This window comes from Acipenser ruthenus, chromosome 19 (assembly GCF_902713425.1).
Source record: "Acipenser ruthenus chromosome 19, fAciRut3.2 maternal haplotype, whole genome shotgun sequence".
In the NCBI taxonomy this organism is placed as follows: domain Eukaryota; kingdom Metazoa; phylum Chordata; class Actinopteri; order Acipenseriformes; family Acipenseridae; genus Acipenser; species Acipenser ruthenus.
Genome location: NC_081207.1, coordinates 8,464,051 through 8,536,139, shown reverse-complemented (window position 1 = coordinate 8,536,139; position 72,089 = coordinate 8,464,051). Strand labels below are relative to the sequence as shown.

At 38.1% G+C, this 72,089-nt stretch overlaps 2 protein-coding genes across 2 annotated transcripts in view; both read left to right on the top strand.

Moving 5' to 3' along the window:
- The first annotated feature begins 31,695 nt into the window (after window positions 1-31,695).
- Window positions 31,696-57,205, top strand: LOC117424167 (zinc phosphodiesterase ELAC protein 2-like). Its single transcript, XM_034040288.3, has 24 exons — window positions 31,696-32,326; window positions 32,635-32,685; window positions 32,778-32,848; window positions 33,419-33,483; window positions 34,164-34,221; window positions 34,521-34,589; window positions 36,471-36,641; window positions 36,819-36,877; window positions 38,649-38,707; window positions 38,831-38,903; window positions 39,241-39,353; window positions 39,612-39,710; window positions 43,324-43,462; window positions 43,740-43,822; window positions 44,438-44,559; window positions 48,149-48,245; window positions 49,082-49,220; window positions 49,938-49,976; window positions 50,686-50,795; window positions 50,893-50,992; window positions 51,409-51,529; window positions 52,801-52,879; window positions 53,419-53,563; window positions 56,251-57,205. Exons 1-24 carry the CDS (start codon window positions 31,980-31,982, stop codon window positions 56,533-56,535), a joined length of 2,694 nt encoding a protein of 897 aa, XP_033896179.3. The 5' UTR covers window positions 31,696-31,979; the 3' UTR covers window positions 56,536-57,205.
- A 1,968-nt stretch (window positions 57,206-59,173) lies between these two features.
- LOC117424597 (dynein axonemal heavy chain 9-like) overlaps window positions 59,174-72,089 on the top strand; it is a 138,722-nt gene continuing 125,806 nt past the window's right edge. Inside the window, exons 1-9 of the mRNA XM_034041106.3 lie at window positions 59,174-59,635; window positions 60,515-60,711; window positions 60,967-61,125; window positions 67,098-67,228; window positions 67,759-67,970; window positions 68,496-68,729; window positions 70,455-70,622; window positions 71,307-71,423; window positions 72,029-72,089. The exon at window positions 72,029-72,089 is cut by the window's right edge and continues 90 nt beyond it. Of these exons, the coding sequence (XP_033896997.3) occupies window positions 59,285-59,635; window positions 60,515-60,711; window positions 60,967-61,125; window positions 67,098-67,228; window positions 67,759-67,970; window positions 68,496-68,729; window positions 70,455-70,622; window positions 71,307-71,423; window positions 72,029-72,089 (1,630 nt within the window). The 5' untranslated portion in view covers window positions 59,174-59,284. The remainder of the gene's footprint in view (window positions 59,636-60,514; window positions 60,712-60,966; window positions 61,126-67,097; window positions 67,229-67,758; window positions 67,971-68,495; window positions 68,730-70,454; window positions 70,623-71,306; window positions 71,424-72,028) is intronic.

Sequence of the window (72,089 nt, the reverse complement as noted above, 5' to 3'; positions counted from 1 at the left end):
TTCCCCACCTCACTTCCTCACAATTTGCCATGTTATATTTTTTCAGAAGCTATTTTTGCTGGCAAATCATGATCTCAGCGATCTACAGTAAGCGGAAACAACAAAATAAAACCACACACAAAATATTAAACAGATAACAAAATTAAATATTCAAACCAAATTTACAATCATAGTATTTAAGCATTAATTTAAATTTTATTTGTTTCAAATACTTGACTTTCACTCGTTGGACCTGAAGGCCCAAAATTTTGCCTGAATCACCACCACACTAAATTTAAACTGCTGGTATGGAATCGGTACAAAAACTTAAAATAGTTAGCGGTGAGTTTAGAAAAATACTTATTCTATTTTTAAAAAATCATCATGGTCCTGTAAATGAGGAAACTTAAAAAAAAAAAAAAAAAAATCACGATTGCTAGCAATTTCAATTTCAATTTTAATAGAAGCTAAGATAATAATAATTTATAGACCTAATTTAATAGTCTTGTTCATAAGAAGATAAACACACATTTTTCTTATAGCTTTCTCTAGGATGTCAAAAACCAGTGCGCAACAAAGACTTTAATATGACCAGGGACTCTGAACCGTACGCCTGAAAGCCAATATAAACTGCACTCTGTTGTTTTAAAATGTGCCGGCTGTTTAAATTTACTACCTGAAGCTTTTACCACCAACTGGAATAAAAGAAAATATGCAGTTTGACTGTGAGAAGTCCTGTGCAGGATCTAGAGTCACAGTAGAGACTACAGCCATAGTTACATAGTGGAGATATAATAGTGAAGGCACTAACAACTGTATTATATAGTCACTATATACTCTAATATATATTGTAAAGGTGGCCTTAGCCCGGAGTTTAAACTGCATCAAGAAAAAGCCAGACAATCAAACCAAAACATACCTTTATTAGTAGATCGAATAAAGTATATTAGTAGGTGAGTGCTCCAGTGTATCTGTCTAGAACAAGCATGTGAGTAACACGAATCCACCACCATGGCTTTAAATTCAAAACTAGAGCTGTCAGTATAATGAAACAGTTGATGACCAGAATATGTAATACTTTAGTGAAAATTAGACAACTGGTATTTAAGAACTAGATGTCATTAAGTAAGTACATTAGGTGTTTGTATCATAGTGAAGTATATTGTAATGACTTAACAAAAAAACAAAAAACATTTTAAAGTATAATGTTAAAACCAAGTTTCATCACAACTGGTTGAGCAGTTTTCCAGACAGATGAAAACATGTAAAGTATAATGTTATTCATGGAGGACTTCTTCACATCTAAAAGTTATTCCATTTCAGAACCAATGTTGAAGTTTCAGGTACAATTCTAGAGCTGCATTACATTATTATTTTATATTCATCCTTTTCCAAAAAAAAAGGAATAAATCCTATCAGTAAAATACCCCCCCCCCCCCCCCCAAAGAAAAAAAAAATTAACAGGTTTTATGAGGCAGGTTGGTTATATGTCAGATGATGGATGGGAATGAGTGGAATCTATGCAAGTTAATCATGTGGTGAACCACCAGCAATGTACTGTACACATATTGTTAGCATAACGTTCAGTACTGACAACAAAATAACCAGGCTTGAGGTTGCGTTTACAGAAATATGGCATGTGGTTTTTAAATTTCTCACATTCTAATAAACCTCAGTGAATACAACCAGGTGTATTGTACTTCAGAGGGGAAGGAGGCTAGAGCCACAAATCAATTGCCTGCTGATAAATTGTAAACAGGCCAAGGACGTGCTGTAATAGAAAATGGCAAATTCAAATAAACAAGGAAATGCTTGTTTGGGGGCATCGTACTAATGCTGGTTCTAAGTAACTCAATTTAGAAATACAGAAATACAGTTTATTATCACACCTGTTAATGTCACCCTGCACTAATATCACTACATTGAAATGTCCCAGACAGACTTGAACGGGCGTCATTGGGGACAAGCTCACCATAATATTACTTTGTTTCTTATTATACTCTGGGTAATAGCAATACAACTGACATCCAGCCATCACTTTGAAAATAACATATATAAAGGTTTACATGTAAGTTACTGTATAGTGCTGGCATCTTCTCAATATCTATTCAATATAAAGAGGCACACTATGGCCTATGGAATAATGTTATGTGCCTGTTTACAGCTTTCTTGTGTTTTTTTTTTTTTTTAAATTTTACAGTGTGTTGAACATAAATGTGAGTAACAGTTAATGCATTAGCTAGAACACTATTTTCAGTTCCAAACCAAACAGGCATATTTGTTGTACTAACACTTTACGCCAGGTTGTTGGTGATTTGTTTTTTGCCTGGCCACCCTTTTTGCTCAGTGATACTACAAATAAAACTAGAGCACTTGTTTTTTGTGGATAACATCTACCCCTACAGTTGAGTCCACTTTTTGTAGAGTGCTTTTACAGTAACAATTAGCGTTCATGTGGGGTGGATTGCAATATATAGAAGTTAAGAGAGGTAACCATTACTAAAGTATTATTGGTATTTTGTTTTTTTTAAATACTGAACTATGGAGGCAGAATTAATTTATAAAACCTGCAACTGGTCTTCGTCCAGGAACATTTTTCCATCTAACCTCATGTACAAATTCTGTACTTTCAATGAGCTTTAAATGTGGCTGATGACATGGGCATTACATAAAGCTCAGAAAAGGTAAGAGTAGGTAATGTGTCAACCAATTAGGGGTACAAACTGCAGACCATGTGTTGTCATGAGAGGAAACGTTTATAGGCTTGCATTAAAGATTAACAAAAACAAAAAGTAAACAGGGTATATATTTCATATGTTGTGCTGAAAAAAAGTGTTTTGGGTTTTTTTTTTTCTTCCAGAGGCGCAAGCCAAGGTTCCTGTCCTGTCACAGTAAGGTACAAGTTTCATTTTGGCAAAAGATCGCCTCATTGTAACTTCTATATATTGAAAAAAATGTTCAGGTGAAATGACGTAGTCGGACTACAAATATATATCCCCTGACATTTTAAGCAGACCCCTGTCTATAGGGAGTGTTACTCCATGTGCATGCTCCTAGGACCCAAACTCAAGGGGGGGCCCAAAATGGTTATGTGCTGTTGTTGTTTTTTTGCCTAAACTGGAAAAAACTTCACTCACTGACATTCGAACCGAGGCATGTATCTCAAAATCAAATTGTTCTGATAGGTGATATGCAGTGGTATAGTGTGGACACTATATAAATAATTATTATTTATTTATTTAGCAGATGCCTTTATCCAAGGCAACTTACAGAGACTAAGGTGTGTGAACTATGCATCAGCTGCAGAGTCACTTACAACTACGTCTCACCCGAAAGATGGAGCACAAGGAGGTTAAGTGACTTGCTCAGGGTCACACAATAAGTCAGTGGCTGACGTGGGATTTGAACTGGGGACCTCCTGGTTACAAGCCCTTTTTTTTAACCACTGGACCACACAGCCTCCTTTACCATTGAATTCAATTACCATTGAATTTGTATTGTACTTACCTGCAGTATAGTATGATTACTATTCATGTGTGCATTGTTATTATTGGCATTGACCATGACCTTTCCCTTTTAATGATGTCATCACCCGGAGTCGGATCGGTACAATGTGACTCTACCACATGTTGAGTTGGCTGTATCGCTCTCCTGTATTTGTACTGTTTGTACATGGCTGTACACCTTTTATTTCTTAGTTTAAAAGTAAAGGAAATTAATATTGAAACGCATGTGGACATTCCTTGTCAAGTTACAACATGCAGATTTCTGTACCCCATAGAATTCTGTATCCCATGCCTGTGGAGATGCTGTTTTTCAACCAACTTAAAGTGCTTGAAAACCTCAGGAAACATGTAACTAATAAAGAGTACTATAGTAACATGAGCTCACCATCGTGCATACTAGGCTTCAAGTGCAGCTAGTCTAGGAATGTTCAGTGATTTTATTTAGCACAGTCTCTGACACTGACATATAAAACCACATCAATTAAATCCTTATTGTGGCCCACAGCACATCAACCTAAAACCAGAAGACATTAAGTAAACCATGTTACCACTAACAATTATGTCATCAAAGTTGTTAAATCTGTTTCGACTGATTTTGTGCAATGAGTATTACTCCTGCTGGTATTTAGTAAGCTAAAAATGGAAGTGAAATTTAGAATTACAGGTGAATGATCCAATTTGTAACTTCTTCGTACAAATGTCAGCTCCTCTTCCTGCTGAACTTTCAATCTGCAATATGTCACCTTAATCGTTAAGTGAGCTGGATTGGTGAGGCTGAAAGTAATGGTTTGGTATAATGTGTTGATGTGTATACACTGGGATACATCACAAACTGGGCCTGCAAAATATATATGATCTACCTAATTGAAGGATGTATTGCACAATTGTAGGGTGGGTTAACATGACTAGCAAAAGGAACAGTTCTAAAAACAGGTTGTATGTTTGTTGCAAAACCAGGTTTCTTTAGTTATACCATTCTGGGTATTTAATTATATATCATAAACTCACATATACATCTATGTATGCGGCAACAGTCTGGAGTTTGTATTTTTGGATGTCATATATTTAGTGCAATTTATTTAAGAACTTTTTTTTTTTTTTAATATCTTATGGTTTTGTGTCAGACAATTAATACCGTTAATAACTAAATAATGTGATTTCTTCTTCTTCTTCTTCTTCTTCTTCTTCTTCTTCTTCTTCTTCTTCTTTGCGTTGCAGTAGTACTAGTAGGAAGCGTTCATGTCTATATAAACTAATTGACAGCCTTATTATTTACAGTTGTCTTGTGTCCCCTGGGTTTGTCTGGTAGTTTTGTACTATAATATGATTCAGAAAAAAAAAAAACTTAAAATGAGTGTGCAGCTTTAATGGATAACTTTTGTTTTTTAAAAACGTAGACTGCAATGTCACTAAGCTGTTTCAAGGGTTATCCTAATAATATGATCCGTAAAAACCAGCCAGTCCCATCCAAATAATGACAAATTAACTGCGTACTAATTACATTTTTTAAAGAAACAACCTCAGTCTATAATAAACTGTGAGCTAGCCAAGTCATTCAAGCGATTAAAAAGAAAAATAAAATTGTTAAAAACAAAAGAAGCAATGCACTATTCACAATGCTTTAACTAAAGAATATTTTTTAAGAACAACAGACAAGAACAGTTTCATGAATATCACATGTTGTTATATTTTGAAAAACAAACTTTGCTTTCTGCATAGGGCCCGATTGGGCTTAATTTAATAATCTAAACAGTTGCAGATTTAAATACCGCTAAAATCTATATTAATCCGGAAGGTGTTCCCCCCCCCCCCCCCCCCCCCCCTGCAGTGATACATGACCCATTTATTTACCTTACTACAAACAGTTACGGCGGTATTAAGATCTGCCACTATTTAGATCAATAAATAAATCCGTCTGTGTTTATTGTATAACGGTTTTTAAAATGTGCAGAAATTGGAAATATCTCTATTAGGTCTTTTGCCATGTAAAGAACATAATATACTTCTGTTATTTATATCATTCTTAGGGTCCCCAGACAGCCATTACTAACCCAATATCCTGTTACAGAGTGAGTCGTTCAGCACTGTTGGTTTTGGCCATCCACCAAAGCGTGAAAGTATGAAAATTGTCCAGTCATGGGGCTCCGGCTCAGTGTAACCACCAATGTTCCAGTGTCCTGAACTTATTCCAAAGCAGCCAGCTAAAGATAATGCTGCAAACATGGAACTATTCGCAACTATTTGTAACGGCACATATTTTAAATGACCGCAATGCCGAGTGATTACAGCTAAATGAGGAGATAGATAAACATTGTTCACTTCCTTTAGGCGTTTTATCAGCTTTCCCATAGTCGCTGCCCTGCGCTTTACCCGTTGCTGCTGAAAGTGTCAAACCTCTGAGAGTTCAGGTCCTGAAATAACTTGACATGCTGAACGGATGAATTAAGAACACAGTCATTACTTCAAGGATTCTCACTCAACAGTGTACATTAACCACTTTCAAGACATTTCTCGGGAAGACCCAAATAATCCTTTAGCTCAGAGGAAAACTTTATTAGCTTTGCCAACAGTAAAATACTGAAAAGTATACCTGCGAGCACACCATATCCTAGGGGGTAAAGCAAAATTCTAGTAATATACTGTAAGTCCAAATTATCCCAACAAAAGTGAACTAATTATATCATCGTACTACTTTTCCCTTTGTATTAGTCTCACGGGTTAATAAACTGGGCTCAGTGGGCCCTATCCACAAAACTGTAATTGACATTATTTAAATATGTGGTTTTTAAGTCTGTTTGGATGAATGAAATAATTTTTTGTGATTTAACCATTCTCAACCATTTTTAAAGACTAAGTGACACCTTAGATTATAAATCCAAAATGAATGAATTTGTTTCAATGGCAACACATCATACTTCCTTATTTGGGGAATATTAGGAAATTTACGGATTTCCCAAAATTGCAACACAATGTGACTAGACCAGGATAATCCAGTACTATCCATAACTTCAGAATATTTAATCAAAAAGGTAGACAAACATTTTGACCAGTGCCATCATCACTTTACTGATTACAACTGTTCTATTGTGGTGTTTTCTGGCTTGTCTGTTTTTACACTTTCCAATTGGCCAACTACGGACAAAGGAAATGTGTAAATATGGAACACATTCTGTGTAACTTGAACCTGTTACTGCACTTTATTCACTACATGACGTATGTGCGGTTTGTGGAAAATTGATCTTGTTAGAAAATTCTATGTCAATGAGCATGCCTGTATGTGTAAACAGTGTATTTTTGTTTTCTGTTTAAAAGTAAAGTTTGTGCTATATGTGGCAGGGCCAGGATAGGGAATCATTTTGTAATTAGGACAAGTGTGTTATCAATTAACCAGTGCTTTGTTCTTCGTCTACCAACTTGAAGCTTTCAATGTGAGTGAATAAAATACGCGATCACTGTGTGTTTAACCAGGATCATTTGTATTTCGCATAAGGATTAGTTTGCTGGAATTTAATCCCACCTAGTATATCTGAGTGTGTGTCTGGGAGAAGGTTCCTGCAGCGGGACCTCCCATTTAGTGGGAGGTTTTTGGCAAACTTTTTTTTAGCAGTTTTTTCCCCTTATGTTTTGTTTTGTATTTTTTCATTACACTTTGTTTGTGTCTTTCCGCACTGGGTTTTAACATTGTGGTGGCCAACTATTTGAACTATTTGTAAATATTGTAAATAAAACCTGAATGCCTGTGCAGGTGTGTTCCAACGCAACCTCTGTGTCTCTCCTGTCTTGCAGCGGATACCCACACCCCAGTTACACCCCTGTTACTATGCCATTAAATAAGAAGTCAGGCAGGAAATGGTTAGTTTAATAGGTGCATTTCCATTTGCAAGGTTTTTTTTTTTTTTTAAATAAAATTGCACTCTGGAATGTATAGCTTTGAAAAATACAGGCCAATATGCCAATAGCCCACTTTAGTGCTTCCCATGATATAAACAGCCTGGGTAAGTGGAAATGGAACTTCATTTACATGAAGATGTCAGTGGAAGGAGAAACTTCAATGAATCATTCCCTGAGACTCCTTTTGTTTTCCTTGAAAATTGAAAACGGCCTGTCTGACCACATAAGCCTTTCCCAGTGCTGATGCGTTTTGAAGGCTGTGGTAGGTCCTGTTCGCATCCAGCACAGTGACTACAACCTGGAACGCAGCTATAAGTACAGCATATGGCTTTTTAATATGGTGTAAATCTAAGCATTTTCCTCAAGCTAAATCTTTGAGGGCAAAAAAAAGAGAAAGAAATTAGAAAGTGAAATCCAAGATGGAATTTAATGTGCTTTTAATTTACTGAGAAGGCCATTTTTCTCCTGTGCCGCAGTAAAATGTTGGATATAGTTTTTTATTTCTCAAAACTGTGAATCATTCTTAAGAGAACAGGCTATGGCTACGATCTAACCAAGGTGTATGTACATATAGTATTGTCCAACCAAAATGTTGCCAGCCACCCCAGTGTTTATTGATGAAGGCCCAAAACTGGCTAATGCTCCCTGGCACAACGTGTGGATTACAGATGATAAATGGCCAACCTAGAGCCTATTCTACTTGTACTGGGTAATTAGCAATGGTTTCTCCTAGATTGGAATAGCCTTGTGATCAACCTGTTTTTTGGGGACTGTCTATAATCATGATATGTGCTGCCAAGTCCCTAAAAGAGAACCAACTGCATTTTAATAGGGTTGTGGACGTCCTTTCAACCAAATTTCAGATTGTGTTGTTAAAATGTACATGGAATGATCAAATAGCAGCGGCTGGTTACTGACGGAATGTTTACACGTGGCCAGCAGTAGTAAGACAACATCACTTGGTAACCTCTGAAAATAATCATGCCCTTGGTTACCTAGTGATTTGCTCGATTATTTTGTATATGCAGTGCTTTGGATATTAAAGTTGATATCTTTTTCTCTCTGTGAAGTTTTAGAAAGGACAGATGATGTGATCAAAAGTTGAAAGAAGCGGCATCCCAGAGGCTATGGAACTGTTGCTGAATTGAACCATGAGTTGTGCATAATGCAATTGTGGTGCTGGTTTCACCCAAACTGTAATACAACTGCATGGCTGTAATTACATTTTAGCAAGTTGAGGGTATGTTTACATAGGTTTCATTTGTGCTGTTGCTGCCTAATAATTGAAAGGCTATCTGTGCTTCCATTGGCTGAAATGAGCCTTATCATTGCATATATTTAAGTTGTTATGGTGGCAATATTGGTGGCAACAGACAGATGACAGAGTTCAAAAGACAATAAAATCTACCTCAGATTCAACTGCATCGGATCAGCTTAGTCATAGATGAAGTAGAATATAGACACAATGTAACAAGGTATGAGTCAGCAAGTACTTAAGGTATGAGTCAGCAAGTACTGACAGCCCAGGCTTATACAAGTACCCAATTTAAAGTGATAGTCATCTCTGCAATGACATACAGACATTTGAAACAAGAGACTAGATTCAGACTTGCTTCTACGTTTAACATCCAGTGCTGCATCATATTTTATTCTTTCACTGTCCAGAATACTGACAGGCCTTCAAGGAAAAAGAAATCCGACACATGCCATGTTTCTTTTTTTAACATGATGCACCAGTGTTTTAATAAAAGTGGTTTGTCACTATTAGGTTAACGTTATTCTAGTTAGCCTATAATTGCACTGCCAATTTGTACGTCGATTTCAGTACATATGTTTTTCTTATAATGACATACAATCCAGCTTTTCCTATTACATAGCTGATCTTACTGCCAATTTAGTAATCCTGTAATGCTATAGGATCAGATATTTGGTTACTATTGACTGCAATAAATGGTTACTTTAGACAGTTACTGGATTAGCTCTGATGACAATGCAAATAGGCATTGGCATGTTAAGCTGTTTAGCCCCGTGTTGATTTAAAGTATCAGGAGGCCCTGCATGTCAGAGTACTTCCCTTTCAATTGAAAGATGCACTCAAGGGCTTTGGGTGGCCTCAGTACGCCCACTTGGTGTGCCTAGCGCCCTTACAGGTGACGATTACTATTGATTTTACTGTCAATAACAAAACAAAACAAAAAAAGACAACACTCCAGCTTGCTGTCGCGTGTCTCTTTTCTACTGCATTGCAGTTTTAAAAATAAATAAATAACTGTGAGCTTCCTCCATTAGGCCTTGGCCTTAGTGTTGAGCAGACAGCGCGCATCACCACTCACCCATAAGGTGTGTTAGTGTGTAAAAAAAAAAAAGGGAACAGCGTGCGATCTTGGGTGCTCCACTCCACTGCAAGCTTCGCGCTGCACTGGTTGTGTGACTGCACTGCAACTGTCTACAGGCTACGCTCCACACCGTTGCAAGCTACACGCTGTTCCTGGTTGTGTGAATGCAAGCAGCCTAGACACAGATATGCAGCCCAGTACCTTGGTGCTTTGCTCTCGGTACTTGGTGCTCGGTGCTTTGGCGCCCTAGTGTCTAGGCCTCGATGCCCGCAGTACCCTTGGGTCCTCGGTGCCTCAGACCCTTGATAGCCTCGGCTCCTCGGTGCTTCGGGATCCTTGGAGCCTCGAGAGCTACATGCCTCGGCGCTTCGATGCCTCAAGGCCTTTCGAGCCCTGTGCAGCGGCGCCCTTGGTGCCACGCTGCCCCACAAACTCGGTGCCTCGGTGCTTCTGCATCCTCGGTACATCAAGGCTACACGCCTCGGCGTCTCAACGCCTCAAGGTTTTTCAAACTTACAGCAGCGCATTCGGTGGCACACTGCCCCAGAGCTTCGGTGCTTCGACGCCTCGAGGTTTTGTGAGCTCCACACATTGCGCCCTCGGTGGCCCCTGGACCCTGCACTCCATAGCCTCGGTGCCTCAGTGCTTTGACACCTTCGGCACCTCGGGGACTGTACACCTCAGCGCTTTGACATCTGCGGTGTTTAACCTGCACACTCAATCCCCTGGGTTTTTTTTCGGTGTCTCTGTGTTATATAGCCTCGACGCCTCGGTGCTTCAGCTCCGTCGATGTTCCAGAGGTACACAACTTGACTGAAATGTCTAATTTCCACCCGTGAACGTCCTGCAGGCGGAAATTGCCTCCACAGGACAAACACACTCTGTTTGCGAGGTGCCTGGGCATTGAGAACGCTTCTGCTGCCTTGGCAGACAGGTTGTCCTGCTCCTTTTGCGCCGGGTCCAAGGAGAGCACCCTACAAAAATGACTGGCACTTTTCTCAAATGAGAACCCTGCAGCCAGCCTGGGAGAGCCATTGTGAGTCTCAGGATCCCAGGCCTCCCCTCCCTACCCTCCAAGCCCTGCGCAAAGTATTCCTTCTGCACAGGCTTCACAGCGCCACCGCAGATTTCCCTCGAGGAGGCAGAAAGAAAGCTAGAAACACGGACCAGGAGAGGGATATTGCCAAGTTAAAGGGCCAAATGGCCCAGATACTCAAGCACTTAAGCAGGCAGCAGGTCCCCCCTGCGGCTGCCACAGCTCCACCTGTGCCTGCCCCAGAGCATACCCTAGCCTCCGCCCCAGCCTCAGCAGCCCCAGCAGGGGCCTGAATGCTTATGGCCTCAGACCCACCCGTACTATCTGCACTACTGGCTCAATTGCACCTCAGACTCTTGGGTGCTCGCCACCATACACACCGGCTATGCACTGCAATTCCACTCGGGAACTCCTTCCTTTCAAGGGATTACGGTCACATGACCCTCTCCAGGTCTTGGCCCTCAAACAAGAGGTAGAAACACTACTTCAAAAACAAGCCATCTGTCTCGTAGAACACACCTCTCAAAAAGAGGGGTCAAGGTATTTCTTGGTGCCAAAGAAGGACGGTGGTCTTCGCCCCATCCTAGACCTGAGACACCTCAATGGGTTCTTGAGGGAGAGGAGGTTCCAGATGGTCACACATCGCCACATCCTCCAGTCTGTCCGGCTGGGTGACTGGTTTACAACAGTGGATCTGAAAGACATGTATTTTCACGTTCCTATCCGTCCAGCGCACAGGAAATATCTCCGCTTCGTCTTTCAGGGAAACGTCTTTGAGTTCTCCGTGCTGCCATTAGGCCTCTCCTTAGCCCACTGCATGTTTTCAAAGTGCATGGATGTCATCCTAGCTCCTTTGCAGCTGCAAGGGATCAGGGTGATGAATTACCTGGATGATTGGCTGATTTGTTCCCAGTTCCAGGCAGTAGCAGTGGCCCACACAGCGATTGTGATGGAACATCTGTCGAGGCTGGATCTCACCCTCAGCGATGCAAAAAGCCAATTAACACCAGTGCAGAGTACAGTCTATTTTGGTCTCTGACTGGATTCCCTTGCAATGCGAGCCTACCTATTCGCAGCTGCCTGGCCCTGTTTCAACCAGGGTCCACAGTGCAATTAGTGTTGTGCCAGAAACTACTGGTTCTGATGGCCACAGCATCCTCAGCCATTCAACTGAGGTTACTTCACATGCGCCCGCTTCCATTGTGGCTCAATGCCTTTCGGCTACAGCCCAAGTGCGAAAGACACCGTCAGCTGACAGTGTCTCGTCTGTGCTGGAATGCACTACGCTGGTGGAGGCAAGCCCCTCACCTGAGTGAAGGCTTAAGGATGGGAGTTATTTACAACCGTCAAGTGGTGACGACAGACGCATCCAACTCCGGTTGGGGGGCGGTCTGGGCAGGCAGAGGAGTCCGCGGATCCTGGTTTGGCCACTGGACGTCCCTGGACATAAATACGCTAGAGCTGAGAGCAGTCCACCTTGTGATACAACATTTTCTCCCTGTGCTCCGCAACAAACATGTCCTTGTCCACATGGACAACGTGTCAGTGGTTGTGTACGTGAACCACCAGGGAGGGCTTTGGTGCCCAGAGTTACACTGCAGAGCCTTTCAGTTACTGATCTGGGCACAGAGGCACCTCCTGTCCCTCCGGGCTGTACATCTCCCAGAAGTGGTGAACTGGGCAGCAGTTTCGACCTCCTATAAAGGACGTCCTCCCCAAATGGAGTCCATGCACAGTTCCTGTATGCGCGTTTGGGACAATGGAAACAGGGTGTCGTTGCGCACGAACCCTGCTTTCCTCCCCAAGGTGATTACAGTGTTTCACTTGAATCAATCAGAGGAACTAGAGGCTTTCCATCCCCCTCCCAACACTAGATGGCGGTAGCGAGATGTCCCTCAGATGCTGTCCGCTCATTCTCCCTCATGACGGCTCTGGTATACTTTCCTAAAAGTATTCAATTTGGCGGTCATCTTCGAATTGAAAGGGAACGATAGGTTATGGATGTAACCCCGGTTCCCTGAAAGAGAAGATGACTGCCAGCCTTGTGAGGTCTCATCACTCGCATTCGCATTCGCAGATCTCCGCTCAGTGACTATTTATTACCTCGGTGAGGCGGGACCGAGGACGTCACTCTGCAGAGGGGCCTATCGGCAGCTTTGATATAAAATGCTCAGCGAATACCTGACAAACAGGCATATCCCAAAAGTATTCAATTTGGCGGTCATCTTCTCTTTCAGGGAACTGGGGTTAAATCTGCAACATATTGTTAATGTGATCCTGTGATTACGTAGCATCTGACAGTAGGCACATTCAGATCAACTGGAATAATAAGATCAGGTCTTGTTAGTTGTCTGTTTACATCATTCATTCCCAATGTGTTAAGGTTCATGTATTTACCATGGATAATGACTGTGAACTGTTAAACACATTAACAATGGTGGAAATGGAGGTGTGCAATATACTGGGAAATGTGGCAAGTTTTAGAGTGTCAGTATTAAGATACTGTTGTTAAGATCATTAAAATAGCCTCAGTGAATACTGTATTATAGACAAATATACTTTAAATGACAACTCTAATTAAGAGCAAGTAGCTTCATATTTAATTTCCATATTGTTATTCTTGTTATTCAAAGTGGTCGTAGCTGTCGGTTATACTTTCAGCCAGTCTGCGTTACCGCCGGTGTCGACTTGTGACTAGGGTTGCCAAAAGGCTCCACAATCCCGCCACACTTTGAAACAGGCTTTAAAATTGCCCGTCTCATGAATTAAGTGAATGTGTAAATTGGCTCATATTTATAAAAAAGGGGAACAATCCTTTGTTTGGTGGAGGAGTGTGTGTGTGTGTGCTGTGTTTATTTTGGAAAACTGAAGTGAAGGCTAATGCCCTGCCTACGTTTTGGGGATTTTTTTGAAACCTTTTGTTTTGGCCCTTGCGCCGGTTATTTTGTAATTGTTTATTGTGTGCAAGAGTTGTTTTTGTTTGACCTTTTATTTTTGCTCTGTGAGCAGTGTTTTGTTGAACTTTTTGATTTTTTTTTTGTTTATTAAACCGCGCAGCAGCGCTTAAACTACAGCTTCCTTGCCTCTGAGTCTCCTTCCCAGACGATACCACCTGGGCCTGCAAAGCTACCCTGTCATAGTGACTCAAATATATAAAAAGAATAACAATAATACAAATAAAAATACATTGTACTCATTATTATTGTTATTATTATACAAGTGGTTGCTGTGCATGGTAGCCTATGTGAGCACCAATATTCATTTTAGCAAAGGTTCATTTACTCTTTAATTTCATTCAGTTTAGAGGCAGTCCTGTTCTGTTGTTCATGTTTATTGGGTTCCTCAAAAACTTGCTCTATCGCTCTTCACTGGCTTGCGACCATGCGACAAATGTTGGATTTTTTCAACATCATCCGGTCCTGTGCGTTTTGTGGTCGCAGACACACAAGAAAAGGCCGTACTACTTTTCAAAAAAGACGCAGCTCGTGGCAGTGTGGATGATGTCATTCCGACCGTCGGAGACCACTGACTGAGACCAAAAATAGGGTCGTAGTCGGAAGTATAAACCAGCCTTAAGAAGGGACACATAGCGTAAAATCCAACATAGCTGATGGAGGCTTGTGACAGGGAACGCCCTGCCCCTACGTTTATTATTATTATTATTATTGTTATTATTATTATTATTTAAATGTATGTTGTGAAAATAAAGAAAAAACTGTTTTATTATTATTGTTGTTTTGTTTGGCAGGGAAGTTAAAAACCTTCCCTGCCAGAAATACTCGTGTGGAATGTGTCTGTCTTCAAATTGGTTAATTGTTTGCCAATTTGCAGCAGCTATGTGCTGGAAAGGGGTTTGTCTTTTTCTTTTGTCCTGTGAAGTTGCGTGTCATGTTGGAAGGAGTTAGAGAGAAGGAGGAGAACTGTCAGGAGTTAAGTGTTTTGTTTGTTTGTCTGTGTACCTGTTTTGTCTATCCAGATCGCTGTTGCCATCCAGGAAACTGATGCTCTTGAGCCAGTATTGCACCCGGAATCACCAGCGCTACACACCTGCACAGCAATCCAGCACGACCCTTCTGCACTCTACACTGTCTGTGCACTAGAGCTAGCTACCTGCATCCTGGAACTGTTGCTAACAAGCCAGTACCCAAACTCGGAAGCAGCCCTATCAACTGCAGCTGCACCCGAGCACTGCACTAGGTTTCTCAAGCTACACTTCACCCCTGGACTTCACTGTACACTCTGATTTGTGTTTGTGTATTTTGTCCACTGTGCCGTTTTGTTTTATTTTCTGTTGGTTTGATTTGTTTAATAAAGACCGAGCGCATTTGTGTCTCACCCCGCAGTACTGTTGCCTGTGTATTTCCTGGTCTTATGTCACGCACCTCAAGTGAAGAAAAACCAAGAATACTGCAAAGTAAATAACAGTGAGAAATATGGACACAAACAGAAAGTATATACAGCTGCTGCACATGCATGTGGCAGATGTGGAAAGACACACCAGCCACGGGCATGCATATACCCAATGAAGCTTCGTTGGCAGCGTGACTGAGACAATTTTTGCACAAAGGCATGCATTGGCAGTGGGGACATGAGCATGACATTGCTTTGACACAGCTCAAACAAGCCCTTACTCAGGCATCTGTGCTGAGGTCTTTTGATCCAAAGAAGCAAGTCACCATACTGGCTGATGCATCAAAAGATGGTGCATGTCTGCTACAAGAGCAGCGTCCAGTTGCTTATGCCTCTCGTGCTCTGTCTGAATCAGAACAAAACTATGCTTAAATTGAAAAGGAGCTGCTGGCCATTGTATTTACAGCAAAGAAGTTTCACCAGTATGTTTATGGAATATCAGTGATGGTTCAGTCAGACCATAAGCCATTGGAGGCCATACTTTCAAAACCAATTGGGAAAGCTCCAGCAAGACTGCAAAGGATGCTTCTCCAGTTGCAACGTTATGACATAAAGATTCTGTATACACCTGGGAAAGACATGCTCATTGCAGACACTCTGTCTCGTGCTGTTATTGGTCACACTCCTCTAAACAGTGAAGAGCTCACAGAAGAAAAGGTGATTTATGCCATGGATGCTACAGAGGCACTTAGCTCTGAGATGTTAAGCCAATTGTAAGCAGCAACTTTAAAATATGAGACTCTGCAAGCATTGTTGGAAGTGCATCTGAGGGGCTGGCCAAGGAGAAAAAACAGTTGGACCTCAGACTTCAACATTACAGGCCTATCAACCACTCCATTGCAGTGCAGCAAGGCCTGCTGATGACAGGATATAGAATAATTATTCCCAGCAGTACCAAGTCCAAAATGAATCGCAAAGATCTTCCATTCCGGGTTTTGCCTGGGCAGATCTAGGAGTGTCCAACAATGCCTGGTCAAAATCCGAAATGAATCTCAAAGACCTGTAGACAGAGCTACGATTGAAGAGCTTGTTTGACCCACCTACCTGAGTAGCGTCATTCAATCACTCACTCATCTCATTCATAAAAACTACACATGAAGTCCGGTTTCAGAAAATAGGCATATATACTGTATGTATGTGTGTGTGTGTGTGTGTATATATATATATATATATATATATATATATATATATATATATATATATATATCAATACATTTTTATTGACGAGATGACTTTATAAAATATTTAATGAGATATATAAGACTAATTTATTTATTTACTAAGATTTATTTTAAACAAATTATTAAAATCTAGATGTGTATTACGTACTTAGCTTACTCTCAGTCACTGCTGAGTAGGCCTAAGCTCTCCAACTCTTCTTAGATCGCTTGTCATAAACACTGTCAAATGTGACTCAGCTAATCATTATTATTGGTTGTTATTACATTATTAATAACATTGTTCCGAAGTGTGACGTAGGTTTTATATTGCTGCTGACTTTGGGCAAAGCCCAAAATAAAAATTTAAATGCCTTATTCTAGGCTTTGGCTGTGCAAACCGCGGTCTGCCCACTGCTTCTCGGGCAGAGTCCCAATTCGTGAATTGCCCGCATTTCGGGCTTTGCCCGTGACACATACATCACTATAATATAGTGCAACAAAAGAACAAAGAGAGCAGGCAGCTGGGCCTGAAATGTTGTTGTTATTATTATTATTACACTATGTAACACAATTTTTGTTCCTGGGTAGTAAGTGTTATTTCCTAATTGCTTATGCCTCAAAAGTATAGAAAATGGCTATTATTCCCCACAAACTTTGCTTTTGTGACCAGGACAGTGATATTTTGAAATTTACCTATTTCCAATGAGAAAACGGGCGAATTTGTGTCTTTTCGTTCACATAAAGTCAGAAAAAAACAACATATGAATCCAAATTAACATGTATTTATACTAAAGTAATACAAAAATGACTACAAAAGATTTAGAAGTGAGTAGTTTTTCGAGATTTACGATTATACTGTAAATCACTTTCACGAATCAGCCCCCAAATGTAGTCTTCCATCATGTTCTCTTTATACTGTCCTTGGTAGCGGCGTTCAAAGTCCAGTATATCTTGGTGGAAGCGCTCGCCTTGCTCCTCCGAGTACGCTCCCATGTTCTCCTTGAATTTATCAAGATGAGCATCAAGGATATGGACTTTGAGGGACATCCTACAGCCCATTGTGCCGTAGTTCTTCACCAGAGTCTCAACCAGCTCCACATAGTTTTCGGCCTTGCTGTTCCAAGCCGCTTTCTCCTTACTAGTGAGCTTCTTGGGGAATTCATTGCACTCCAGGATCTTCTTTATCTGTGGTCCGACGAAGACACCGGCTTTGACCTTTGCCTCAGACAGCTTAGGGAAGAAGTCTTGAAGGTACTTGAAGGCTGCCGACTCCTTATCTAGAGCTCTGACAAATTGTTTCATAAGGCCCAATTTGATGTGCAGTGGTGGCATCAGCACCTTCCGGGGGTCCACCAGTGGCTCCCACTTGACGTTGTTCCTCCCCACAGAGAACTCGGTCCGCTGGGGCCAGTCCCGCCTGTGGTAGTGCGCCTTGGTGTCCCTGCTGTCCCAAAGGCAAAGATAGCAGGGAAACTTGGTAAAACCGCCTTGGAGACTGTCACAAAGATGGCCGGAGTGGGTGGTGTCAGACCAGAGCCAGGAAGTAACACACAGAGACTTGGAGTTTTGGTTAAGCTGAGCGCGTGATCGCGCTCAGCATTTAATAATTAACAGAACAGAACAGAAAATAAAAGGTTTTAAACACAAAAACAGGACAGGGCACTTGAGGCCAAAATAAAATGACAAACAAAACGTACTAACACACAAACGGTGGATGCACAGACAACCGAACAAACACGGTGAGTGAAAACGCTTATTTACTTTACGTTGTTTTATTTTCTCCTTCTCTCTCTCCCGTTCTCCACTCACCGAACACCCAACCACCAGTGAGTGAAAACATGCAGCTTTTATGCAGTTGTACCGAGACTCGATTGCTAGTCAATCATTCAATTGGAATCTCGGTACAACTGCACGTGAATTAAAGTGCAATTCCCCGTGCTCACATATTATTACTTTTTACTGGCACGTGATGTGATGTGCCATCCCCGTGCCTAATACAAATATACAATTTACACACACGTGAAACACAGACCCGCTTATATCCCGTGTACCAATGCCTATACACCAACATTTACACACAACACGTAACATATAACATACACGGGGGGGGGGGGGGGGGGGGCACTTTGCCACAGAGACCCATCAGGAATGCCACCATTTTGAAGTCTCCTATGACCTCCCAGGGGTACTCATCATACTTCAAGGCGTCCAGCAAGGTCTTGATATGTATCCACTTAGGCAGCTGGAACTAAACTGAACTGGTGGGCTTAAGGCCCCTGTATTTATACTACTATTATTAGTATATTACTGGAATATATTACTATATTACTGGAAAGTTCTAGAAAGTTCTAGAAGTTACTCCAAGTTTACTCAGCACTGAATCTATCTGGAATGTTCTGGAAAATAGGTAAATTTCAAAATATCACTGTCCTGGTCACAAAAGCAAAGTTTGTGGGGAATAATAGCCATTTTCTATACTTTTGAGGCATAAGCAATTAGGAAATAACACTTACTACCCAGGAACCAAAAAAAAAAAAAATAATTGTTACACGGTGTTATTAATATTATTATTATTATTATTATAATGGTGCTGTGAACCCAGTGTATTAATGTTGACTCTACACTGTCGAGTAAGAGAATAATGCTTTGTTTTCTCTCCCCACTGCCTTATTGTTTTGGACCCTGCAGCGTACAGAGGCTCCAGTGAGGAAATCGTAGTTGTGTTAACCTATAACACAGCTACTGTAAAGCTAGAAAATATAAAACAGAAGACAAGACTATGATGTGGTTATACTATAACTGGGCATAATAAAAAAAAGCTTCTAGGTGTCTATTGAATGATCTAAACCAGGGTTCAGCAACCTGAGTTAACCACTTGTGAGGCCCTCAGTCACCCTTGAAGGCTACAAGGGCCCCTCTGCAATACAGCTCGGTTATAAGAAGTTGAATTCTTGGATTTTAATTAGAATTTTTCTATTTTATATAAGAATACCGTTGACTTTTTTTCTGTCTGGAAAACTCCTGAGATTTAATAACAACTAAAAATAGTTGACAGCATTATAACTTGCTTGAGGCCGGCACTGTGCCTTGCCTTTGAGACACTCTGTAAATGCATTGCAATTTTGCTAAGAGGCAGAGAGACAGTTCAGCTTTGTGAGGCTGAAGGTTGAGGAGGTAAACTGGAACGCACTGCATAGACTGCAAAGAGAGGTAGCTTTAAAAGTACCTGTCTTTATTTATTAGCAGACACCATTGATTGAAAGTTGACATGGGGTAGTTAACTGCCTAGTCCAATCCCTGCTGTACTCTTTGATTCCAAATATTTATCTTCCAATCACATGATCATATTTTCAGATTATAAAGTTTCCTGTCTGAAACTTAGCTTTACATTTTTTTTTTTTGTATTGAATTCAAAATATGTTAAATCATCTCAATGCTGTTGATTATCTGGTTCTGGTCTGATTTGAACACTCTTGTTTAAACAAAAACAACAATAAATAAATATTTTTTTTATGACATAGTCCTACGGCCATGGACCTCTGATTAATAGTGGTTCTTATCCCCTTTGCTGACAGGAGTACTCATGATATTTATATGTGACACATAAACAATGGGAATGGAAAAACTAGGGTACTAGTTAAACTAGCCAAGTCGTATATTGGTTTTTTTGGGGTTTTTTTTTTTTTTTGTCACAGTATGAACTTGTATAAATAAAACAGACCCTACATAGTGATTTGAATTAAGAACTACAAACCACAGAGTACTATCAGAGATGACATAACCATAACCAGGTCAAACTTAGGTTTCAAGCTCTAGCTGGCAGTATTTATATGACTGCTTGGTATTTACTATTCAACCTCCAAATCTATGTTACATGGCAAACCAACAGAGAAAATGAAGGAATCTTTTATACTTTACCAGAATTTTTACATAAGCATCAGCATTTATGATGCAAAAAAACAACAAGGACATGACCTCTGTGTCCTCGTAGCCATGAGTAGTATATGGAATACCTCTAAACTGAATCACTTTGAATTGGAACATCATTCAGTTATTTGAAACAGACACCAGCCTGAAAAGGAAGGTTGGCATATTTCTAATGATCTCTTTCATATTTGTAATGAATAAGTCATGTATGGCTTTGTTGAGTTGTGTTATTGTCCATTGAGTCATTTTACCAAAGTGGAAATGAACAAACACATTCCCTGTTTCTAACACTTGACAGTATTTCATTCTAAGTTTAACAAACATAAACAGTTTGAATCTGACCCCCCACGTGAGAGTGGCTCTGTTAAAACATTTTTATACTGTGTCACACAAATCTAAACTTTGGCACAGCAGAATTCCTTACAATATCAGAGAATATGATGTGAGCCATTCTGTGCAATGCTACGTGACCTGACATTGAGATATACAGCTTAAATTTAGTGATTCTTAATACATTTCTGAGCAGTATCGAGTGAAATTTATTGCAGTTTACTATAATGACAAAACATTTGGAAAATTGACACTCAACAGCACTCTTCATTACTGCTGCTATTTTATAGTTAAAAATATATGAATTAAGTTTGACAAAACTCAAACCAGTTTAGACTGAATGACCACTATGCTATTTAAAATGTAAATGAACATCCTTGGCTTGTTTTATAATCTCTGCATTACGCATAAAATAAGTACCACAGAATCAACACAGATCATATGACAAGTGATAACAGGACACAGTACAGTTTCAATAAACAAACATCACAAAGGTTCCCATTCACTGCACAGCCTGTAGCTGAATGGCTGATTCCTTTGAAGTTAGTCTGACAGCAAAATAAGCACACCAGCAGCTTGAAAGAGAGAGGAAGCATGTGCATGCAACTAAAACTACCTCAGGTGACATAAACAAATGCTTGGTTTCCCAGGATCACAGAGTGCACAGAAGGCTGAACTATGGGGGAATTTAGTAAACATTCACCCATAGATTTTTTTTTTGTTATTTATTTATTTATTTTTTACAGTGTGACTAAAAAGGTATATATTCAAGGGATTATTAATAAATCAATTGTTCACAGTTTTTTTTTTGTATGAAATAAAAAATAATAATCTGATTTAAAATCTTGCATGAGATTTTTTTTATAAGAAATATGTTGTTACACACAATTCTGTATATTTACTATAAATATTTCAAGTTAGCTATAACATTTTATAAGTAACTTGAACTGCAACTGTTTAAGAGCTGAAAACAAGTAAAAATGTATAATTAAGCAAATTATTAGTTCATTTAAGGGTACAGTTAAGTAATTGAGAACTCGGTTGGAATGAAAACCAGCAGACACAGGGGGTCCCCAGGACCGACTTTGAGAACCCTGCATTATAGTATGTACATAAATAGCAGATGTTTTCATAAGTTTCACACACTTTTTAATGTTCTAGCACCCCTTAGTGGACATAGTGGGTAATGCTCAAAGACTTTACATGTATACTGTAGTTGTTTTCTCTAGTCCAGTTTTGTAAATCAAATTGCATTTAAAGTATCTAATTATTTTTTATGCCATCCATGTGTCTAGTTGTAGAACACTTTCCTTTCTAGTTCTGCTTGCAGGATAGTGTTTGGAATGAGTCCTTTAATGACAGGTTTTATTTATTAGCAACATTATACTGGAAATAACTGGTTTCATAATATTGTTATTTGATTGAATTTAATTAACATATTTTTTATCCAAGGGACAGATAATATAAGACCCCCTGATGCAGCTTTTATATATTACAGAATACATACAGTACATGAGGGCTACCATCTGTGAAACAAAATTACCAGTCGAGAAACTAATTTACAATCTATTTTATTTACTGTATATCAACATTTTATTGTGATATATCTTGTTATACATTAAGTGTATTTATTTGCATAAAATTAATTTAAATAATCATTTCCATGCTTCACTCAGTGTCCCACAATCAAGTATACACTAGTAATATACTTTAGGACCTGTCTGTACTATGCTTTTATAGTTTAGTTTCTGTGCAGCATGATTACATTCCCTTGGGGAGTTTTAGCAGGAGACACATAATGTATTTCCCAATTGAAAACTGCTTTCCAGTAACTAGAAGCAAAACACAAGTGCAGAAGCAATATAAGGTCATGGATCTCATCTCCAAATCCTGTTACAGCTCAAAAAGCTAAAATGTATACGTCACCAGCCTTTTTTCCCCAAGTGATTTATTTTTTTTAATATATTTATTTTTTTATGCTGATAAGATTTAAAAGGAGATACTTACAGCTCTTGTTTTCTTGATCTATGTTTTGAAGTCTCAACAAATGTATGACACAGACCAATTTTAAAAGTATAATAATAACAGCATTTGTTAACGTATTGTTAAGCTAGTTGTCAGCATTTGACACACAGGGCTTTAAACAAAGAAATGCCCAATAAAATACAGTGACCATTTTCTTTTCTGCTTGAAGCCCATTTCAAGCCCTGTCAACACTAGAAATGAACTACTGTTAAAAACCACCCACCTGAACCTTACATTCCCTATGCTTCACGTACTGTACGACATATTCTAGAACATTACTCCTGTGCTAGCATCTCTGCTTTGGCTTATGGACCGATTCAGGATAGATTTTAAGGTGTTGCTTTTAACTTAAAAGGCAATAAATGGCCTGGTACCATCATTTAAATCATCTTTTAATACCATATATTCCTAGACACTCACTCAGATCACAGAATGCCAGGTTGCTTACTGTCCCACAAATTAAAAAAAAAAAAAAAAAACACACACAGTTGGTAGAGCATTCAGTTATAGGGCCCCAACACTCTGGAATGATCTGCCTAGCTCTGTAAGGGAAGCACCAAGTGTCACTGCTTTTAAAACAAGATTCAAAAGAAAGTTTTTATGCTAAAATGATGTTCCTTTTATTCTCTGCCTTGTTTTACTGTTCTATGTGTTTCTTTGGTTTTTATTGCTTTTCTTGCATTCTTTTATTAATATTTGTCAATGTTTTTATTCATGTGAAACGCTTTGCAGCAATTTTTATTGTGAAAGGCGCTCTATTAAAAATTATTATAATTATTATTATTGTTATGTCTATAAGCTTAGACTGATTTAGCCTATGTTACTAATGTCATTGGCAGGCAACTAGAAGTGAAGAGAAATTCCGGAACTCATGATCAAATGTTTTGAGTAATAGCACTCAGAATTAATGTAAACATCATTAAAAGGTAAATGGGGACAGTAGAAATATTCATTGACAGTGACAATGACAATGACATTCAATGACAAACGTTCTGACTTGAAGTCTTTTTCAGTCTTGAAGACATTGAAAATGTCTTCTAGTCGAAATGTTTGTCATTGATTTAGCACTTCTAAATTCAGAACTATTGAGTGTTTAATAGTTGTGGACGAAAAAGAGGACAGTAAAAAATGGCATCTGCCACTGGGACTGACCTGAAAGTGATTTGAAATCAGGCTTGTTACATTTTCATCAGCAATTGGGACTCCCTCACCCCCAGTTATGATTGTGGGCTAGTACAAACTCGCACAGGGGCAGGTTTTACATTTTTGACTGCAGAAAAGCGTGTTGAACATGAAGGCTGTGAGTATAGTATATCGTCAGTGTATTACACAGGTCATTTTTGACTTTTGTGTCTGGTTGCAGATTGGATTACAGACTGTAGATGGAACCAGGAGCAGATCTAGTATTGATATTGGAACAAGATGAGATTGAGTTTTAAACACTAGTTTCATGATGCATGGTGCGGAAATGTGGTATTAGAAAATGTCATTTTAAGCAACTTACCCTTTAACATCAAAACATTAAGGACTATATTTAAAAAACAAAATCCTCCATTCTTTAATTAACTCCCATTTTTTTAAAAGGAGAAACAAATTATGTTAATGTTACAAAATGAAAAACAAAAAGCCCCGAGTGCTTAAGAGAACTTGAAATATATGACTGTTGTTTGGTTCTAGATTTGTAAAATTAGCAGGTGTTTAACCTTCTTTAAAAAAAAAATGGGAGTAAATTAAAGACTGAAGTAAAAGCTTTGAAAATATGGTCCTTTGGGACTTAATGCAAAAAATATACCTTTAATGTAACACCAAAAAATATATATAAAACATAAATACATTGAAAAAAACATCTTCTTTTATTATAATTGAATAAAACTTGTGTTCTTTGCTTGGTGTAAAATAAATTAGAAGTCCCTTGGTTTATATTTAAATTCCCATCACATTAAATAGTTCCTTTGGGACGTGGTATTTTCTTTCTTTGTGTGGGAGTGCATCAAATTTGAACTCCCACGTCCAGCCTTGCACATGAAATAAACAACAAGCAGACCATGGTTGCTCCTTCCTCCTCAAATTGCTGGAATAACTGATTTTTATAAACTAAGTTCATGCACAGTGAAACAAGACAAAGTTGACGTTATTTTGATGTGGCACTATCTTAAAAACAGTACAAAATTAAATGAATAAGTGTAAACTAAGAAGGGGTTAAATACTATTAACTTCATGGTTGATACAGACATAAGCTAAATTACTTAATATTTGGGGGAAAAAAATTAAATCAAGACCAGATATTGCAGGATTAGGATTTGTTCTCCATTTTATGGCACGCACCATGCAACCAGTCTGTGAAACTCAATCACCTTTCTTTCCAGTGGCCATTACACAGGCCTAATGCCACCTGTACATATGTAACTGGAAAGGGATTAAAAACTAAAATAAAATATCTAGCTGTCTTTCGGTTTTTCCAAAATAAATATCTTGTTGTAATTTATCATGTATGCATTATCTGCATTTTGGAAGAATCAGCAAGTTTTGTTTGTAAGCAATCATTTTTCATTCAACATAGTCACTGAGCATGTGTGCTTCTTAGATATATTGTACAATTCACAGTATTATTATTATTTATTTCTTAGCAGACGCCCTTATCCAGGGCGACTTACAATCGTAAGCAAATACATTTCAAGTGTTACAATACAAGTAATACAATAAGAGCAAGAAATACAGTAACTTTTGTTCAAGCAAAGTACAAGTGTGACAAAACACAATTCAATAATACAGCAGATAATAGTGATAGTTACATCAGGATATGATTAAATAGTGATAGTTACATCAGGATATGATTAAATACAAAATACTACAGGTTAGACACTTGGCAGATTACAGTATTCTGAAGTACAGGACTAAATGCAGTAAAATAGGGGGCAGATAAGAGCAAAATAAAGCACATTTAAATGAAGGGTGATAGTGTCCCAGGATACAAACAGAGGAGTTCTACAGGTGCTGTTTGAAAAGGTGAGTCTTAAGGAGGCGCCGGAATGTGGTCAGGGACTGGGAAGTCCTGACATCTGTAGGAAGGTCATTCCACCACTGCAGAGCAAGGGTGGAGAAGGAGTGAGCTCTGGAGGCAGGGGAGCGTAGCGGAGGTAGAGCCAGTCTTCTAGTGCAGGCGGAGCGGAGAGGTCGAGTGGGGGTGTAGGGAGAGATGAGGGTCTGGAGGTAGCTGGGTGCAGTCTGGTCAAGGCATCTGTAGGCTAGTACAAGAGTCTTGAACTAGATGCGAGCGGTGATCGGGAGCCAGTGGAGTGAGCGGAGTAGTGGAGTAGCGTGGGCAAAGCGAGGCAGAGAGAACACCAGGCGTGCAGCAGACTTCTGGATGAGCTGGAGCGGACGGGTGGCGGACGCAGGGAGGCCAGCCAGGAGTTGCAGTAGTCTAGGCGGGAGAGTACCAGGGCCTGGACCAGGAGCTGGGTAGCGTAGTTGGTGAGGAAGGGTCGGATTCAGGAAGAATTGGCAAGTGCGTGCCAGAGTGGAGATGTGCTGGGAATAAGAGAGGCAGGGGTCCAGGGTGACTCCGAGGTTCTTAGCGGAGGAAGAGGGAGAGAGTGTGGTAGATTCCAGAGGAACAGAGATAGAGAGATCAGAGGAGGGGGAGGAGGAGGGAAAGAAGTAGCAATACAACATAAACACAACTGCTATTTATTTGCAATTGTGCTATATTTTGCAGTTAATGTCAGTCACTATGTGATTTTAATAGTTTTTTTTTTACACTTCCTTATTGTTTTATTAAAATTGCCACTGAGTGCTTCTGGGTTCTGTTGCTGCAATATTGAACTATTATCATTTTCCTCTCCCTTTACCTGACCTGGAGCTTGTTTTGAGACTCACTGTAGATTCTTTATGCAGGCAATATTAATATCCGTACTCTTCATTTCCTGGCTTGGAGCTTACTTATGGCCATTTAACTTTAACAGCCCCATCTAATCTACATATAGAAAGTGAATAGGTGGGGCTGGCAGAATTCAAAGGTCATATTGTCTTATGATTTGAATGGAATGAGAAGGACTGTTCGGTGCCGGCACTTAGGATTATCCAGACAAGCTTAAAGTAAGCTCCAAGCCAGGTAAAGGAAGAGTATAGACATTAATATTGCCTGCATAAAGAATGACAAGTTCTGTGCCGGACTCAGCCCGTAAACACTCATCTTCTTATGGGTTTCTAGTTCTGAGAGCAAAGCGATGGCTAGTTCAGGATTCAGTAAGCAACACTTTATTGATATCCAAATTGCTGTTTGAGGTGGCAAGTGAAAAAGAAAATACACTCGGACAGCCTTCCTCAATTAGATTCAACAATAAATTAAATAATTTTCACATTATTTCTCTTTTCAGATCATCTGCTTCAAATTACTATACCTTTCTGTTGTTGAAACCAAAATTGCAGTATTTACTAGCAACATTCAGAGACCCACATATTTCTTTTCATAAATTATAAAGCCAGGTAAAACATTTTCATTGTGACAGGGATTTTAAATAAAACAAAATCACAAACACGAAACAATATAGGTCAGGCAATCGCCTTCACTGTTCCTATATTTAATTTACTTTCAGTTTCTCTCCGCTTGCTCCAAAACACTCCACACGGAACAGGGAGAGCTGCAGGCTTTTATACTATGGCCGAGGGGTTAACTAGCTATTAATGATCCTATTACCCCTCGGCCACAATCTGCACGAGTTTACTAATTATGTGTGACTGCTGGCTAATCTAACAATCACTAGCCAACAGTCACACGTTCCCACAAGGTATTTACAAAGAACAAACACAAAATACCAAACAATAACAAGCATATGGCTTTGCCGTCTTATTTATAAATACAATAAATAAATCATAATGCTAAAACAAATACAAAATAATACAAATGATACACAAGGGTGGAGGGGGTACCCCATTCTAAAATACACAATACAAAATAAAAACATGTACAGGGCTCCCGGGCTTGTTGAGAATCACCCTTGCTGAGGGAGATCGGCACGGCCAGACCTCCAAGGCTAGGTAGTGAGCTTCACTTCCTTCGAGGGGCACTGAAACACTAGGAGAAAGATGAAAGAAAAATGCAAGGCCAGGGGTCTCCCCCTAGCTCTAAGAGAGACGCCTTGGTGGAGCAGAGGCCGACGTGGCTGGACTTTAAGTCTGGGAAACAGGTTTGCTCTCCCAGAGGGGGAGTCTGCCATGGCTGAAAAGAGAGAGTGAGAGAGGAAGGAAAGGAGAAAAGGGTTTACGAAGGTTTGGCCAGGGACCCCCCTCTGGCTCACGGAGGACCATCCTGGCGGACGAAGAGGCCAACGAGACAGGGAATATGGGCATGAATGAACTAGGAGTTAAATAGGAAGTTTGACAGATAGTTTGAAGGGGGCAGAACAGGGGGGAGGTGCCCTAGGTCCTGCCCCCTGAACCACACTCTAAGGTTACAAAACAGACAGTGATGACGAAGGCGTTGTTCAAGCTCATTCCAAACATGCTCTGGATAGAGATCTCAATATCGTGGTGGCCATGGAAGATTCCTGAAGTCTCTGTCATGTCCCTCAAATCATTTGTGTACATTTCTGGCATGGTGGATGTCTCAGAAGTAGCCATCAGGGTACAAGTGCAGCATTGTTGGATAGACTTAATCCAAAAAGATGATGCCAAATCCAGTCTGGTTGACAGGTCCTAATAAACTGTCCATGTATATCCCTGCTTACAGTCTGCACAAATTCAATGTTTGGTAAGGTAACAATTTAATTGTAACCCAGCAATTTAATATAATTATATAAAAATAAAATAATATTTGAATAGTCAATTCACAGTTTTTATGATTACATTTAATATGCAGTTGTTTAGTAAAAAAAAAAAAAAAAAAAAAAAACTATGCAGAATTAGGAAATGCTAATATTTATCCTCCATCTGGAAGACTTGGCTCATAACTGTCAACTGAGATGAAAATAATCACTGAAAATGATGTAATCGAAAGGTAGTATTTCCACGAAATATTAAGTTACCCATTAAATTAGTCTTGCGGTGAGTTCATTCTATCAGCGTGTTCCAAATGTTTATTAAAACATGTTCTTTTGATCAATTATATTAATAAGACCAAGGGAAACACACATGTATTTCTCCTCGACTTTTTAGAGGAAGTTCGTTGACACTCGCCTTGGTTTAATCAAAAAGACTGTATGCTACATTTACTGCCAGTTCATTCTAGGCTTGCATGATATTTGATATGTGACAAAAACAAAACATCCTTTTAGAAAATGTGCCGTTGAAAAGGTACTTAATCAATTACAAAACAATTCAATGAAACAGTGGTTTCAGTGATTTCATTGTGAATGTATCCTCTCCACACTAAACTTCTGACGTGAGACGAATTAAGTCTACAGTCAGTTTCTATGGTAACAAAGGCAGGTACTGTAGAAAATCGAATCCATTAAACAGTTTGAAGTTTGAAAATATATTTTTTCTCCTCCACTAACCCTGTTTCGGAGCTCTATCTTGTCTGCTCTGTTGGGGCAAAGGGGATATATATATATATATATATATATAAATATATAAATGTTTTTTAAAAAAGACCGAGATTTTACATGAGCTTATACTTGGGTATTCAGTGAAAATGCATTTTCTCCTATTGTTTAATTTATTAGCCTGTGCTCCTGTCCCACAGTTGAAAAATGTGTTGTGTAGTAAAACTGATAAGCCTTAATAGGTGAATTTCTCAGAGTTTTGGTTAACGGTGTGGTATTAGAGTCCACCACTGTTTATGTAACAGTATGGGCTGGGTGTTAATTAATTAGGGAATACAGACTAATGGATGTTGCTACGGCCACCTTTCCATGCACATAAGAGTACAAATTAAGCAGTTCAATTCAGCAAGAGAAATGTTTCATGTAGATTTCTGTAGCCCCTGGACATGAGACATTACTTCACCTCTTAACATCTTGAATAATTGGTCTTACTATTCCACAAGCATCAATTGAAAATTAATTGCTTTTGCTTCAGAACAGAAAAAAAAATGACATACTGCCAATCAACTGTCATTTAAAACCATACAAGCCCATATAGCATTGAAAAACATATTCATTATGTTTTAATTATCTGTCACTTCCAGACTCACAGTTAGAATTGTATTTAAAAGACCCCAAATGGCCAGTTATGTTTCTTTAGGGCAACACTTTATTTTCAGTACTGTCAACTGCTTATGTTCTCATGTCAACTGTTTTTTCAGTTCTTATGTAAACTATTTAAAATGTATTTTCCCTGATGAAATAGGTCAAAGTTTAGCCCTGTTGCCTTTTAGTTCAGGAATGTGGGTATAGTTTATATCCAGGCCAAGACATAGGTTAATGCATAAGGTGGTGCACACCCACTGTATATAAAATAGCTTTACAGCTATGGCCAAACGTTTGGCATTACCTAGACTTTTAGGATTGAGACATCATTTAAAAAGGAAAAAAAAACACATAATTTTGATCTTTTATTTAACATCATGTAATCAAAGACATTACAAAATTAAATTGCAAAAGTCTACCAGAAGCCATAATAGTAGTACAATATTTCATGTTAGATTTTGAAATGTCACATTTTTTAAAACTTTTGTCAGTTTTTCTTAAAAAGAAAACTACAAAACGGTATGCAATTCTATATGTTAACTTAACATTATTCAACAGGTTTCATTCGACTTTATGGTGCAACATTTGTTAATTCTATAAGGTAATGGGAAACTTCTGTCCATAGACGTACACATTTCAGAAGGTTGTTACATAATAAGTACTTGCTGAAAACACCTGTCCTATATTGTTCCTTTTAATATGTTATTAAACAAACACAGCTACACGTTATTTTTTAAAATAATTTAAGGCGCAACTTGGTGCACGTTAGTTAATGGGACATCTTTAATATAAAAGTATATCTTTTTTCTTTTATGGTGAAGTGCTGTGTGTAAATTATGATGGTTAGCTTGGATTGGATTCGTGTTCACTGGCAGAATTACATATTGTGACTCACGGGGGACGCTGCTTTGCTGATTGCGATAGAATCGGTTTTTAGGAACTTTGCTGTGTCTCGTATGAAGCACATGGCCAATGCAAACAGCATCAGGGGAAGCGCCATCACTCCAGCTAAAACGACACCCTTTATAATGAAAACAAATAGGAGGAAGGCATTCTAGGCTACATGTTATAAATGTTAAGGGTACGTCCACTGTTGCACCGTGCTTTTCATGTGTTAAGTTGTAGACATTCACTAGTTTACGGTGCTGAGAAAAAAGGTTACCTACCATACCAAGTTGAGACAGATAAAATGTCATAGACTGGCGACAGAGTGATGTGTTTGACTGAAAAGAATAGTTACAAAAATACAAAAATGAAACAGAATTTGAGAACAGAACATTTGAGGGATGAAAAACATGAACAGGGATAGATGTAACCGACACAGGCCAACAGATAACACAGCACACCATAGGGGTTCACTGTTTCTGTGTTTCACTAGTAAATGCATCTGAATTGAAGAAATATCGAGCTCATTTTTTGTATGAAAAGTAAGAATTGTTTTCCCCACTCCGAAATGTTTGTGACGTTAACGTGCCAATGCATGAATGTGAAATGACAACAGCAAAATAGATTAAAACATCGTTGAGAGCAGAGTGGCGCAGCGGAAGCGTGCTGGGCCCATAACCCAGAGGTCGATGGATCGAAACCATCCTCTGCTACGTTTTTAAAACTATTATTAAATTTGATAATATATATAATATTGCCTTTTGTTAAAATAAATAATATATATATGCAACAGAAATGTGATTGTTAAATAAATTGATGTAAGATAGCTTCCTCATAATTAGAATGAAACCAGTAAGATACAAATCCACACGTGATTATAAAAAATACACATGATAATAATACATTTTCAGATTTTGACAATTGGAATTCCTGTTTGAAATACATATGTCTACAAAATGGCGTATTTGTAGCTTTATAAAACTCAATTTAATCTGAACACATTTATCGGGAACGTGTCTTTAAAATTATTATGGGAGGAGTTTATGAGTTAAAATGTCATAATAAAGCACCGGAAGCGTTTTCTGGCAAGAACAGGACCATGTGATAACAGGACAGAGACCGGTGGTATTGGAACTCATGGCTGGCAAGTTCAAGCAAAATAAATGGAACAAGGTTAAAACAATAGAACTGAATGTGCATTTGATAAAGGCAGACTCACCAGTGTTGCAGAACTCAATTACCGGTAAAGGAAAATAACTGTAAAAAAAAAAAAAAAAAAAAGCATTAACGTCACTCAGGCAGAAGAGCACAGTACAGTAGTTGATGTGACATTCACGCCACGCCGGTGTTACTGTTGGTTCTGAATGTTTATTATAAAGAAGAGAACCCTTTTAATAAACTCAACATCGCTTGCAGCACGTCAATGGATTAATAAATGCTTAGTGCCTGGTATTATTAAACAGCGTTGTTGTTACAGCGTGTTGACTGCAGACTCTTTTCTAAGGCAGTCTTTTTGCAAAATGTCTGCTGAGAACCAGAGAAACGCATCGAAAAAGGCCAAACATCCAAAAGAGACTCTGAGACACATCAGAACACGAGAACAGAGAAAAAATGTGGACCAACACGGACCTGCCACTGTTTATGTGCAGGTTGTGGGTGCTGGTAGTCGAGATAATGGGCCGTCCTTGTACGTTTTCTCCGAATTTAATAGGTAAATAGTTCTGTGTTACCACAAACATTTATCCAAATATCGCATTCACAAATTAACGTTTTGTAAGTATGTGTTTTTATACAATACATTCAAAATTATATGGAATTTGACAAATAACGGAAAAGCTTTTTTAATATCATTCATTTTTAAAAACTAAACCCACTATTCTTTCTATATCGACTACATGCATGGTGATATTAGAGATCTGTGAATCCAGCAAAACATTAAGGAATTCATTTTAAAATATGCCATTATTTATTACGTGCTGTACTTTTTATATTTCGTCATCTGTGTTCATATCTTGTCAGGTATCTCTTCAACTGTGGAGAAGGCACTCAAAGACTGATGCAAGAACACAAGTAAGTTGACTGTTGCTTTATTTGTTTGTTTAGCTGAAACTACTTTTGTACAAGTTTCTTTTATTAATTCAGAATACTCATTCTTCCTCCAGATTAAAAGTTGCCCGACTGGATAACATTTTCTTAACAAGAATGAGTTGTCAAAATGTTGGAGGATTATCAGGTAGGATCAAGCAGTGAATAGAGAAAAAAAAGAGATACCCCCTACCCAAACCATTCTTTTTAATTTTGAGCCAGCAGCCCTCAAATAAAAAACAATGGGTGTCCTCATGGCTCCTTGAAGTTAGTTACTACTGCCATTCTGGTTTAGTTTGCACAGAATGTAATTATATTGTCTGCATAGGGATTACAATTTGACAATGGTGCAAGACTTTAAAATTGGTTCTGTGTGGAAAAGGTATGCATATTTAAAACTGTGTTGCCATTCGGTCACACTGGATATAGCTTAACTGTATCATTTCCGAATAAAATGATGATAGTCAAAGTAGTGTTTTAATTTAGCTATTGCAGCACATTTTAGTTTTACTGTATTTGAATAATATCTTAATTTGACTATAATGCATAGGGATGCATAATTCAGAAGTTCACACCTATGGCAAAGTCTGTTTGCCTCTGTTTTTAACTTTGCACCCTTTAGACTATTGTACAGTGCCTTGGTGCTTGACTGACCTCTAAAAAGTTGAATGGCAGTTATATACTAATGTGTTGTTAAATACCTGCCCCTTGTTTTTAGGGATGATATTAACATTGAAGGATACAGGAGTTCCTGAGTGTGTTCTGGCTGGACCTCCGCAGCTGGTGAGTACATATACAAATTTCACAGTAGTGAAAGACGAAGGTCAAATCTGTGTCACTTTCCCAAGTAAAATATTGATTGTCAGATGAAAACAGGACCACACATGCATGTCTATTAAAAAAACAAACAAAAAAAAAAAGTCATGCGACTGGATTTAGAAGTAAGTATAACTTCTTACACATGGCATGTTTTTTGGTGCAATAAAAGAAACATATAAATATAATTTAACAGTACCTAATACTGTAACCCTAAAATTAATGTGTAACTGCTTGTGCCATCTAGTGGCCACTTATTGGTCCTGCAAAAAAAAAAATCTTCTGAAGACTATCAAGACTTTTGAAATATTATGTGGCTGAAATCAAGTGTCTTTAGAGTACGAAATCAGTAGTCGTATGAGTTTTTCTTTTTTTTTTAATGTTTTTTTGTCATAGGAGCAGTGCATTTCTAAGCGCCCAGAGAGGCCCTCCCAGGTGAAAACAAACACACTGCTCATTAAAATAGGGCCCAATGAAGGAGAATTATATTTGTGAAATATTGCTGTACATGTGTGTTAATTTCCTATTACATACATGTATTCCTGTGCATTTATCAGTTCCCCTAGGCATGGTGTGATTTATGTTGGGACTGATGGTAACAAACATTGCTGTTTCAAATACCTGCCTAATAATTCTTATCTTATTAGGATGAATATGTGAATGCAATCCGAGTCTTCTCTGGACCATTAGAAGAAATCAAAATAGGTACATGATTAATTTATCAAACTGCTTTCCTCAACACGAAATGCAATCTTCTTTGTGTTTAATACCCATAACCAGTAAAGAGCCTCTGTTTAGCATCTCTGCAGACCATTTTTACCCAGGCTTTATATCACGAATTAATACTGGAAATGCTTCTTGTTTGAACTGCCTGGAAAATATTGTAGAATAGGTAACAACTTATTATTAATAAAAATATGTATGTATTTGGGTTGAACGTATGACACTGCATAATGCGGTTTGTGTGCATTAATTTAAAGGAAAGTCTTTGTTACTTTTTATAGCTGTACAGCCCTACACAGAACCACAGTACTCTGATAATACCATGACTGTTAATCAAGTACCCATATTTGGTAAGTGTCTTGTGTTTTATGACTTGACCAATTTTTTTTCACACAAATTTCTATACATTAAAATGCATTAGTAGAACCGTTTTAAAAATAGTTTTTTCAGATGTCAATACTACATTGCTACCCCTTCTAGTGTTGTTATGCAGCAAATACTGGTTAGTGAAGGATTGTGTTTGTCAAAGTTTTTGGAACGAGGAACCATGTTGAAAATTTACTACCAGTATTTTGAGAGTGTTCTCTACTAAACATTTTGACTGGATTTTTTTTATATATCATTAAACTAAGGTGCTGGATTTTAGCTCCGTTTGTAGACTACCAGAAGGATCAAAATTGCTGAAGCTAGTGTATAATATGTATATAAATATATATTTTTTTGGCCAATTGAAGACTGCATTTATTGTTCAACACAACCTATACACTTCTTGTAAAGCCAGTTTAACAAATCTGCACAGGATAGCTGTAGTCACGCAAGGGGCAGCAGTGTAGAGTAGTGGTTAGGGCTCTGGACGCTTGCCCGGAGGGTTGTGGGTTCAATCCTTGGTGGGGGGGACACTGCTGCTGTACCCTTGAGCAAGGTACTTTATCTAGATTGCTCCAGTAAAAAACCCACCTGTATAAATGGGTAATTGTATGTAAAAAATAATGTGTAATAAATAAAATAATGTAATTGTATGTAAAAATAATGTGTTATCTTGTAACAATTGTAAGTCGCCCTGAATAAGGGCGTCTGCTAAGAAATAAATAATATAATAATATTAATATAAGGCCAAATTGGAACACTGACAAATATTTAAATATGCCCTCCCATATTTTAATATTAATTAGGCCATTCGAATTCAACATGTCTGAGTTTCAGTGCAATATATTTTTAAAGGCTATTGTTTCTTCATCCTGGTTGAGAAGTAAAACAGACAGTAGTTTGATAACTGGAAACACAATTTAAGCAGTGTTTTTAAGGATGTATTTGGAGTTTAGGACTATATCTATCTATCTATCTATCAACCTGCAAGTTGAACCTGCAGTAGGGCAGACCACTGATACCCCGGGGCAGATCCTAAAGTTTGGAGAAGGATATAAGGTTCAGTTCAGGGGGATACAAAAAAAAGAGATGTATCGGATGTGTGTGAAAGTGTTGCATTTTCAAAATTTAAAAAACTTGCCTGATACACATTGGCGAGAGAGGCTACAGTAGAGGACTCTATCACCCCTGCATGGAGGAATCTGTATAGATCACCAGTTCCTAAGAGAGTGGGGGATCTACAGTGGAGAATATTGCATACCATTGTGGCCACCAACTCATTTCTCTCCATCATTCAGCCGGGGGGAGGAGATACATGTCAGTTTTGCTCGATAAGGGAAACAGTTTTTCATTGTTATTTATTTTGTGGTGGATTAAAGCCTTTGTTTGAGATTTGTTTAGTGAATTGGGTCTGAGTTTTACTCAAACTACTTTTATTTTTGGGGTGAAGAATGCTAAAGGAAATAAAAATCTTTGTCAATTGGCAAATTTTCTACTGGGCCAGGCAAAAATGGCAATTTTGAAAAGTAGGAAAAACAAAATGAATCGAGTTTTAACTGATGCGGTAATACCTATTTTTAAAGAATTGGTCATCTCAAGAATTAAAGTTGATTTTACTTTTTATAAATTGGTGCACCAGCTAGAAAAGTTTCAGGCAATTGGGGAGGTGGTGTGTTTGGTGGAAGATAATTTAAAAATGTGTTTGTAATTGTTGTAATAGAGGGTTTTGCATGGGCATTTGTGCTATTTGTTTTGTAATGTTAATATTGATTTGATTGATTTAAATAAAGGATATTAAAAAAAAAAAAAACTATCTATCTATCTATCTATCACCATTCTTCTTTTTTTCCCATTGCTCCTTGCAGCACAGCTGAAGCCCAGCAAACGGAAGTGGTCCCCCAGCCCAGAGAGAGGCAGCCCCAGCAACTCCCCTCGGTCTCGCTCTCAGTCTCGCTCTCCACAGGCTGAGCGCTGGAACCTGGAGGACAGCGAGGAGCTCATCAACGACAGGGAGAGAGGGAGCCCCGACAGGCCAGGTAAGCAGGCAGCGTGTTGTAATTACACTGTAGTTACTGCAAACAAAAGCATATTTATACACCCTGCCCTTTGTGTCGCCAGTATTTCAATATTATGTTATCATAAACTTGTTTGATGGGTATAAAAATATTCTGGTTTTTTTTTATACTATCTTTTTATTACCCTTTTTAATAAAGGAGGAAGTACAAGAATCACCATAAGAGATCCTTCTTTGGTGGTGGCTTTTGTTTGTAAGGTAAGATGTACAAGTACAGGCATTTCTTCATACTAGATATAGAGATATATCACGCACTCATCTCATGGTGCCCACAGTGTGAAAACTTTGCAGGGGGTGAATACTTCTGCAAACCACTATATATATATATATATATATATATATTATTTAAAATATGTATATATAAAAATCAGGGCTTGAATTTCAGCGTGGGGTTGCGGGAATTGCGCATTTTGTAAGTTGCTCCCGCATATCTGCAACTTTCAGTGCGGGAAAATCCCGCAGAGATATTTTAAGACACCAAGCTACTTTATTTTTCACCCAACTTAGAATGCCTGAAACGCTACAACAATCTATAAGGAAGTGGGTGTCAGTGACGAAAGCACTATGAGCCGCATTCTGAGTAGTTCTGGTTAAAATAAATAAATAAATAAATAAAAGTACTGCAAGACTTTATTCTCTCGTACCTGATTCTCGGCCGCTATCTTTAAGGATTATAGAAATTCAGTACACTGCAGTAAGTAAACAAAGACGATATTAAGTCTATCTAGGTGGTTTGCAAGCGGTGACTTTCGCTTTAACTCTTAACTCAGCCCCATTTCGTTTTGGGGCGCCGGGGCACTGAAGGTTCCGCACAAATTACTACCTGGTTTGTGGTACCTACCTTATTTAAAAGTACAGACTCGAGGCTTTCCAATGACGTATTCTGTGTGTGTGTGTGTGTGTGTGTGTGTGTGTGTGTGTGGTACTCCTAGCCGGAACTACGATCAGTTAAGCCTCATCATGTGATAGAGTTCACAGCGTAGGTTTCATTTTGAGTCTATTGCTCCGTCATTGTAGCAGCTAGACTGAAAGGGGCAGTATCATTTCATATTGAGGTTCAATGGTGCATTTTTGTTTATTTATTTATTTATTTATTTATTTATTTTTTTTTTGGAGCCATCTATGATTACAATATATATAACAGTGACCAAACATGATTATTTTGATGATTATTATTATTTTTATTTTTATTTTTACATATATTCTCATCTCTACCACTTATAGTATGCCTGATCCTGTTGCAACTTACATAATATGAAAGGGCATTTTGTGGCCTTTCATTTGATATGTTACATGCATGCAGTACAAACTATCCAGTTGTTATACATACATAAATGAAAACAGTGAAGAACAGGCGGAAACAGGGCTGAGTGTAAAGAGTTAAAAAAAAATAAATTGAGCGCTGGTTAAAAAGAAAAGCACCTTCTGCTGCATGCAAAAACTTCGTTGGGCAATGGCAAAAGCAATGGAGAGTGCTCTGTCTCACAGTGATGAACAGCTGTAGGTCTCCTGAAAGCAGCTTATTTTAAAGCAACACAACATTTTGAACCCCCCCCCCCCGCATTGGCTGCAGCATAGGGGGGAAATCCCCCCAGCACACAAAAATGCCCTGTATATAAACGCCTGCCATTTGGACACAGTGATGGTGCCTAGATGTACTTGCCTACAAATGTTGCATATGCAGTAGTTGCATGTATCTAGTGGTAAGAACATTTTTAGCACAGAGGGTATCAGAATCTAGATATACGTGGACAAGCATGTTCATCCTGTGTACCGCACTTATATTTTTACAGGTACATATATGTGGGTGTTGTTTATGGTGATCCAGAGAGTAGGGGGATGATATACTTGTTTTTTGAATGTACATTACAACAATAGACTGTTACTTCTAGATATTACGTTATTAAGTTTATTGGCCCATTTTAAAATCTTTTTTGTTAGGTGTTTTTAATACTCTTTCTCATTGCAGCTTCATCCTAAAAAGGGGAATTTCTTGGTGGCCAAAGCCAAAGACTTGGGTCTACCACTGTAAGTAGTTCCATTACCATGTGCAGCCATTTTCTTTTCAGCATTTGTCACTCTTAATCTTCATACAGTCATGGTGTTTTTTGTTTTTTTTTCTCATTATTATTAATCATATCATCATTTTAGTGGCACGCCAGCTATAGGCCCCATTGTTGCTGCACTTAAGGATGGAAAAACTGTAACCTTTGAAGGGAAAGAGGTAAGAAACCAAGATAAAATATCCAGGAATAGCAGTGCAATATGAAAATAATTAGTGTAATTTATAACGTAATTGTCAGACTTTACTGAAGTAAATACGTCATGCCAAGGATTCTAAATACAAACCTCTCTGTAGGTTACTCCTCTATATTAAAATAAAATAACATTGTGTTGACTGCACACAGATACAGTACGATTTTTGCAAAGCCTGGTGTTTATAAAATGCATTTCGTATTATACAAGTTGCTAGAGGCTGGTTGGATTGAATTAAAGAGCCGAACGAGCCACGTTTACTTTTATTTGTAAGGTTTGTGAAGGTTTGTTTGCTGGTATTGCAGATATTACCTGGAGAGGTGTGTACTCCAGCAGACCCTGGCCCTGCCTTCATTGTTGTAGAGTGTCCCAGTGAAGACTTCATCAAGCCAGTCTGTAACAATGAACACCTGAACAGGTACAGACTTGTAGTTTTTTCTATTACTTCCATAATAATCACTACACTGAGTACAGGACTTGCTCAACCTCACCCAGACATGAATAAAATAGTACATGGTTGCTACTTGCTTTAAAAGAGCTAACTTGAGTGTAATCGCTGTCATGTAAGAGGGTTTTCACATTTACATATGCACACTAGCTGCAGTGCACTAAACTGTAGAAACTGATCCTTGAGTTAAGTTTGTTACCTCTACTGTTTTGTTGCACTGTTTTTCAGGTACCATACTGGAGGAGCAGAAGACCCTGCATCCTTAGTTGTTCATATGACACCGGAATCGATTTTGCAAACTGACAGATATAAGGAGTGGATGGAGAGGTACAGTAAGCACAATTGGGTAGCATTCTGAACATGCCATGGATCTTAATAATATTGTCCTGAAATGTAGAAACTTGATTTTGCATGGACTTCATTTCATTGTATTTTTATTGTATATAGTAATATTAATGCAATACGTCAATAAATCAACCCAGGAAAAATCCCAGCTTGCTTAATCTAGAGCAGGGGTCCTTGAGGAGGTTTCAAGGGGTCCTCCAAACAAACCAGAGTGTGTTATTTTCCCTGCATGCTTATGACACACTGAAACCTATTAACTTCAGCATGTCATAACGATGCGCAGAAATTAATGAGTTCTCAGGTTTCGTAACATGTTCTCGGGTTACGTGTGATGTAATAAAGCTATTTCAGCGGGAGCACGACAGATTACAAAGCAGAGGAAAAACTGTTAGAAACACACAGAATGAATACCAGATATGGATACGTTTTTAATTCGACCATCAGCATCAAAACAACAAAACCCACAGAATGATGATACAGAACTTCCTTCAACAAGTTCAACCGTAAGGGCTGAAGAACAGCGAGGAGGTGGTGTTGAGTAAAAAACATAAAGCCGTTATTAACCCTGCAAAATTAAGGAAATACAAAGACAGCTACTCGAATTTTGGTTTTATTTGTACTGGAAGTGGAGATATACCTCAACCGCAGTGTGTAATTTGTGTACAAGTACTGTCAAATGAATGTCTGAAACCCTCCGAATTACAGAGACATTTAATTACCAAGCATGACGTATATAAAAACAAGCAACATTCATTTTTTGAGCGAAAGGCAAAGGGACTGCTTGGTACTAAACCCGTAATGAAATCCACAGCTACTGCAGGTAGAAAACTTGTAGTGTCACTGTACATAGTGTTGAAAATTGCTAAAGCAAAAAAATCGCATACGATTGCTGAGGAGTTGAGAATGCCATGTGCCACTGAAATTGTAAAGGAAATGTTTGGAGAGCAGAAGGCCAAGGAACTGGCAAAAATACAATGTCAAATGACACTGTCAAACAACAGATAGCTTTTATGTCAGAAGACATAGTTTCACAGTGCCTTGATCGGCTACGTGACAATGCATTCAAAAGGAAACTACAACTCTGGAAAGTTCGTGTCTGGGGGGACTACTGATAATGTTTGAGCTCTTACATTCTTTCATTCAGGAACGAAACTTGTAATCAAACTGCATCTGACTGGGCTACACAACAAATGTAATGCTTACTTTCCTGAACTCACGATGGAACAAGCCGCTACACACTTGTGGGCTCTAAACCCCATTAGTGAGAATATTGAAGCTAAACTGTCACCCTCTGAACTGTCCCATCAAAGCTGTTAGAGCGCATTGACATTTCATCAGACAGCTCCCTCAGAACCAAATTCAGTGAAATGCCGCTGGAGACATTTTGGTGTGAGTGCTCTGATGAATACAGCACTGCTTCTTCTGCAGCACTGAAAGTGTTGGTCCCATTCAGTACAACCTACTTATGCGAAACCGGATTTTCAGCCACGACATCGATGAAGACAAAGTACCGAGCCAGGATGAACATTGACCATGACTTGCGTGTGTGCTTGGTGAAGATACTTCCACGTCTTGACAGAATTGTTTCACATTGAGTAAGTAAAACAAACAATACATAATAATAAATAAACAAGGTTTGGAACAATAACAACCTCGGATTGGTTAAACAGCACCACACAATAAATCACTACGCACCACTACATTCTAAATTCCATGACAAACTGCCATTTTATTTGTTATTAGTTACAAAACCACTGCCAAAAATAAGTGACATTCCATCTATTTTCTTTACTGTATTTGGGATGAAACTCCAGATAACTGGGGCAACACCAACTTTCTGAGTGATGACAGCAGTCCATCTGAAAAAAAATAAATACGTGCATCAACAACTGTCAAGAGTAGACACATAACAGTAGATGAGGAAAAGCTAAATGAAATGGAAGAAAAATAATAAACTACAGCATGGGCTGTTAATGTACTTAGACTGGTTTAAAGAAAACAAAATATGGACATTAATTTCATGGAAATAAGTAAAGAAAACAAAAGAAAAAAAAACTCAACATTTAAGGGATTTTTTTGCCAGTGCAAGAAGTTCAACTGGGTATTCAGTACTCACTCTCCAGTTTTATAATGCTGAACTAGACTTAACAAATATTTTAACAGTAGAAATTTTAACGTCTCCGCTGACAGCGAGTTTAAAACAAACAAGAATGTATTCCTGTCAGTCATTAAAACTTCTAGAAAAGCAGGTAAAGACAAGGCCAGACATCACCCCCCTGAATTACCGGCCTGGATTTGAAGCCTCTGTGGGAAGCTGAGGCACTGTCTCCTGACACCACAGTCGGATTGGTGCGTAAAGTCTGGCTTGATTGTCAACTTAATCTGGCATGAACTGTACACTAGGGTGTCCGACAACTAACAAAAACATCTTTTGAGATCCGAAAGGATGAGAACGGACTTGAATATGTGTGTCTCGCATATAACGAGGGCACAAACTCACCAGAAGATACAGCTTCAGCATCCATGGCAGCTGCTCCCCTTACTTCCTCAGTGTCATTTGAAACTCCACCCATCATCACTTTGTGCTCGTCCTCTAGTTTCTAGGGAGATGCCACTTTCGATGCAGAAATTCACAATAAATGGACATGTGCAATTTATTTTTAATAAGCGAACCGTACATTACACTAAATTCAATTAAATTTGGGACTATATTACACTGCAGATGTATACACAATAAAAGTTTCTGGTTTTGTCTTAATTTAAAATGTGTTCTAATTATTTTTCATCTCCCAAATGACGGGTAGCAGTGTTATAATGTTATAAGCGGTATAAACTACTTGGGGCCATGTGGTTCCGATGATATATACCAAACATTGAAAGAAACTTATCACTATTATAATACATTTATTTTTGAAAAAAAAATAAGGTATATAAATGATGGACATTGACAAAATGTTTTTGGTTTCTCTTTAAGTCATTCATCCTTGACCATATGCACTTAATCACCTAATTAGTGAGACAGTTGATTGATTGGACACTGGATATGGAGTGATTTCAGCTGTTGAATTGCAAGCTTGAATAAAAGCAATAAAGAAAATCACAGAAAATAAAACAATGCCATGTCTGTCAAGAGAGCAGTGCCTTCGTGCAATCGGCATGCTGGAGGCTGGACTAGGGCAGCGTACTGTGGCTCGTCGTCTTCGGTGCTCACAGCCAGCAATTTCAAATCTGGCGAGACGGTATAACCAGACACAGACAGATAATTTTGCAGCATCTTCGTGATGTCCATTGTTAATCAGCACAATAAAAAGTCACTGCACCTGCTCTAAAACAGAGTTTGTCATTTTTCGATCACATCTAGTGAATCTTATCCAAATATATGTGATACGTTTCTTTTGCTGCTCAGTATATATGTCTGTGTGTATACACACACCACTTCTGAGGTGGTTAGCCACCCCAGGTGTGGTATATATCGTGGGAACCGCACAGCACATTGTGGTTTATACCTTCCATGGAAGATATAAACCAATTTTTATAGTTGGAGGGGTGTGTAGATCTTCTTAGATTTGTCTTTGACGTGGTGTTTTGACTGCAGGTTTGGACCTACTACAGAACACCTGATCTTAAATGAACAGGCACACACAATCCATAACATTCGGAGTCACAAGATTCAGACCCAACTCAATCTTATTCACCCAGAGATCTTTCCAGCACCGAGGAACTGTGAAACAAAGGTACCTCTGTTGATTCATTTCACTTTGAGTTCTGAACCTGTGATGAGTCATGCAGTGAAGATTGGTGGCCATTTCTTTTATAGTGCATTTTACAGAAAGTGTAATATTGGGATATTGTCAGTGTTTGTTTAGTCTTTAATATTTATTGTACTGAAATATAACTTTTGATTAATCAGTTTAAAGGTGATTATCTTGTTGCTTCTAGAACAGAATCTGAAACCCCAAGGCATCCTTGAAAAATCAGAGGCTAATGCAGGGTTTACTGTTTTTATTTCAGAAGCAGGCTGCCCTGCATGTGCCCAGTGTCCGGGGGGAGTGTCTGCTCAAGTATCAGCTGAGGCCCAAGTTCGAGTGGCAAAGGTCAGTCTGTATGTCCAGTACTGGACACGACATGTCATTAAAAAAAAAAAATAGTGATTTCAAATCATTTCAAATTGACAGAATAAACTCCAAACCCCTTTAAAAGTAAACTTTCAGGAATACTGGTTTTATCAAAAAAAAAAAAAAAAAAAAAATTCTGTGAAAAGACCCCTGGCCTTTTGAAAAGTGGTGGACAAGATTTACAAAGCGTTTAACACTTATAGAATATCGGAAAGATAGCTGCGCTCAAAACTCAGGTGAGTAATATACTCCTATCTATGTCAATTTTTATTTGTCTTATTTTCATCCCTGAGGTATAACGCACCAAAACTACCTAATTCGTTATCCTAGAGCAGTCTTTCTGTAAAGTTACTTAGTGCTGAAATAGTTAAGATACCTTGAATTCTATCACGTAGGTGCTTGGTAAAAAAAAACAAAAAAAAAACACACAAATTCCCCCCCCTCTTCAAAAACACACGATTTAATGAAACACAGATGTAAACAATTTGGAAATACTGCCCATTGTGTTTTTACATTCAGTAGCTTCTGTAAACACTAACTCTAAATGCTGTCACAAGTGCAGATGTCATTAAAAGCTGATTTTTCAATTTGCAGAGATGCAGTTCCTTTGTGCGACTCCCGCGAGTTTATTAAAGAAGCGACCGAGCTTCCTGGATTCCTGGAAAAAGTGGAGGAGTGTAAACAGTCCCTGGCAACAGATCCCACAGTGTTATCTGGTAATTCATTAAAGGGAGTGGATTACACAGCAGACTCAAAATACTGTTTCATTTTTAGAAAGTTGGTTCAAAATCTTTTTGTGCAGGGGTTAAGATGATTGAGAACTGCAAGGTTGGCAGCTGGCGGATTACACAGTAACACTCTTACCAACCTTAAAGGTGCTACAGGGCTTATTTTAGATTAAACATGCAAGGTTGTTGACGATAATCGTAGCACAGATAGCCATTCAGTTACACCGTGTAACAAATTTTTTTTTTTTTCTTTTTTTTTTTTTGTTCCTGGGTAGTAAGTGTTATTTCCTAATTGCTTATGCCTCAAAAGTATAGAAAATGGCTATTATTCCCCACAAACTTTGCTTTTGTGACCAGGACAGTGATATTTTGAAATTTACCTATTTTCCAGAACATTCCAGATAGATTCAGCGCTGAGTAAACTTGGAGTAACTTCTAGAACGTTCTAGAACTTTCCAGTAATATAAATAGTATAAATACAGGGGCCTTAAGCCCACCATTTCAGTTTGGTTCCAGCTTCCTAAGTGGATACATATCTGCATTTTTCTGAGATGGCATCAAGGTCATAGGAGACTTCAAAATGGTGGCATTCCTGATGGGTCTCCAAGGCGGTTTTACCAAGTTTCCCTGCTATCTTTGCCTTTGGGACAGCAGGGACACCAAGGCGCACTACCACAGGCGGGACTGGCCCCAGCGGACCGAGTTCTCTGTGGGGAGGAACAACGTCAAGTGGGAGCCACTGGTGGACCCCCGGAAGGTGCTGATGCCACCACTGCACATCAAATTTGGCCATATGAAACAATTTGTTAGAGCTCTAGATAAGGAGTCGGCAGCCTTCAAGACTTCTTCCCTAAGCTGTCTAAGGCAAAGGTCAAAGCCGGTGTCTTCGTCGGACTACAGATAAAGAAGATCCTGGAGTGCAATGAATTCCCCAAGAAGCTCACTAGTAAGGAGAAAGCGGCTTGGAACAGCTTTGTCGCAGTGGTTCGGGGCTTCCTGGGCAATCACAAGGCCGAAAACTATGTGGAGCTGGTTGAGACTCTGGTGAAGAACTACGGCACAATGGGCTGTAGGATGTCCCTCAAAGTCCATATCCTTGATGCTCATCTTGATAAATTCAAGGAGAACATGGGAGCGTACTCGGAGGAGCGAGGCGAGTGCTTCCTCCAGGATATACTGGACTTTGAACGCCGCTACCAAGGACAGTATAACGAGAACATGATGGGAGACTACATTTGGGGGCTGATTCGTGAAAGTGATTTACAGTATAATCGTAAATCTCGCAAAAACTACTCGCTTCTAAATCTTTTGTAGTCTTTTTTGTATTACTTTAGTATAAATACATGTTAATTTGGATTCATATGTTGTTTTTTTCTGACTTTATGTGAACGAAAAGACACACATTCGCCTGTTTTCTCATTGGAAATAGGTAAATTTCAAAATATCACTGTCCTGGTCACAAAAGTAAAGTTTGTGGGGAATAGCCATTTTCTATACTTTTGAGGCATAAGCAATTAGGAAGTAACACTTACTACCCAGGAACAAAAATTGTGTTACATAGTGTTATTACACCAGAAGCAGCAAAAAGCCAACCAGACTATGGAAATATTCATGCAGTCATATTGCTAAATGTGTAATTATAGCCATATACTTATACAACAGCCTCTTGTAAAACTTGCATCACAATTGAAGCAGACAACTTATGTGCAGTTATAATAATATATCTTTTAGTTTGCTAACTTTATTTGGTGCATTTTCTGTAAAACATCTTGCGATGACAATGTATACCCTAACCACACTTGCTGATTAGCACACAAAACCACCTGATTGCCTTATACTTAAATCAAAGTTTTCAAAAGGAGATGATCATGCATTATATACAGTGCCTTGCATAAGTATTCACCCCCCTTGGACTTTTCCACATTTTGTAGTGTTACAACCTGGAATTAAAATGGATTTAAGTAGGATTTTTTGTCGCTGATCTACACAAAATAGTCCATAATGTCAAAGTGGGGAAAAAAATCTACATATTTTTCAGAATTATTTACAAATAAAAAACTGAAAAGTCTTGATTGCATATTCACCCCCTTTGCTGTGACACCCCTAAATAAGCTCTGGTGCAACCAATTGCCTTCAGAAGTCACAAAATTAGTTGAATGGAGTCTACCTGTGTGCAATTAAAGTGTCACATGATCTCAGATATATACACCTGTTTCTGGAAGGCCCCAGAGTTTGTTAGAGAGTATATCTAAACAAACAGCATCATGAAGACCAAGGAGCTATCAAGTCCGGGATAAAGTTCTGTAGAAGCACCAATCAGTGTTGGGTTATAAAAAAATATCCCAAAAAATCCATTATTAAAAAATGGAAAGAATATGGCACAACCGCGACTCTGCCTAGAGAAGGCCATCCACCAAAACTCAGTGACCAGGTAAGGAGGGCATTAGTCTGAGAAGCAACTCAGGCCAATGGTAACTCTGAAGGAGCTGCAGAGATCCACAGCTGAGATGGGAGAAACCGTCCATGAGACAACTATAATCCGGACGCTCCACAAAGCTGTGCTTTATGGAAGAGTGGTGAGAAGAAAGCCATTGCTGAAAAAAAAACATATCAAATCCTGTTTGGATTTTGCCAAAAGGCATGTGGGAGACAGCAAACATGAATTGAACTTTTTGGCAGCGCAAAATGCTATGTGTGGTGCAAAGCCAAAACTGTTCATCACCCTGAGAACACCATCCCCACGGTGAAGCATGGTGGTGGCAGCATCATGTTATGGGGTTGCTTTTCATCGGCAGGAACTGGGAAACTGGTCAGGATTGAGGGCAGGATGGATGGAGCCAAATACTGGGAAATTCTAGAAGAAAACCTGTTTCAGTCTGCAAGAGACCTGGGACTAGGGCGGAGGTGCACCTTCCAGCAGGACAATGACCCTAAACACAGCCAAAGCTACACTGGAGTGGTTTAAAAACAAGAACCTGAATGTCTTAGAATGGCCCAGTCAAAGCCCAGACCTCAATCCGATTGAGAATCTGTGGCAAGACTTGAAAATTGCTGTTCACCAACGGTCCCCATCCAACTTGACAGAGCTTGAGCAATTTTGCCAAGAAGAATGGGCAAAAATTGCAGGATCCAGATGTGCAAAGCTGGTAGAGACTTACCCAAAAAGACTCACAGCTGTAATTGCTGCCAAAGGTGCTTCTACCAAGTATTGACTCGGGGGTGAAATAGTTATGCAACCAACAAATGTCTTTTTTTTTTTTTTTTTTTTTTTTTAATTAACTTTTGTGTCACAGTAAAAAATATTTTGCACCTTCAAAGTGTTAAGTATGTTGTGTAAATCAAATGGTAAAAATCCCAATTAAATCCATTTTAATTCCAGGTTGTAACACTACAAAATGTGGAAAAGTCCAAGGGGGGTGAATACTTATGCAAGGCATTGTAGGCAGTGCCAATAGGTTATGAATATAACGGCATGTTTTTCAAAATTTCAAGATCCCTGTGTTTTCCTTGGAAACGTTGCTGTTCAGTTGTTCTTTGTTCCCTCTGTAAAACACACTACATTTTGGTGTTTTCTCAGGGAAAGCTGACCGGTATCCAGAAGTGGTGTTTCTTGGCACTGGATCTGCACTCCCTATGAAGATTCGAAATGTCAGCGCAACATTGCTGAACATCAGGTAAGATGTGTTTTAAAAGTAAACTGCAGTGTGTTTTTGTAAGTGGTGGAAAGTTATAAAATAAACATTTGCACATGTTGTGGCCTCTTGATTGTAAAATATATACAAATTAGAATAAAACCTGCCTATGAAATACAATCTGCTAAAAATAATAAGCAATCAGCCAAAAGCAATAGAACTAGCTAATTTCATTTATGAAAACTGTTTGCTTTTATACCTCCACGTTTTAATTTATATATATATATATATATAATAAATAAATACAAAAAAAAATGGATTACTTCAAACATGATTTAATTAAGGGCCTTTTAAAAACAGACTTTAACAAAATCCTTAACTGTCCATGAGAATCAGACCCTTGTGTTTGAATAGTCTTCTGCTGCGTCCCATTTTACAAAATGAAATGGTCTAAAATAACACTGTCCTGTAACAAAATGACCAAAACTAGACATTCACTCAACCTGGAGGTTACAAAAAATATATAATGTTTTGTTTGTTTACTTTCTTGGTAAATCTTGTTCATTAGCCTGTTGGCTGAAAAACTAGGACATTTTGCAAACTAAGAGCAAGAACATTGTAACGAACAAAACCATAGTTTTAGACTGTAATATTCACGAGTCATTTTTGTGAACTTTTGTAGCCACAATGTCCTTGCTCACAGCCAGTGATTTTAGCGAGTGTGCACGTCCAAGTAGTTTTGAGATTCTGAAGTTTGGAATATTCAATACTGACAGTTGGGGTTTTTTGTTGGGCAACATACTTTTCTTTATTAGAAAATGAGAAACTGCAAGTATTAAAAAGTATTGCAGTATTTTTGACTGGTTTCTTCTCTTTAGCCCTACTCAGTCTGTGCTGCTGGACTGTGGCGAAGGCACTTTTGGACAGATGTGCCGTCATTATGGCAACAACATAGATGAGGTCCTGAGTAATTTGTCAGCAGTTTTCATTTCGCATATGCACGCGGACCATCACGCAGTATGTATTCAAATTATTTTATATATTTATGGTACAGTTTTGATTCTAGATAAGCTAAACACTTTTCCCTGTGTACTTGCACTGTACAAAAATAAAATAAAAATATGTTTTTGTCGGTACATAATGAATATTTGTCAAAAAAGCTTGATATTAACTTTGGTACGGTTAAGAAGTATCACACATGTGTTCTTGTTGTGGCATTATAAGTTCAGCTGGTATACCAGAGTGTAACAATCAGCCTGCCTCTGCAACACTCGGTACCACGTTAAGTTCTGTTTCTCACAGATATGTTTTTTGCGTCCATCGGTAGTATTTTGAGACTACCGGTCTGCTGTGTTATGGATACACTCAGGTGTACTTGATGAACAGAAGACATGTTAAAGAGCGGTACAAAAGGCCAAGGGCAACCTTTTAAACTGTTTTGAGTTTTTAAAGTCACCAGGTTATATGAACTGAAACACAAAATGATACAGTGTGAAATATAGTTAAGATAACTTTGATATTTCATACTCGTACCAAGTTAGTCTTAAGTTTATTATTTATAAAATAGTTATGCTTGAAGCTTTAAATATTGTTTGCCAAGAGAAAGCAATTTACGCCTTAAGAACATTTTTTTTTTTTTTTTTTTTTTACGGTTTGGCTCTGTACTGCAATAACTGCCTTGCTTTCAAAACAATGAGTACACTTTTGATCTTTTCCTTATTTCATTCTGCTTAGGGCCTGTTAAATTTACTATTACAAAGGGAGAGAGCTTTGGTAAGTATCCAGTTGGTTTCTGTGTTTTATTCTTTATATATGCCTGTTTGAGGTTTTTTTTTTTTGTTCATTGTAATTTCACATTTAGCGCCCAACGGTCCTAAAAATGGTTTGATGCTTGTGAGTTATGTGCTCATGATGGGCGCCAAGAGACCTCGACTCAATAAAGAATATTGAAAAGGATTGGGTGTTTCATAAATCCAAAATAATAAAATTGGACATTTACCATCTGCACTTCTCAATGTTTAATTACTTGCCTGTTTATAATCATGTTATGCCTGTTTCGTATAACTTTGTTTCTGTTTAGATCTCCTGGCTATTTAAGCAATGCCTTTTTTTTTTTTTAATTACGATGAAGACTCCTAAAAGTTGAATTTCTGAAGTGAGGCCATTTTAGAAATGACCGCTAGGAGTGTGCAACTGTGGCCTGTGAGTTAGTACATAAATGTTCTATACAAAATCTCAGAGGGGGCAGAAATTACAACTGCACACCCTTAGTTGGTTTTGTTTCTAACCATCTCACCTAGTGTAGGTTTGCTGCAACAATAGGCATGGCAAATCATGATCTATATCAGAAACAATAACAGAATGATGAAGAACACAAACAATTAGATATTAAACAAGAAATACATACTTTTAAGTTAATATAAGTTTAAGCACATATTCAAGACGTGTTTCTTATTCTCTGCATTTATCCTTGTTCCCTTAGAATTCCCTAGGAAGACCCTTCACACCAATTCTTCTGGTGGCTCCTCTTCAGATCATGACATGGCTAAACCAGTACCACGATCACTGCCAGAGAATCCTCAGCCATATAAAGTGAGTATGCACTGAGAATGTCTGTAAATGCCGTATTGCAAGCATTTTATATGCTGCGCCAGCTTGATCTTCAATGTGTGATCTTGATTTATTTCAGCATCATTCCAGCCAAATTCCTCACAGAGGGGGCTGAGGTTCCCAAGTATAAAACAAAGACCTTCATCCAGTCCCTGCTTAAAAAGTTAGATTTGGAAAAGGTAACTAGTTTTGTTTCAGATATTCACTTTTCTGTGTGCGGCATTCTTTGGCAGGTTCTCAATCTTTGCTGGTACAGTACTGGAGTTGGATGCAAATAAAAAAAAATATATATATAACACACACTTTTGTGTAACTGGGCTATCCTTGGCATACATTACTCATTTTAAGTGATTTAAGTTGTTGTACAAAGAGAATCCATGGCATCTATTTAATATATTAAAAGATATGTTGCAAGTCTGTATGAAAGTCTGACAGACTTAGATGTGTCACGAGATCTGTCCCTCCAAACCATGACTCCTCTCAGATTCATCATAAGGAGTCGGTGTCTCTGTCCCTGGCTATTGACACTGGTATGGCATGTTTTTCAAGAAACTTTGACTCATTTGCTTGTCTTGATTTTACCTTGTGCCCTTAGTTCCAGACCTGTGTGGTTCATCACTGTAAGAACGCCTTTGCCTGCTCTTTAACCCATCATTCTGGTTGGAAAATCGTCTTTTCTGGAGACACGATGCCTTGTGATGCTCTGGTACAGTTGGGTTAGTAAATGCTTTGTATAGTTAAACTTTTTTTTTCTACATAAAAATTAAAAAGGACACTTTACTTGGTATATTTTTCTTGGCATACCAAAAAATATACATATACAGTTGACTCTCTTTGATCTGAATCCCAGTCATCCTAATTTACCTATAATCCGAATTCATATTCTTGCTGTCATCAGCTGTAGAAACTTCACTATCACAATTCTGTGTAGAACATGTCATGTTAATACAAATGTTTTAACTGATTTAAATAGTCTGATTTAAATTGGGCCCAGTCCCAAGTGATTTGGATTAGCAAGAGTCTACTGGGACCTGTGACGGGGTGCCCCACCCCTGTGTGTATTTTATTTTATTTTTTTATGTTGTGTGTGGTGTGTTATTGGGGTATGTAGCACGGGTGATTTTAAAATGTATATTTGTATTTAGGCACAGGGACTGCACAATCACTTCATGTGCAGAGTAAAGTGTGTAGTTGTATGTGGGCACGGGGATTGCACAAATTAGTTCATGTGCCGGGATTCAAGTGAATGATTTATTCACAATTGAGTCCCGGCACAGCTGTATGTATAGAGGCACGAATCACTCATTCGGGGTTGGTGTTCAGGGAGAAAGAACAGGAGAGAGTCGGGAGACAACTGTGTAAAATAACAATTGCTACTCGTGCTGGAGGACCAGCACGATACTTGTGGGTTAGTTCCCTGGATTTTGTTTGTCTGTTTGTTTGGCTATCGTGCCGTTTTGTTTGTTCAGTGTTTTGTTTTCTATTTAAACTTTTTATTTTGCAATAAACCGGCGAACAGCGCATTCACTCACCATTCTGTGTCCATATCCTTCCTGGTCCGACGTCGTCACAGGACCCTATCACACCGATGCATTCAAGCTCACTTTCTCCACTTAGAAAGGCAGGACTGACTGTTCAGTGTATCCACTCACAAATTCCTTCTTGTTAGTGTGTGTCTCTCATGCTGACCCCAATCCCTTTAATCTTTGCTGACAGTGATTGATTAGGCTTCATTGGTTTTAGTGTTTGTGTCATTCCTTAGCAGCTTCATAAAATAGTCAAGTACCACTTTTAGTCTGTTTTAAGATTGAATGTTTGCTTAATCCTTACTCTAAACAAAGCATGCAAACAAATGGTCTTTACTGACATAAGCCTGGACGGTGAGGCCCTGATTTTGTTTTTTAAAACCTCAGTGTATCTTGAAGCAAGGTTCTGTCCGTGCACAGAGACAGAGCTCCTTATGTATTTGTGTACTTGTGTGCCACAGGAAAGGACGCCACATTGCTTATTCACGAAGCTACACTGGAGGATGGTATGGAAGAGGAGGCTACTGAAAAAAAACACAGGTAAACCTTCGATGAAAGCGCTGAGCTAGAACCAGTACGTTGCGTTCAAGTTAGTAACTGACAACACACGAGAAAGCATCAGAACATCATGTTTTTCAAAAAGTAGGAACAACATGGCTTCAGTTTGGGTGTTGTGTGTGACATATTTATATGATGTATTCCTAGTTAATGTAATTAAGAAATGACCACCCACATGAAACCCAATATATAAATGTATATACAACTTAAATTATCATCTAATTTCATGATTAATCTGTAAATCTTACAAGTAGTGTCGGGTGTAGCAATCAAAAAGAGGGTACCTTTCATTTTTTGTTTCCTTTCTAACTGCCTCAAGAGAAAAAATAAAGGAAACCATTACTGAAATCATTACATGAAACTAATATTAATATTGTGGACTTCATGCCACACACATTCAAATGACCTAGTCCAAGTTGACAGTGAAATATCGAAACACAATTTATGAAAAGTGTGTGTTTGTTTTGTCTAGCTTAAATTAAGTGTTAAAATAAATAACAGAAATGTGTCTCTCTTTCTAGCACTACCTCTCAGGCCATTGGCATCGGAATGGAAATGAATGCCGAGTTCATCATGCTGAACCACTTTAGTCAGAGATATGCTAAAATTCCCCTCTTTAATGCAGATTTCAATGAAAAGGTTGGAATAGCTTTTGACCACATGAGGGTGAGTGTAATTTTATTGTAGTCTTCACACTTCCTTTTGCATTGTGGGCTAACTATGTTACAAAGACTCATGTACTGAGAAAAAGCACAGCTTAAACAAGCAAGTTGAACAAAAGAGGCGGAGCGCTGCTTCCACTGTAAAGAAGGTCCCGCTCCAGGAACCTTTTACACTTGACACATCTCTCATTTATACCCCAGCACTGCCATATTTTATCACAAAATAAACAAAAAAAACACTGTTTACCTGTACAGGACCTCAGCCCTGCCACCAGGCTCCTTTTAGATAATAATATTGAAGACAAGATCAGATGGGAGGTATTTCCCTCTGGTCCGACCAATAGTTGACACAGCCTAAAGAGCTTTCTTTTGTTTAATACAAAATATCAGTCAAAAATGTAACCCGAGTGATCCAACTCAGCATTACCGACTATTACAACACCAGAAGATAACTATTTTAGATAGAAATAACTTGGAAACAGTGTATTTTATCAGACCAAATTATACGCTTTTAGATCAGGTGAAAGTGTGTTTAATTAATTTATAATGCAATTCAGCTTTAAGATGTTTAATGGTTTATAATCAAATATGAGGCATTACCTTTGTGGTTTACCCTGTCTGTCTCAAACCCGACCCAAAAGGTAAAAGGGATACAGTGGACTAATATGTGGTTCGCACTACCTGTATAATGCAAGGTCATCATGATTGTGCAAGAATGAAGTGCATGGCAGTAATGTGGTTTAACAGGTGTTATTTATAGTGTAGTGTAGATGTATGGTATAAAAGCCTTCTATAGTAGGTTAGACACAGCACTTTTGAATGCAAGCGCCCAGAGGGTAGGTGAGGTCATGCAACTGCCCTAGGTACTGTAGTTCAGAAAGTCACTTAACCAGGATGCTCTCTGCAAACTGCTTACCTTCAAGCCTGCCCAACACAGTCCAGTTACCAGACAACAATGCCCTCTTTTCAAATCTGTTACTCAACTATGTCAACAGAGGGAGCAAGTTAACAGGGTTGGTTTTCAAGACCTACCTTGTACAATAGTTTTTCAAAACAATTTTAAGTTTAATAAAAATCTGATTTTGCTGATCATTTAATTTCACACAATTCTAACAAAGTTAAAATCTCCATGACTTAATAAAGATCTGTATAAATTAAAAAATAAATAAATAAATAAAATCCTTTTAATATTAAAGTTTAATTAATGTGTAATTCAGCCTGGCATTTTGCTGAGTAAGACCATTTAAATATTTATTATAGATTTATTCTGTGTGCAGAGAATTTATAGAGGTGTTATAGTCCTGATGCTGCAGATCAAATTGGAAATTGGCCAACAAATGGTTGTACTTGTACAAATATATGAGCCAGGCAATTGTCTTATCAGCACAAGTCGTTTTTAAAGTGCACTCAGGTATTTATTTATTTTTTGTTTTTTTTGGAGAGGACTATTGCAAACCTAATCAAATGTTGTTGTTGTTGTTATTATTATTATTATTATTATTATTATTATTATTATTTGTTTATTTAGCAGACGCCTTTATCCAAGGCGACTTACAGAGACTCGGGTGTGTGAACTATGCATCGGCTGCAGAGTCACTTACAATTACGTCTCATCCAAAAGACGGAGCACAAGGAGGTTAAGTGACTTGCTCAGGATCACACAATGAGTCAGTGGCTGAGCCGGGATTTGAACCGGGGACCTTCTGGTTACAAGCCCTTTTCTTTAACCACTGGACCACACAGCCTCCTATATGTTTGTTATATGCTTGTCTGTTTGATAGACAAAAGCACTTGTCTATGGAAGTGGTGTACCCCTTGACATCTAGGATTTTTGGCATTTTGACGATTTAATAAAAAGAGGAGTTAGCAATTTATTTTTGCAGGACTTTGTAATATTATTCAGTATTCTAAAGGTAATATGTGATCCAGTGGCCCACGTTCTTGGGAGGGGTTTCCTTTATTTGTGGTTGATGACTCATAAACCTTGTGATTGAAAAGATGGTGCAAAGAAGGCAGGTGTCTTCTTGCAAGTAAAGAGCTTTGTAATTCATGCCTCATGTGGTGAGAGAGTGCCTGAAGGTTATAAGAATGTCCATTTTGATAACCCTTTTCCATAGTTGTTGCAAGGGTTGAGTAACCACCCTTTAGTCCCCTTGAGCTGGAGTGAGCCATACATTTCTGATGGGCATTACAGGGCATTTTCAAATGTTATACCCTTCACCAATGGAACTCAACCTGATTGTTTCGTTGCTGCTATTTTCTTATGAAAGCTTTTTCTTGATAATCGTGTCAGTTTATGTAAAAACTTTTGGTATGGACATTCCATGCTATATGCTTTCTGAGTGTATTGGAACCTGGGTAATGATGACCTTATGCATGAGTCCTTGCTTCAGTAAAGCATTTCTAAGCAAGGTTAATAAAAGCGACTGCATCTTAGAAATAGTCTACATTTTATTAAACTTTGCACATACATTTGTTGTTATTCAACATCCTTATGTATGCCTGACACATTGTGATTTAAACTATTTTACCCCAAATGATATTCCTTACTTGTAAATGAAGGATATATCTTTCAAACAGCATTCCTGAATCCAATGTGGATTTGACAGACATTATAGTATGTAATGTAGATGTTCAGAAAGTGATTAGCAGTGGTTTTAATTAAATCTAATACACATTTCTGCTTATCAGATTCGGTTCGGTGACTTTGGAGCCATACCTAAACTGATCCCGCCATTGAAAGCACTCTTCGCAGAGGAGATTGAGGAAATGGTGGAAAGGCGAGAGAAGCGGGAGCTGAGACAGATGAAAGAGGCCAGTTCAGAGGTGTTGGACTCTGGCCGCATTAACAGTACACAGGCCCAGCCATCTGTGAACAAAACTGCAGGAACTGAGGACCCAACCCCTGGCAGTAACAAACGAGAGCTGGAACAACCACACCCAGAGGGGGAGAGCAAAAAACTGAAAGCTGTCTAGGGAGAAGGAAGACAGACAATTGACTGTGTGACTGTATGCACTGTTAAAGGTTTAGTAACAAGGTTTTAAGTCCTATTGAGATCTCTTTACAAGGGAGAACTGGTCAAGAAGGTGGCATATCATACAACAACAAAAAAAACAGCAGCATCGGCCAGTTCGCTTCATATCCACTGTCCTTCTTTTCATTGTTTTGTAATTTCTATATGTGGACTGGTTTTCAAGACAATCCTGTCATGGATTCTAGGATTTCAACTAAAGTCATCTTGGTGATAGTGGCATGTATATTAGACATATTGGCTACATTGTTGCTTCATATATTGCTTATTAACAGTTTATGAACATATAAAGTATGGGTAGCCTCTGACACATCTTTCATAAGCCATCTCGACCCATAAAACTCCCCACATCCAGGATGTGAACCTGCCAGTGCACCAGTAAAATACATGATGAGGTACAGAAAATGAAATGAAAAAAATATATATAAATGGTAGTTTTAAGTTTGCTGTTTTGCTTTGTTAATAAAGCTAATTTTAATTTGGCCTCCTATTATTGCATAGTTGAGTTTATTTAGGCATGAAAAGCATGTATTTTATTTTATAAATACTATGTGCAAGAGGAAATTGATTTGTATGTAAAACTACCAAATAAATTATTTCCAGAACTTCTGTTATTTTAGGTTCACTCAATCATTGTCAATTTGACCAATATTAAACGGACATGTCTGGAAATTCAAGATCGGCTGAAAGTTTCTCTGTGGCTGTAGTGACCTGAAATAAAATTAATAGCCACACTGTGTTTTGAATCCCTTTACTTCCAAAAGGTTCTATTAGGAAGTTTTATAAATCGATGTGCACATTTACTAATTGATTCAGTAAGCTAATGGTAAAGGAACCTTTTTTTTTTTAACTTTAGCTTCTGACCTTTTTGTTAAGTTTTTGTTGTGTCAGCCATTATTATTATTATTATTAGTTTATTTAGCAGACACCTTTTATCCAAGGCGACTTACAGAGACTCGGGTGTGTGAACTATGCATCAGCTGCAGAGTCACTTACAATTACGTCTCACCCGAAAGACGGAGCACAAGGAGGTTAAGTGACTTGCTCAGGGTCACACTATGAGTTAGTGGCTGAGGTGGGATTTGAACTGGGGACCTCCTGGTTGCAAGCCCTTTTCTTTAACCACTGGACCACACAGCCATGGACAACTGATTTTCATTTAGTTGCAGGTTAAAGTACATAGCTAGACAGGGACACACACAGTGTTGATCATCTTACCATCTGCTGGACTACAAGCATGTTGCCCATGACCTGTGTACATGAACAATTATGTCTACATGTTCATTAACACTGTATAAGTTCATGTTCACCATAATCGTCTACTCTAGAACGGAAACGAAAAATACATTTTGTAATGTTTTAGCCTTGTGGTGTGCTTTAAATGAATCGATATCCCCCAAATACATCCTGAGATACAGGGAACTATTCACAATGCTTTCACACAGGAATTATTTAAAGAAATAATTATTTAAAGAATGTTTTTATATGCATAATAACCTTTCTAGACTGTTTGAAAATAGATATGAGTTCATCTTAGTGGGCAGAAAGCTTGACCCCTGCTATATTATGATCTAATGGGGAAATGAAGCTTAATAAGACTAAGCCAAGTACATATATGAACCTTAACTGATGTCCCCAAAACATAAAACCCTCATTTTCATTTGGCTGAAATTAGCAGATGTATTTTTTAAAGAACGAGTCTATTTTTTTCCATGTGTACTGAATACACACAAATAAGGTGTGCAATAGTTAAGTACAATTCTGCAAATATACCCTAGGTAGTTAAATGTAGTTTCATTAAAGATTAAACAACTTAAACAATACATATTTAATTTTGGGCTGTTCCATCCTTATAGACCCTTCTCACTTCATTTTGAATGAAAACATTCTCTGATAAAAATTCTGGAAATAAATTATTGATAGACAGGCTTTTTATATTAAAGTACTTTCTGTACCCAGCTAAACTTCAATAAACTGGTGAGCTGGTGACCAGACTGGAGTTGGAAAGGGAATGTGTATTGGCCTGTTCCTGGGCACCCAGCATTTATATCAACATCCCAAACAACGATAAAAGCAAATAGATTAATTTAGGAGTGCAGACAAAAAACTTTATGACTTTAAAGTTAAGTGATTTTTAATAAACTTATTTTTGGACCAGCTTAATCAGCACCAGGATAAAGCATTATCATGATGATTTTGTTATATACTGTGCCGGTAAATTGTAAACAAATTGATGGGTGCTGGTGTATGTGTGAAACGCAAGCTCTGGACATAAACTACCATATACGGTTTGAGCTACTTGTAACTGTAAAAAAAATACATGTACAATAAGTATTATTCAAATCTATTCAGTTAATAAAACAAACAAACAAAAACAATCACAGACAAAAAAAGACATAAGCAAAGCTTATAACAAATCGAAGTGAAGTTTTTGTATTTACATAGTTGAATATTTAACTTCGATCTGCCTTGGATCATGTTTAGTGATGCGAGAACTTCCAATTAGTTACCAAGCAATGTAACAACAACCACCTGGAAGAAAAAAGAAATCTGGGTCTGAGTCATAGCGTAGTTGTCCCTGAAGCAACAGCCTGTTACTATGGGAGCAGAGACTCGCTAAACTAAGGACTTGGGCTTAGTTCCTCCGTGTAACAGTTAGTGTAATATCTGCTCTGGTCACACCAGCGTCAAAAATGGGGGATACATCGGCTACAGACAACAGATACGCTTTCATAGAAGATTATGTGTTAAAAACTATGAAACTGAAGCCCGATCGCTGGCAGAAATGTATAGGGACGGAAGAGTACAAGCAGCCGATTCAGGGTTTTTTAGATAGGACTGATCAATTCGTGCTTGTGGTGTCATTGAGCACAGCCGGACAATTGACCACCTCCGCTGAATTTCCAGCAAGTAGTAAAAACAAAGCTGTTTACTTCGTGAAAAAGTCCAAAGATGCCATTACTTCAGACTCGATTAAAAGCAATTTGGTTTACGGGGATCTGTCTTATGCCCCTCTGGAGCAGTTTTCATCCCTCGTGGAGGAGGTAAGATGCGTATTTAACGTGAAAACGTCACAGATAACAAGTGTAGTGCATACATGGGTAGAGTTGCTTTGCATCTGTGTTTTACAACGCTTACTTTAAAGCATTTTAACTTTATAGTGTGCGTTAGGATAATGTTTAACAAAATAATTGTAACATTTGTTTCTGTTAAACTGTTAATCTGCTTAACATTCTGAAAAACGAATATCTATCTAAAAACATTGTGGAAACAAATGTATCAACGTGAAAAGCCACTGTTGCTCTTTCTCCAAGTTGTTTAAGGTGTTGCCGTGGTTACTACCAAAGTAACCTAATGTGGCGTACACTCTACTTCTTATCGGTACTTTAAAACTTGGAGCATAAAGTTTCCAAACAAACAAACAACAATGAATTGCTGTAAATTGCGGCGATACTTTGTTATACTATAATCTGTGGAGGTTACAAGTAACAGCGTTAAAATGTAAAAACAAATGGTGCTACATTCTAACTGATTATACCTGTATAGTTTAACAGTTTACACAAGTAGTCTTTGTTACCTACCATATAGTGAAAGTGTGCGTTCAACCAAGAACTTCATATTTTAGAGTGTAAAATGTGCAACATTTGACAGAAATCAGAGATGGAGAAACTTTATTTTTTAATGTTTATTACCCCAGATTAACCCCATTAGAACCAATTAGCAGACCACATTGTTGCCAGAAATTGCAACATAATTGATTTATTTAAAATAAGGAGCCTGAATATTTAAAATAACCTAAAATGCAGCTGGCCAAACAGGGCAAATTAACCCAGATGATGACAGAAATGCATTATTAATATGTGCATGTTCTCAGGAAATAAATAGAAACCGGTTTCTATGTATCTTTTTCAATTTTAAAACAGGTGGTAGTTCCTGTTTTGGCCAACAAAAAAAACCACCACAATTGGCCCTATGTGATCTCCCAGGATATTAACCGTCACGTACACACTTTGAAGAATAATGTGTTTGTTGTGGCCGGCCAAGTCAGAGGAAAGACCCTGCTCCCCCTACCAGCAGGGGCAGAGAAAGTGGAAGATGCTGCATATGAAACTGAGAACAGGTAAGACACCACGGCTAATAAAGACTACAACTAGCTGGTTGAGCAGATTTATCAGTTTATTAAAGCCAAAATTTAAATTGCACCATTTTTTGTGAAAGTAAAATAACTGTTACTGTTACACAACTGGTAACACAGTGTTACTTAAGCACCCTTTTGAACTGTTAATATAATGATCTTAGATTGACTGCGGTATCTTTAATTCAATGGAATTGGTAAATTATTTGTCTAACTTATTTTGTATTTTTGTCCATGCAGCGGAGAATTAGTTGACAAAAGTATCATACACTCTATTGAGTCCATTGTGATTGAATGGAGCCACCAGATCAGAGAGGTTTTGAAGAGGGATTCTTCTGAGCAACTCTTTGAGGGACGAAACCCTACTCCTCAAGTGGAGCTGGAGTTCTGGAAAAACAGGTCAGTGAATGGGATCTAAGGGCCCTATTCACAAAGCATTTAGGACTGTTTTAAGGAATGTTTTTTAAGGACTTTTTTTGAGGGTTCATAAACATTGGAAACTGAGAACAGATTATGTGATGGTAAACTTGATTTTAATTAATCAAAATGGGTTTTAAAAATACAGGCCTGTTTCTCTTAGTTCACATTCTACTGTAAATAAACCTATCATAAAAAAGGGCCTTCTTTAAAATTGAACTGAGAACACTTTTATGTGGCTGTTATCACTGTGTGATGCATATCCCCCACTGCAGAGATATAGGTACTGTACAATATGTATGCCACACTTATATTTTTAGCAACTGTCCTGGAATTCTCTCTCCCTCTTATTAAGGTGTGTTCAGAATGTCTATTTAGGTTACATACCCCAGTTCCAGCTTATGAATAGTTTTGCTAATAAAGGATATATCTTGGGAATCACTCGCTCAAATTCGGATGGAATAATGTGTACAATACTGTAATCTAAACCAGTGACACCAGCATTTCTGAGCTTTTGAAGGTCATATCTTGACAAGCATTTTTAAATATAACTATGCAAAAGAATATGATATGCTGTTAATATTGTCATGGTCATGGTGATCTACTTTATCATGATGTAGCCATGACAGGGATATGGATTTTACTATCATACTGTTTGTTGCAAACAATTATAAGAAACCCTTTCACCTCTAATGTTAATTTCCATAACCACCTTCACCCTGATTTTTTCTGTTTTATATATATATATATATATATATATATATATATATATATATATATATATATATATACACACACACAGTACTTTGCAAAAGTTTTAGGTAGGTGTGAAAAAATGCTGTAAAGTAAGAATGCTTTCAAAAATAGACATGTTAATAGTTTATATTTATCAATTAACAAAATGCAGAGTGAGTGAACAGAAGAAAAATCTACATCAAATCAATATTTGGTGTGACCACCCTTTGCCTTCAAAACAGCATCAATTCTTCTAGGTACACTTGCACACAGTTTTTGAAGGAACTCGGCAGGTAGGTTGGCCCAAACATCTTGGAGAACTAACCACAGTTCTTCTGTGGATTTAGGCAGCCTCAGTTGCTTCTCTCTCTTCATGTAATCCCAGACAGACTCGATGATGTTGAGATCAGGGCTCTGTGGGGGCCACACCATCACTTCCAGGACTCCTTGTTCTTCTTCACGCTGAAGATAGTTCTTAATGACTTTCGCTGTATGTTTGGGGTCGTTGTCATGCTGCAGAATAAATTTTGGGCCAATCAGATGCCTCCCTGATGGTATTGCGTGATGGATAAGTATCTGCCTGTACTTCTCAGCATTGAGGAGACCATTAATTCTGACCAAATCCCCAACTCCATTTGCAGAAATGCAGCCCCAAACTTGCAAGGAACCTCCACCATGCTTCACTGTTGCCTGCAGACACTCATTCGTGTACCGCTCTCCAGCCCTTCGGCGAACAAACTGCCTTCTGCTACAGCCAAATATTTCAAATTTTGACTCATCAGTCCAGAGCACCTGATGCCATTTTTCTGCACCCCAGTTCCTGTGTTTTCGTGCATAGTTGAGTCGCTTGGCCTTGTTTCCACGTCGGAGGTATGGCTTTTTGGCCGCAAGTCTTCCATGAAGGCCACTTCTGACCAGACTTCTCCGGACAGTAGATGGGTGTACCAGGGTCCCACGGTTTTCTGCCAATTATGAGCTGATGGCACTGCTGGACATCTTCCGATTGCGAAGGGAAGTAAGCATGATGTGTCTTTCATCTGCTGCAGTAAGTTTCCTTGGCCGACCACTGTGTCTACGGTCCTCAACGTTGCCCGTTTCTTTGTGCTTCTTCAAAAGAGCTTGGACAGCACATCTGGAAACCCCTGTCTGCCTTGAAATTTCTGCCTGGGAGAGACCTTGCTGATGCAGAATAACTATCTTGTGTCTTGTTGCTGTGCTCAGTCTTGCCATGGTGTATGACTTTTGACAGTAAACTGTCTTCAGCAACCTCACCTTGTTAGCTGAGTTTGGCTGTTCCTCACCAAGTTTTATTCCTCCTACACAGCTGTTTCTGTTTCAGTTAATGATTGTGTTTCAACCTACATATTGAATTGATGATCATTGGCACCTGCTTGGTATAATCATACACCTGACTATATGCCTACAAAATCCTTGTGGGAGTGTACCTAGAAGAATTATATGAACTATATGCCTACAAAATCTTTGTGCGAGTGTACCTAGAAGAATTGATGCTGTTTTGAAGGCAAAGGGTGGTCACACCAAATATGGATTTGATTTAGATTTTTCTTCTGTTCACTCACTTTGCATTTAGTTAATTGATAAATGTAATCTATTAACATGTCTATTTTTGAAAGCATTCTTACTTTACAGAATTTTTTCACACCTGCCTAAAACTTTTGCACAGTACTGATATATTAAAATATATATATATATATATATATATATATATATATATATATATATATATATATATATATATTACATACATACATACATACATACAGTGTCTTGCAAAAGTATTCAGACCCCTGACCAATTCTCTCATATTACTGAATTACAAATGGTACATTGAAATTTCGTTCTGTTTGATATTTTATTTTAAAACACTGAAACTCAAAATCAATTATTGTAAGGTGACATTGGTTTTATGTTGGGAAATATTTTTAAGAAAAATAAAAAACTGAAATATCTTGCTTGCATAAGTATTCAACCCCCACACATTTATATTTGGTAGAGCCACTGCAATAACAGCTTTAAGATTTTTGGGGTAAGTATGTACCAGCTTTGCACACAGTGTCGGAATGATTTTGGCCCATTCTTCTTGGCAGATTTGCTCCACGTTGTTCAGGTTGGTTGGACGATGCTTGTGGACCGCAATTTTCAAATAGTGCCACAGATTCTCAATGGGATTGAGATCAGGACTTTGACTGGGCCACTGCAGGACATTCACCTTTTTGTTCTTGAGCCACTCCAATGTTGCTTTGGCCTTGTGCTTGGGATCATTGTTCTGCTGAAAGGTGAATTTCCTCCCAAGCTTCAGTTTTTTAGCGAACTGAAGCAGGTTCTCTTGCAGTATTTCCCTGTATTTTGCTCCATCCATTCTTCTTTCAATTTTAACAAGATGCCCAGTCCCTGCTGATAAGAAGCATCCCCACAGCATGATGCTGCCACCACCATACTTCACTGTAGGGATGGTGTGTCTTGAGGCATGGGCAGTGTTAGGTTTGCGCCACACATTGCGCTTTGAGTTTTGGCCAAAAAGCTCTATCTTGGTCTCATCTGACCACAAAACCTTTTCCCACATCGCAGCTGGGTCACTCTCATGCTTTCTGGCAAACTCCAGACGTGCTTTCAGATGGTACTTTTTGAGTAACGGCTTCTTTCTTGCCACCCTCCCATACAGGCCAGTGTTATGCAGAGCTCTTGATATGGTTGACTGGTGCACCATTACTCCACTCCCAGCCACTGAACTCTGTAGCTCCTTCAAAGTGATTGTTGGCCTCTCTGTGGCTTCTCTCACAAGTCTCCTTCTTGTCTGAGCGCTGAGTTTTGAGGGACGGCCTTTTCTTGGCAGTGCCTGGGTGGTGTGATGCAGCTTCCACTTCCTGATTATTGATCCAGCTGTGCTCACTGGGATATCCAAACACTTGGATATAATTTTGTACCCTTTCCCTAATCTATGCATTTGTATTACTTTATCTCTAACTTCTGTAGAATGCTCTTTGGTCTTCATTTTCCTTCAGATTCACAGCCTGACCAATGATCCTTCAACAGTGGGGTTTTTATCCAGAAAATGTGACAGCAACTTTAATGGTTCACAGGTGGAGGCCAATGGTAAGGTTAATTCTGTCCTCGTTAGGGCAATTTCTTTCATCGGTGTAAACTGGGAGCTTCCACAGCACAGGGGTTGAATACTTATGCAAGCAAGATATTTCAATTTCTTATTTTTCTTAAAAATATTTCCCAACATAAAACCAATGTCACCTTACAATAATTGATTGTGAGTTTCAGTGTTTTAAAATAAAATATCAATCAGAACAAAATTTCAATGTACCATTTGTAATTCAGTAATATGAGAGAATTGGTCAGGGGTCTGAATGCTTTTGCAAGGCACTGTGTGTGTATATATATATATATATATATATATATATATATATATATATATATATATATATATATATACACTACCGGTCAAAAGTTTTAGAACACCTCCATTTTTCCAGTTTTTATTGAAATTTACGCAGTTTAATGTCTCAATGTACTCTGAAATTAAAGCATAGAACAAATAAACAATTTGAGATAAAAAAATAAATCATGGAATCTTTTTGTTTAACAAAATTTAGTCTAAATTTTTGACTCATCAAAGTAGCCACCTTTTGCAGATATAACAGCCTTACACACTCGTGGCATTCTTTCTACAATGGAAATCAAATATTGTTCGGAAAGTTCTTCCCAACACTGTTGCAGAAGTTCCCACAAATGTGTTGCACTTGTAGGTTGCTTTGCTTTCACCCTTCTGTCCAGTTCATCCCAAACCAGCTCGATGGGGTTTAAGTCTGGAGACTGTGCTGGCCATTCCATGATTTGAAGCCTACCGTCTTGTTATTTTCTTTTGAGGTAGTTCTGACATAGCCTGGAGGTATGTTTTGGGTCATTATCTTGCTGTAGGATGAACCCCTGACCAACTAGGTGTATACCAGAGGGTATTGCATGGCGCTGCAAAATGCTGTGGTACCAGTTTTGGTTCAGGGTGCCACTCACTCTGTGCAAGTCGCCGACTCTGGATTCAGCAAAAGAGCCCCAGACCATCACGCTTCCTCCTCCATGTTTGACAGATGGTGTCACACACCGAGGAACCATCCTTTCGCCTACTCGACGGCGTACAAAAACCCTGCGTGATGAACCGAAGATTTCAAATTTTGATTCATCGGTCCATAAGACCTTCTTCCAGTCTTCAGTAGTCCACTGGCGGTGCTTCATGGCCCAGTCAAGCCTCTTTTTCTTATTTTGCCATATTAGCAATGGCTTTCTTACTGCCACTCGACCTGTCAAACCTGCAGCTCGAAGTCTTCTCTTCACAGTTGAAACTGAGACTTGCTTACTTCGACCAGTGTTAAGCTGTGCTTGAAGCTGTTGTCCTGTGAGCCGCCTATCACGCAAGCTGTTGACTCTCAGAAACTTGTCTTCTGAGTCTGTTGTGGCTTTGGGTCTGCCAGACCTCTTCCTGTCAGAGTTTCCTCCAGTTTCCAAGTGCCTTTTGATGGTGTAGGAAACTGTACTCACTGACTTTGCAATTTCTCTAAAGGAAAGACCTACACTTTTAAGGGTTATAATGGTCTGTCTGTCTTCCTTTGTTAATTGCCTTTTTCTCACCATTATGAGAGCAATATACTACTTCCTGCAGTACAATACTGTCCAAATAATGCTTAAGAGGGTGTAGTAACACAGTCTGTTCCAACACTGCTTTTATACAGACAGAGGGTTTGTAAGTAATCAACAAAAGTTGGGACTCCTGGAGTTTTAAACTTTTTTTTTTTAACCTCTGGCAGTTTACCGCTTACCTTTGTACCATTTCAGGTTCTTCAATGGACTTAAATTTCAATAAAAACTGGAAAAATGGGGGTGTTCTAAAACTTTTGACCGGTAGTATATATATATATATATATATATATATATATATATATATATATATATATATATATATAATATATATATATAACATACCAGGGTAGCTCTAATGATATCCAATACCTAATTTCAAAGAAGTCATGTTACTGTTCTGTAACTAAGAATTAAACCAGAAATTCTTGTTATCTTTCTGCAGGTATTTTACAAGTACCATGTCCTGTATACAATAGTGATGCAGTATGTTTCCTCTAATGTTTGTTTTTTGTGATTCTGTTTCTTTGCCACTACTACCATGAGTATATATTTTTTAGATATGCCGATCTGGACTGTATTTACGACCAGCTGCGCTCCACAAAGGTAGCAAAGATGGGTCAGCTGTTGGAAAGAATGGATAGCAGCTATTACCCAGCATTCAAAGCCATGTTCCAGGATGTGGTTGCCGGTGGGTTCTTCTTCAAGCACAATGCTACTAATTGGGTCAAGAGTTTTCCAAATATCTAGAGACTTGCTTATCCAAATGTGGTGAAACATCGCTAGGACAGTCTTTAGCATGAGTCTGCTGTCATTTTATTTATTTTTCAATACACAGAAGTGCTCTAGAGATGGTGCATGTGCTTATTAATATAAAGACACATATGTAACACAGGCTATATCAGCCAACTTATCTTTATATTAGTAAGTGCCAGGGCCAACTAGAGCTCATAGTACCTTAACAAGAGACTTGTATACCATTATAAAAACACTATTTTAGAAATTCAATAAGAACCACTCAAAACGATTGCAAAGATCATAAAAATTAAAGGGCACAGTAAAAAAATAACAGATTATCCTATAGTTTTGAGCTTACTGACTTGCCCCTATTAATGTATAACATAGGAATTTACCCACAGTGAAAAAGCAAGCCCTTTGAGGCATTGGAAAGGGGCTATCTTGAGTCTGTTATTATTTTTTTTGTTTATTTTTTTGTTGCAGGACTAACAGAAGCTAGCGACATAAACCTGCACTTAAAGCCTCTGCAGCGGCATTTTGAAGATATTGAGAATGTGGAGTTCAATGAAGCCAAGCCTATGATTGGCCCACTGATGCACGTGGTGTGTCTAGTGTGGACAAACTCTAAATACTACAACACTCCATCCAGAATCATAGTGCTGCTCCAGGAGACCTGCAACCTTCTAGTACAACAGGTAGTTCAGAACTGTTTCAGTTTAAACTGGACTTGGAAATTCACCTAGGACAGGTGCCACTAAGAAATCTAGTCACGCCTCTGTGTTGCATGGCAAAAATCTGTGTTTAATTGATATTAAATTTGTTAAGGTTCGGTGACATGGTATTAAACAGCCAATTGATGTGCACTAGACTTCCACAGCAATGTCACACATACATTTGAAATGATCCTTTACTAATTTACTCTTTGATGTAACTGCAGTATAATGGAACTTTTAAACTAAACTATACATGATATGAAGCATTTGACTTCTAAAATAAATGTGCTCTGTGCTTGTACCCACAATCCGGATCTGAACACTTAGACAGCTATGTAAACACTGGTTATTATGTTTTGGAATATAATACTGATATAATATATCTACTCTATTGGGTTTGTTGCCTATATTAAACTGTACATTGGCAATGGCTTGATTATATTTCTGCATACAATCTCATTTGTATTGTAAAACCTGGTTGTTAATGTCTTTTCCATGCTTTGGCAGGCCCGTACCTATCTGAACCCAGAGGATATTCTGAAAGGTGAAATTCAGGAGAGTTTGAACAAGGTGCTCCAGACACTGGATATCCTACAGCTCTTCAGACAAACTTATGAAGAAAACAAAGGAAGCCTGGGGAAATATTACAAGCATGGAGAGGAGGTGAGAGAGTGGGATTTCAGCTCTCTGATGGTCTTCGCTGGGATGGACTGCTTCCTTACAAGGGTGGAGACTCTTGAGGTAAGACCTGCATGCTACAAACACAATCAGTAATTGACAAACTATGTTTAAAGACTAGAATAAAGCAACTATGTAAGTTCCAAGTTTTTTTACTGGTAGTGTTTGAACATTGAAAATTGGCATGTAAATGTGTTCCTGGTATGGCTATTTTGTTCTGCATCCCATGACTACAACTTTTTAATATTATTTTTGTTAACTGTCATTGTCTGTTTATTTTAGTATAATCATAGTATCAGTGGCAACACATTGTTGTTTGGCATTGTATTAAACCATGGTTCATTTGAATAAAGTACATAGAGTTCTGCTGTGGTTGATATGCTGTCGTAAGTTTATTGACCTGCAATAACGATTATAGTTCCTTATTTATATAAGGGCTAAATTCTCCCCAGCAGCAATCATTTACAATATCTTGACTAGCAATTGCTGTATCTTTATTGTTATCAGCATATTGCACAGAAAAGTTTGGTTAGCAGTTAGTTCTGATTTAGCAAACAAGCTTATCAGGGTAATAGTTTTGCAGATATTATTGATATTAATGTTTGAGGTAACATTGTAAGATTATTTTAAATTATACTAGATGGGATTATGCAGTTTGCACACATATTTAGAACATTGTTTTTAATAATTGTATCATAAGCATTGTTCTCATAAGTACATTATCCACAGTACAAATGTAGCTGTATGGATGTAAATACATTAAGTACAATTAAATAAAAAAGCACTGCAGTAAAACATTATCTAAGTTAGATTTTGCAAAAATATTGGTTGTTACAAGTTGCCAATACTGTATGAATTATTTTCTTAATTTACCATGAACCGTGCTGAAATCATCTAAAGCCTGAATTTCAAAGAAAGTCGGGTTCTTGCTATATTGAAGAGCCCTTAATGTCCCTAGTTGTGAGGAGAAAGGCTATTATGTTCTTATTTAATACTGTTCTGTGACAAGAGTGAGCTACACAGCCTGTGGCCTCTACTGGTAATTTGCTGGTAACCCTTAAAATGATTGTAGCAAGCAAATTAATTCAATAAATCTTACTCATTTCACTAGGTTATGGAAATCTTTGTTTGCAATCCATGCTTTCAGATGGTATTGCACTTCTTTGCTCATTTCACCTTCAACAGCTTTTTTCCTGTCATTAACCAATCAGCTGCTTATATGATTGACTGACACTATAAGATATGTTTCTTTCAAAACAGCACATTTGAGTGTAATTACTGGAAGTGCAAAATGGTAAGATTTATGGGATTATTTTGTAAGATACAGGCGATTCAAAGTGCCAGGTTTTTACATCAGCATTTCATCTTTACAGAATATATTTAAAGTATTCTGTAAAGTGGACTGCTTTTTAAAATGTAAATGTCCCAAACCTATATACTGTAAGACTGTGTACCCATACTTGAAAGGGTGGCACCACAGATATACAAGTGCCTACAATTTTATATTCATTGTAGCAAAATCGTTGCTACAATGAATATAATTCATTGAAGCATCGAAAAGTTTGCTCCATGCGATGGTTTTCTCATTAAAACTTCTCTTTGCTACGATGGACAAACAGAGTCTGTTGCTACGGGATACTGGTTTCCTCGAGTCTGTGAAGCTCAGAAAGTATTAGTATTGCTTTGAAAAGAGCAGCTGTTGCTGTGAAACCAATCTCAGGCCCCTGGTACAGAATGGAAATGAGCTTACTGTTGCAAAGTGCTTTCAAATGAATCTGTCTCTTGTAGGATCTCTTGGTAACTGCTCTGGACATGATTAAACTGGAGAAGGTTGAATTTGGAGGGATCCGAGGGAAGGTTCTTAGTCAGCAGGTCCTAAGTATGTATGAAGAGTTTCAGGAAATCTACAAAGTGTTCACGGAGCGCACTTATGACTGCCTGGATACCACTAACATGGTGGGTTTTAACTATTGGAGTTATTGAAGTTTTTCTTTTCTTTTTTCAAATTAAGATAATGTCTACTGTTCCTTCCATGTGCTGCCTATTATATCACTGTAGTTTAGTTTTTAATGAAAAATATTTCCAGCTTGGCCTGTCCCGTATTTTGTGGTATCTAAGGGAGGACTGCATCTACGTTATTTTCTACAAAACTCCAATAATAAGCAGACCCAAGAGACTCTTAAGTTAAAACAAAATCACAAAAGTACTCCTTACAAAACTGTTTTCACATAAAGTGGTACAAATTGGTGTAAAGATAAATTAAAATTAAAATAAAAAAAAAAAACACTGAATTTCCTATTTAGGCCTTAACGTACAGTAGCTATCACTAAACTACCCTTTTTGTACTTTTTATTTTGTTACAGTAATTTAGGGCACACCCAGCCATTGCAATATCCCACTTGTCCAAACAGGCTGTTGATTTTAGTGGAATATAATGAATTTTCAAGCCAAATTATGTTTGGTCAAGGAGATTTAATCCTTTCCAAATCCTTTTGCCACCCCACAGTTGAGTCAAAGCTGTTTGTACAATACTGCACTGTATTCTACTGGGAGAAAAACAGATGTAAGCTAATTACAATAAGTGATGTGAAATTCCTCTTTGAGATTTATTAACCCCCTCTTTGCTTTCCTGGCTTTTAGGAATTTGAAAAAGACGTTTCTGACTTTAAGCTGAAAGTAGAAGACATCGACAGGCGCCTGGGAACAGTTTTCAACCAGGCGTTTGAGGATGCATCCGGCTTGGAGCATGCCTTCAAGGTTAGTATTTGTTACCATTGATGAGAGTGTCTGTGTGATAGCTGTGCTGATAACACAGCTATCAAAATCCCTACACATTAAGTTATACTTTGGATGATGCAAAGCTATTGAATAAATACACCCTTATAGTCACAGCTGCTATTTTTTTAGTCATGCAGTAATGCAATTGTTTGAGTCATGTATCAAATAGTTGTCCGTAGTAGGACATCAATTCACAATCATTTCAGCTTTATTTCTACTTCCCTGATAGGTAAAGCAGTTTTCTATAGTTCTGTGACATTGATAAGTTACAGAACACTGAAGTGTTTGGACTGATATGCTTATTTAAATGCTTTATTCTATTTAAAATAGCATATATATATATATATATATATATATATATATATATATATATATATATATATATATATATATATATAATTCATGTATGCAATGCATGTGAATATACATTTTACTAGACATACAGTAGCATATTATTTTTCATTGTAACTTCAGAAATATTTTATTTGAATGTTCGGGGATGACAGAAATATGAAATGCGAAATGAATAAAATAATAATTTTAGAACACTGTTCTCGCCTGGGAACATTTTTGTTTGTTTGTAGTTGCTGGACATGTTTGGCAGCCTGCTTGAACGACCATTGATTGCAGCAGATGCTCACGACA

Excerpts from the sequence above, each read along its gene's own strand:
- LOC117424167 (XM_034040288.3), top strand. The coding sequence starts at position 31,980 with ATGTTTATTATAAAGAAGAGAACCCTTTTAATAAACTCAACATCGCTT. Across the intron at positions 48,246-49,081 it reads GCAACATTGCTGAACATCAG|CCCTACTCAGTCTGTGCTGC; the intron begins GTAAGATGTGTT and ends TCTTCTCTTTAG. Across the intron at positions 49,977-50,685 it reads TACAAAGGGAGAGAGCTTTG|AATTCCCTAGGAAGACCCTT; the intron begins GTAAGTATCCAG and ends TTGTTCCCTTAG.